Genomic DNA, 72,089 nt, shown 5'->3' with positions numbered 1-72,089 from the left:
AATGGGTCCCAGTGGCAGTGCGGTACTGGCCCGGGGGCATTGGTAAATGAATCTGTCTGCAGTCACGCAGCCAAATGAACACGGGGAGCTAAGTAAGAGAGCGGCGGGTGCGGCAGTTCATTTATGAAATGTATTAGGATTTATGAGGCAATGAAGTGTAAAGGTGCTTTATTACTCTCCCACCGCCGTCAGTCCACCAAGACGGGAAGCAGAAATGACACTCTTAATGTTTCAACTCCTGTTTTCTTTCCTCCTGTCTAATGGCAGGAAACCAGGATAATGAAGAAAATTGATAAATCAATTTTGAAAACTTCACATATCACGCACACAGTACGCCCAGTATTTTCTCATGTTTTTCTGGGAATATCTCTGTATTTATATATTTTATAAATAAATAATTTCCCCCAGGGATCAATAAAGTATTCTGATTCTGATTCTGATTCTCTTGAAGGAAATGGTCCTTGCGTGGTCCCACTATCACCCAGTCTGACAACATACAACCTGAAGCCACATGTGACTTATTTTCCGAGACATACTCCATGTCTATAAACCACCATTAATATGCTACAGTGTGACCCTTGGTTGAACCAATGCTGAAAGCTGACCAGGTGTGGAGAGAGCGAAAATGGTGCTGATCTCCAAAAGTCATCTAATGCAGAATGAATAGGATGAGGTAGTGTGTGCGTGTGTGTGTGTGTGTGTGTGTGTGTGTGTGTGTGTGTGTGTGTGTGTGTGTGTGTGTGTGTGTGTGTGTAGTTGCCATGGGGCTGAAATGTGAAAGAGTGGTTTTGCTGGTTCACTGCATCCTTGTCGAGATCAAAATCATCTGAAAGTTGTGTGAATGGGGTCTCTAAGGAGGGTAATGGAGAAAAAGGCCAACTTGGTGGTTTGTGGTACATTGCGTGTGTCTGTGTGTGCATGTACACTCAGGAGACTGTCTTCCCGCAAAACACGACCTAGTAGGTTGTTCTTATAAGCAGCTTATTAGGATCTCTAGTTGCATTGTAAAACTGACCGACCTTTAGCAACTGTGTGAGCAAGTGCCTGTAAAATTTACTCTAGCATCATAACGTTTGGATTGGGAACCCTACTAATGTGGAACATTGTTTTCAAACATTGTGCCAAAACAAACTTCTAGTTCTTTTATGAAATTTAAAGTTTCTTGGATTTGGACTGTAACTAATATGAAACAGTTGGAAAAACTGACAGCATGGTCACAACTACAGCCATAGTTTTCACTCACAGACTGCATATAAAAGACATGCATGGCCTCTCTTTAAAAAATGAAGCCAAACCTGTGTTCTTCTAAATGTCAGCAGGTCTGCCTGCTCTGGCTGCAAAACGTCCAAATTAATAGAAGTCTATTCCATAATTCAATTCGATTTTATTTATGTAGCGTCAAATCACAGCAACAGTCGCCTTAAGGCACTTTGTATTGTAAGGTAAAGACTCTGCAATAATACAAAGAAAACAGAAAAAACAAGTAATGGTTACAAGTAATTTTTTCTCTAATGGTTCAAATGTTATTTGCTAAAGAGAAACTTAGAGTTGTTCTTATTTCCTTCAATCAGCAGTGAATAGTAAGATGTTCTAGCTTTATGGAGGCTTTGAGGAAATACTTAGATGTTTAGTTTCTATGCCATATGTCAGAACAAGATCTAGAGTGTGATTAATGTGGTGAGTGGGTTCTTTTACATTTTGAGAGAAGCCAACTGAGTCTAATAATAGATTAAATGCTGTGTTGAGACTGTCATTTTTAGCATCTACAAAGATGTTAAAATCACCCACAACAATTATTTTATATGAGCTGAGCACTAAATCAGATATAAAGTCAGGTGGACTCTGTCTAGGTCTTTGGTTGATTGACAAGCTGGAGTGGGAGATCGATGCCCCCCTAAAGTTGGTTTTAGTGAAACAATAGTAAGGAGACCAATTGATGCCCTCATGATAGGTATACATCCATCTTTTTAATAGACTATGAGCAAGTACATCTGAACCCAGGACACTAAAGAAAATCATTCAGCGCTGTTGTTGGGCCCTGGGGTCCACACAGTGCACTTTGGTAAGCAACACTGAATGTAAAACAGAAACTTTGTTTAGAAGAAAACTCCATATCTTTAAATATAATCTTTAGATGTCTGATAAAGAAAAGCCGGAGGGCATTAGATCATTTTCCTCATACCAAAAATCAGTAAGTATTTGCCATTTATTTGATGAAATATGACAAAATTTGGCATACTTGGAAACTCTTGCAAACTAAGAAGGGATTGAAAGTTTATTCATTCATTTGGTGAACAAAGTAATGAACAAAGTAAGAGGGCATATATCTCATATTTTTGCATTAAACTGCTATTAGAAAATTTTCCAACAGATGTTACTCTAGGAAAATGGGTATAATTTGGGTTTACAAGGATACCAGGTCTCCTTTGAAATGCTCGTTTTATATTTGATGTATAAATCTACACATGCCATTTTTCTTCTGCAGTCTGCATTCATTCTGGCGTGAAGCATGACGAGGCTGTAGGTGTTTTCTTCCACAGCTCATGTGCCCGCCATACTGTCTGGCCTCTTGACTTCCCACCCAATAGGGAGTATTTCATTAGCACCCAGTAAGAGAAGCAGCGAAGGCACAGTACCTGACCTAACACTCAAGGTCTGAAGATGCTTTCAGGGAAAAAAAAAAATTCTCAAAGCCTGATTAGCTGTCAGCTCTTCTCTTCGACTGGGAACTACAAATATTACGGACATTGGGGTTTATTAAGTAATCGCTTACAGTCTGCGCACTGTGACACATTTGATCACCTAATGACACCTAATTATGCCACCACCTAATGTTGGGTTTATTTGAGGTCAGGTGTCCACTGTGCTGAGCTGAGAATGCTTTTTAAAAAAAAATACAGAGGTAATTATTGGCGAGAGGCGCGCTCTCATTAGAAACGCTGTGTCTGGGAGAGTGAGAACAAAATCTAATTATCGCCCTCTTCTCACCCACCCCTCTGCGACATCAATACTCCATTATAGCCCCTTGTCCCTGGGGTGCAGATAAACTCTGACTCCCACACATGTGCCGTGTGCATGTACACATATACACACAGATACAATGCATCGAGTCATTAAAAATTGCTCTATTTGCTGCTTTGCCGTATGGTACGACAATCACTGTTTTCCTGTTTTTATTGAATCAGCTGTGGTGCATAACAACTTTGCTAAAAGGGGTTTTGTTATATTACCCAGTGTGCCCCAGAGGCTGAGACAATGTACAGTTTTTTTTATTCAGATTTGCGTCATAAGGGATTCTGTTGTTTTGGGAAAACAAATGGGAAGGCTGATAGCGTTTCATGCGGCCAGATGGAACGGTTCACCATAACTGCTGCCTGAAATGTTTCTGAAATAATAACATACCCAGAATGAACTTGAGGAGAAGAAGCATCATCAGACATTGGACACACAAGAAATATGGACTTTGTTTTCTGTACAGGAAGAAGCTCGTCATGATGACATGTACAAAACTCCTTCCAACTGCAGTTTTCTCATTTTTCTGTACAGCAAGATTACTGGCATTACTAGCTATACTGCAGCTTACCTTAAAACCATAAACAGCTTCTGGGCTTCCCAGTTAAAGCCAGTACAGATGAATTTTAAACCTGAATTCTTGTTAATGGCCCCCAGGAGGGGTACCTGTGGTTGTAAGAAGATTTCCAGTCGCTTGCAGGTCCCAAAAGAAGTGTATGGAAAATTGTCCCTCTGCTCTGACGTCTGTGAAGATTGAGATTGCGAGATTGAGACTCAGACATTAGAGCATCTTTAGAGCGTTTTGTTTGGGTTTCCACCGGCGTGGAATTACCAAAAATAGAGGGGAACAGCCCAACTGTAACTGTATTCTGAATACCACCTTTTTAAACTGTAACGGAATACAGTTACTCATATTTTGTATTTTAAATACGTAACACAGGTACGTGTATTCCATTACTCCCCAACACTGACTATAGCATATAACCACCCAACACTAGCCCTAACCCTGGACAGGTTGCTGATGGCTTGATAAATGTTAAAAGTACAAGATTCTATGTAACACCAATACTTATTATGTGTTTCCAAGAGTGCTGATTGCAGGCCATCAATAAGCATTGGTGCTGCGTGACAGGTGCAGACTGAAATCAAACATGCTTAAAAAGCCTAGTGTGTCTGTGATGGTTAAAGATTGTGTCAGACTTGTGTCTTGGTAACCTGCTGACATGGCATCAGTAGGACCGACAATGCACCACCGCAGCTTTGAGGTGATTAACTTTGATCTCACCAGCTGGTCCGTGACGGATAAATCCTGGCTTTGTCTTCTATGGTAGGTTGCTCCTGGCTTGAACTGCTCAAAAAGCACAATTTCTCCTGTACAGTTCAAGACCAGTCTCCAGTGTGGGATTTGTGAGAGGTGACAGTTCAGTTTATTGGACTCTATTGGTGCTTCAGTGACCAACAAGGTATCTGATAGAATCTTGAAATACAGCAGCTGAAACAAAAATAGAAGGAAAAACATGAGAAGTCATGTGATCAGATTAGTTGTGAAAAAACTGGATTAATTTATTTGGACTAGAATTAACCATGCGAAATAGGATACTTAGTACCCAGTTCCTGGTCAATCTTTGACCACCGTTGGTGGCACCATGTGTTCATTTTCATTATTAAACTGTAGCAGGGCTGTTTTTCATACCTTTGATAATCTGGCAAATCCCTAGTCGATGTCCCAGTGGAGCTATTTTTATCAGTGGGTCTATGTTCCAAAATCTCACCAATTACTTTGTTGATCATCAGCGCTGTGATGCTTTGAGAGTACAATAATTTTCCTTTAACACAACAATGGCACTGATCAATCAACAGAGACAACCAGGAGCATCCCACCGGGCCCATGGCTGTGGGAACATGCTTCCAACAGGGTTTGCTGTGGGCAAAACATAACATGTGTTAGTTGGCGCTCTGGACACCTATTTTAAAAAGCTCTGTCTATGTTTTTATGAGCTAAAAAATGTATCGTATGTTGATACTGTTCAAATAATGATAAAACAGTGGCTGTCAACACTGTTGAAGAGGTAAAGCACATGTAAACACCCCATCTGCACGAACCCATTCTTGGACAGAATGCCTGCTGGCACTTTTATTTATCGTCAAAGCCAACAAAGATGCGATAGCAAGCATACACAAGGACACAAGCGTTATAAAATGCTCTGCGCTGGCTGTTAGAAAATCCATATTACATTTGGTCACACGATCCTCAACCACTGGCAATTTATACGCACAAGCAAAGCAAGTGCACTGGATCATCAACTAAAGTTAATAATGGGCTAATTAGCATTTATGCCAACTATATAGTGGATGAAAATTGGTTGGTCTTACCTAATGATAACTCTCCAAAACTGTTTTATTTATACACACTGATGATTATTCAGGTTTATAGAAACGTCTCGTTACATATCCAGTTACTCTCCTGCTCGGCTTGGCTGTTTTTGATGGATTCAAATCTGGAATTTGCTTCTGCAGAATCGCTTCCTTGAAATTGCCTGCACCCATTGAATGATGCAAATGATGCAACAAAAAAAAAAAAAAATTCTTAACAATTCCTTTGAAATATACTCTCCTGTCAATACTTTCAAATTACAGCTAAAAGAGACATTGAATTTTTAAGATGTTCACCAATTTAAAAATCCAATATTCCAATGTACATGTGTTTCTTTCTTCAGAACCACAAAATATAAACATTTTTCCCTGACATTTGTTATTTCTTTGCGCTCTGGCTGACTTCTCTCTGATCATCTGGTTTCAGTGCTTGTTGTGTTTCAAACACACTGTCATATTATGCAACAAGGGTAACATGGTCAAAGAGTGTTTCTCCCATATCTTGTTTAATGCTTGGGAACAGACTTGACCTGTATTAATATATTCATTTTGGAACTGGAAAAAGTACAAATCAATACAGCCCTCTTAAGGAGAATATTAGTATTCTTTATATGTTATAAAAGTGCAAAGAAATAAACTTTTGTTACTGAATTTGGGGGACTTAATAAATGTAATGATTAAAAAGAAACACTTGACAATAAGACAATCAGAAACGCGTTGACAAGCCAAAAAGGAGGCAAAGTGCATTGAAGACTGTGAAATGCACTACACACAGGTACACACACGCACAGGTCTTTGTCTCCAGACGCCACGTTTATTTACAGTTTCCTGTGTTATGACCGACCACAGTCTGACAGCTGTCGGTCTCAGCTGATTTCCCACTCCCCTCCGCTCCTCTCCCGTCTCGCTATAAAAGGGAAGGAAACCATCATCAGTCCAAAGCGCCATCAGCTGCTCTCACCTGCGTCTCCAGCACCGCCCACCGCACCACTCCTCCCCTGCAGCCGCGCCCGGGACCACACCTCCGCCACAAAGACAAACTTCCAAACACACACTGTTTTACCTGCAGGCACTTTGTCAGCCCTCTAATGTCTGCTGTTGAACTTGGAAATGATACGCAACGGGTACAGACTTCAGAACGACTGAAAACAAGTTGGTTTGGAGTCTGTACTTTCTCCCACTCAGCACTCAAGAGGAACTACAGCAGGTGGGCGTTTTTCTTCAACAAAGAGATAGAGATTGACCAGGGGACGAGTGGAGGGAGGGTGGCAGACTCAGTGAGGCAGGTGAAAGAGACGGAGGAGTGAGAAGGCAGAGTGATAATTTTGTGTTGGAGACGGCATGTGGAGGAGGGAGAAAGGTTTGCGTAGGGAGGATATATTACATGCAGTTCCATTAGTGTGTGTAATGGTGCTGAAAGACAGAGTCCTGGTGCTGTTGACCGTGATGGTAGTAGGAGTTGAATTAAACAGCCCCTGTCAGGCAGCGCTAGGCACATAGTGGCCTATCAAACAAAAACACACAAGTCCTCTTATACAGCCCTATCGCTACATGTCAAATCAAACCTGGTTATTGACTGGTGTGTGCTCAGCGTGAGGTGCTGCTGACGCAGAGTAATTGCCACTGTGGAGTGTACAAATACATACTCATCGAAGTGCGGGTCCAGGTAACTGGACCACACATTATCAGCTCGATAACGGTGATAATGTGATAACTGTTAGATAATTATAGCACTGCAAGGAAAGTGGTTCCAAAGTTGTTCCAGCTTTATGAAAAATGTGGAAATTGTGTCAGGAATGAACGTTTTTCTTACTTAAACACTGATTTGTAACATTTCACTGAGATTAGTCAGAAAAACTGACCAGACTTACAGAGGTGAAAATCTGCATGTTAATGTTCACATCCATAGTCATTTTCATTGATTTATTTAACCTTACAGGTGATCTCACTGAGACTCAGTGTCTCATTTACAAGAAAGAGCTGTTTCAGGCAAGCATGGTAAAATTATAATATTATTAATATAAAAACACCCAAAAGAGCAAAACTGTTGTTTGTTGAATGTCTATGAAGGTTCTCAGTCATCGAGGTCATCATAGTCTAAGGATGGGGGTCACAATCAGACGAGGTTTTGGGTGAACCTATTGGGAAATGGCCCAGGATGTGATCTATAAGGATCCATAATCTGGTTTTGAGATCCCTTCCCAGAGACACCTCAATCCTGGGCCATTTGACCTCAGTAAATCACATGGGTGGGGCTAGGTTTCACAATGGGTTCACCCGAAACCTTGGCTGATTGTGACCGACACCTGTTTGGCTCATGTGATTAGGTAGAGGATCAATAGGGGTCCACAACCCTCTTTGGGACGCTCCCACGGGGCTTAAAATCTGTGACTCTCCACCAGCTGCTCTTAGAACTGAAGAAGCTTCTCGGATGAGAGGTGAAACATCTTCAAGGAAAATTAAAGAATTCCTGACGCTTTTCTTTCCAAGCTCCTTAGACTTGTTTGTTGAATGTTTACACAATCATATTAAAAAAGTGTTTCCAGTGATGAGTTCATGAAAATTAATCAACGAGGCCAGAAAAGTAGAATGCTTTCTATGTGAGCTTTATATGAACTGTTGGACTGTATAACATAATTAACTACGATTAAATGGAATGTAATGAAGTCCTGAGACGGCCGATTATGACTAAATTGTTTACCTAACATGTAATCTGATAGTCTACACCAGATCTGGTAACAGACCTCAAATGTAAATCAAATATAAAGTGAAGTCTGGACGACAGATCTCCTGGAAGTACTGAGTGTTTCAAATGTTCTAATGTGTCTTGTTGTTAATTGATTGCTTGCATGGACCCAGAACTTCCTGAAAAGTAACACTGATACTGAGCGGCAGAAAGAGAAACAGTAGAAAATGTCCACCCACATCTAACTGCACCTGTGGCTGCACAATGTCAGCAATCGTGATGTCTTGCTGCCTGTGTGCCCAGATGTCTTCCTTTTTTAAATGTCAGCCTCTCTAGAAAAGTTGATATGATTTCTACCTTGCTGGCATTTAAGGATTTGTATGTTGTGTCAAAGGTAGACAAAGACAGACAAATCACTGCTGAAAACTGGAGATTAAGAGTGGGAGTAAGGCATTTGAGAAATGTAACATGGGCTTGTCCAATATTTATTAGCATGTAAAATGTTAAAAAACACACACACACACACACACATTTGGGGCACGACATTCAGATTATAGATTAGTGAAAAGGATTGCTCTGTAAGCATGAGGTATTATTTTGATGTATTTCAAGATTACGCAGTAACGAGTTAACACACCCTTAAATTGATCTCTAATATACACTCACCAGCCACCTCATTAGTTACATCTTTTACATTATATCTTATACATCTAGTCTTGGTGCCAGATGGGCTGGTCTGAGTTTTTCAGAAAACACTGATCTGTAGTGATTTTCCCAAATAAGCGTCTGTAGAGTTTACAAAGAACTCTACAGGACCCAATAGGTCAGCAGCCTTATGAAATTTCCCCTTGTGGGACTAATAAAGGTATATCAAAGAATGGTCTAAAATATGGGAAAACAGCAATTCTCTGATTCCCTGGGTGACAAAGCCTTGTTGATGTCAGAGGTCAGAGCAGAACGACCACACTGCTTTTAGTTAATAGGGAGGAAACAGTAACTCAAGTAACTACCAATGTATGCAGAACGCACAACATGTCAAACCTTGAAGCAAATTGGCTGCAGCAGCAGAAGACCACTCCGAGTACCACTCCTGTCAGCCAAGAACACCACAGTTCACACACCAAAATGATAGAACAGAAGACTGGAAAGACGTTCTCTGGTCTGATCAGTCTCAATTTCTGTTGTGAAATTTAGACGGTAGGGTCAGAATTAGGCATAAATAATATTAAAGCGAATCCATCATGCCTGGTATCGATAGTCCGGGCTGGGAGTGAGGGTGAAATTGTATGGTGGATATTTTCTCGGCACACTTTGGACCCCTCAGCACCAACTGAACGCCAGATGAAGAAGATGTACGTTATCGGCAGTGTGTTGCACCTCTTTTACCCACATTCTTCAAATCTCCACACAGGCCCTGCATCACAGACCACAGTCCTAACTGTACACTTGCTTGTCGGTATTGGCAACCCCATCATAGCAACTGTGCCAACAGTTGCAAAGCCAACAAGGTGTTAATACAACAGTTCTTCAGAAATGCTTCACATCCTGCTAGAAAGCCTCAGTATGAAACTGAGGCTTTCTAGCAGGATGTGACTGGCAGAAGACCCAGTGCATCACTGCAGTGCGAGTAAGCTGAAATAAGAAGCTGCAGATCACACCTTTGTTAGGAATTCTTATGCTGATGATCAGTCATGTGTTTAGTGTATTTTCAGGATTTATTTATAAGGAAGCTGTAAAATCTGATGGCCCGCTGCTCTGACTTATTTTCAATTTTCTTTTCTTTAGCTGGTGACACTTCTCACACTGAAATACATTGCTGGTGTTTGGATATCAGTTGTAGTGGAAGGGGACAGAGGAACCAAATTGAAAAATGCTAAAGCAGGCCAAATAAGCAACAATAAAGAAAATCCAAAGTCTAAATGAGTAAAATAAAAAACAAGCATCCACAAAGAGACAATAGTGAGGACAGACTCAGCTGAAGACACAACATAAGGAGAAACATCCAGAGAACAAGGAGTAAAACCAAAGAAAAGTGACGATTCTGTTCAAATGTCCTTTAAAAGACTGCAATATTGCATAGCCACATGAAGGTGCTGTATATTAGCTAACAGAAATACCCTCATCCCAGGTGAGAACTACAGCTTTTAAGTCAAAACCAACAATCAATTCCGTCAACTCTTTTTCTCTCGATAGCCCTGCAAAGATCTGATTGGACATTTCAAATGCAGCCACCTTCATCGGCATGACGCTACCAGCATTTGTCACAGGAAAGGAATGCAACACACAAACAAAACTGATGAATAAAAAAAGGCACCACAGCAGGTGCAAATAGCCAATGTAATGCAAGGGACTAAAATTAAGAGCAAAATAAAGCATAAATGAGCCAGAAAACACAGAGGTGCATAAACAAATCAAACCCAACAGTGGCTGCAGCCTTACAAGTACTGCACAAAGAGAGCTGCCCAGTTTGTGGAGAGCTCAGTACACACACACACACGCACGCACACACACAAGGCTACAGAACAAAACGGGATGGTATCAGCAAGCTGTTGTCTGATCGTCGTTCACAGTGCACCACAAAGTCCTTCACAATCGACACTGATTCAGAGTGAAGTCTATCCAGCCCATTTAGCCTCTCTGGCCCACCGTCCTCCTCACAGTTCACATCAGAAAAGACCAATTATATGAGCTTCATTGGTTAATTACACTTAAAAGTAGATGAAAAAAAACTGGATGCACGTTTTGTTTTCTTAGTAACCAAATTTCATGCGTGTTTCCATTGTTGTGTAAATCTTCCTCCCTGCAGAGAGCTTAAGGGATGCCAGCAGATGGACCGGGGTCACTGTGAATTATGGAAGCCTAAAGGCCTACTGATCAATAAAGGTTTTAAGTACTGTAAGTCTAACCTTCACAGCATATTGATTTAGCTGCATGTCTTGTTGGCAGCACACAAAATCACTGTTACAGCAGCCATTTGTTTTGTTTTTCTATACTGGGGTCTTGAACCCCTTTTGTTACTTTATCCCTCTGTTTACGTTAACCAGTGTCACCGATCAAAACTGGAGACGACATGACATGGATGGAGTTTTTAACTTTTTTTTTTACCACTTGTGAGGTTTCTTTTTCTCTCTGGTGGTTTTTTGTTTGTTTCGGATCTTTATCATTCTGAAAGGTCTGCTTTTATTTAAACTTTTAAAGAGATAGCGCAACATTATGATTTGATAAGATGCAGAAAGTTGACAAAGTTACTGGGTCACTCCATCTCAAATCAGCACTGGTCTTCATCTCCGATTTGCATACAAACGTAGTGGTCCAAAGTTTGAACATAAATAACAACTGCTGTGGAATTTTTGCTTTTTTCAGCAAATGCTTTTTTAAGATATATCCTTTTTTTTCATGTTTCCTCAACCCACTTTCAGTTCTTATTTTCACAAATCTGCGGCAGTGTTTTAACATGAATATGTCAAAAACTATTAAAGATAAAATCCTGAATTTTTTAGGGGTCTTTTGTATCATCAAACTGAATCAGGATGTGTAATTTGGGAGCGATACATTAAGAAATGATATTGACAAGTTAAAATACGAAAGAAATATCCAGTATTCGAGCAAACACTTTTGAAATATGCCCCATTTCAAAATACAGCTAGTGACTGAATTGTGAATGATATATAGTTGTATTTTACAATATTGCAAAACAAACCAGGAATACTTTTCATCTTTAGCCACAGAAATAAAGAAAAGCTTTTTTTTCTTCCAACTTTAATGCTGAGTTTAGCAAATATGACAAGCTGCGCAACAAAAACAGGGAACATATCCAGGGAACTCTGATTAAAACTCAGAAAATAGTTTTGTTAAATATGTACATGTTTTTCATTTTCCCACGACCTGGGTCATTCCATCTGATATCAGTAAATTTGTAGAATATTTTCCGCTCCACATTCCGCTCTACATTTTTTAAATTTTATGTTGCTGAAGCAACAAAGTAATAAAAAAAATAAATCTCTGATCGAGAAATCACTCATCTTTGGAAAAGAGAGTTTATTCCAGAGAAATGGCTCTTTCCAAAATAAAAGCTATACAATATTCTTCTTCTGGGCTATATTCTCAGCAGCATATTAAACATATATAAGGAGAATCATGTGCTAACGGCTGTCTAAATGACTCGGGTAAAGTTTGTAGCATACATGCTTGTTGTTTTTGTCTGCTTCCACTTGTCTTTGCACTAGGATGATGTTGGCGTAAATGTGCAGTCATATTCGTTGTGTTCCCACTAGTGCTGTCAGCGTTAATCTCGTTGAAATGACGTTAACGCCACAACACGGCAAATCTCCGTTAACGAGCTACCACAGATTGCCCCGTGCGTGGGGCTGGATGGCCAACATGTTAACGAGCTAACTGCGCTAACGCAGTAGCTCCCACCAATGTAATTAAGCATTGCGTGGCACATCCGACATACTGTTTTACTTTTGTACATGACGCGCTTACCTTCAGGGTCATACGTCATAAACCAAAATAGTTCCAAACGCCAGATCTGAATTAGGGTGGGGGAGGTTCAATTTGCCATGTTGCAAGGAGAGCTTAACTTCTGTCTCACTAGCTTGCCCTGCGCTCAGTGAATCTGCGTTCTACTACTCCGCCTAGGCTGCACTGTCAAGCGCAGAGCCACTGAGCGCTCAACACAGACAGCATCGTCAGAAGGAAAGTTGATAAAATAAATTAAAAATTTTGTATTGTTCGATACATATGCGTACCGAACTGAAAGCACTGTATCGAACGGTTCAATATCGATTAGAGATGGCACGATACCACTTTTTTATGTCCGATACCGATACCGATATCATAAATTTGGATATCTGCCGATACCGATATGAATCCGATATAGTGTTTTTTAATCAACAAAACTGTTTTTTAAATATCTTGCTGCATTTTGTATAAGTTCATACTCAAGTTTAAAACAACAAGTACACTAAAGCTATTCTGTTATACCTGTATGCAAAAAAATATATTTCATAGTTCAGCAATACTGATCAATCTAATAAACTTAAACCTACACCATCCTCCCTATTCTGGTATTTTAAAGAGTACTTAGCATAAATATTAAGCAACCTAACTAATAGGGTTCCAACTCCCAGCAACAACAAAAATAAATAAATAAAAAATAGGGAACCACCCCTCACGCTCCACCTCATGATGCTTAATCGACGTAATCAACTTTAATTTGATGCAGTGTGAAAAAAAATGCACAGAAATCAATTATTTTTCAAGAAATATTAAATAGATTCAACATCTTTCTTCAACAAAATTGCAGACTGCACAGATGGTACCTTCCCAAAGGAAAAAGTACTATAGCTTACTAGGGTATATATATTAGACTTAATAGTTACTATATACAGTAATTGACTTCTATTCATTTTACATCAAATTAAAACTTTGGGTGTCAGATAATTATTTATTAAAAGCTAGACATTTTAAATGAGAATAAGAAAGAAAAGTATGTCTTTGTGCCCCCTTTTCCCTGTTAATGCCCTATCGGCCCCCCTGGCTAAACTTTGCTAGATCCGCCCCTGCACAGTTACCAGCGTCAGCTACGTAGAAAAAGATCCTCGAGTAGAAAGTAATATTAAATACATTCTAACAATAGCTGATCAAGCTTAAACGTGCTGCTGTTGTTCAGCCGCTGGTTTCCTCTTTCTGGTGCAAAGTGGGCCAAAAGCAAACTAGAGAGACGGACTCGCGACAGAAAAGCCGATCAGCTGATCGTTAAGCAGTTTCATGATTGAAGTAGCAGCAGGAGAGGCAGTCGCTTGTTAAGCTTAACGCAGGAATGCTTTACAAACATTCAGAGATGGACTTACACACTTGCTTTACTTCTCTCGGGATAACTTTGTCGGAGATGAAATGCCGGGTTGCTAGCGAAGCTCCACATGCTATCCAGACCACCGTCCCGCATGCCACAGCCGCTCTATCAGGTGATGCATACTGCTCCGACGTGCTAACGTTCTGAGGTGAGTTACGGCGTGTTGCAAGTTTTGTGAGGTGCTTTCGTGATATTTAATGGATCGGATTACATTTTTTATTTTTCTCCGATATCCGATCCAGTAATTTAGGTCAGTATCGGACCGATACCGATACGTAATATCGGATCGGTCCATCTCTAATATCGATACGAGTATTGTTGCACCCCTATTGTCTAGGTCACTCTTAGTTGACTTAGTTTTTACTGCGCGCCTCTAATGTGGTGGCGTCATTTTGTTTTTGCTTGTGTTTAATTGTGGGGGGAAATAAACCTTTTGTTCACTTACTGTCTCACTTCTGGTTTGGTTTCTGCACTTGTGTCCATCTCAGTTACCTTGTGCCGCTGGGCCGTGACAATTTCTTACCATCAAAATGAACCATGACCTGTAATTTGGGACAGGAATACCAAAACCTGTTGTCTGAATAAATCGAAAACACATATTTTGGATTTATTTGTTCAGAGAACATTATTCCAACATGATCATTGCCTCTCAAGTTTAATGGGAAACCATAACCTTACTCCAGTTTTCATTTTGAGAGTTTATCCCAGCAGAGCTCCTTGCAGGTAAAATTCTCTTTCTGGCTCTAGACGTATGCATTTTTGAACAGCTGCAAGGATTACCCATAGATCCTACCTGCAGACAGATTTTTTATTTTTTTATTTTTTGCATCAGTCTGCTCTGGCCTGAGTTTGCTGGGACAGCCAGTCTTGGACAGGCTGTTTGAGATCAGTGTCATTTGTAAATGATTTTCCTCATGTTGGAATAATTTATTTCACATCATTTAGAGAGCCATTTAAATGCCTTGCCAGACTCAGAGGTATCCACTAACCCTTTTCTTTCTGAAGGCCTCAAATATTCCCTTTTATTTCTGTATTATAAAACCACACAAGCCATTTTAGCAGCAAAGAGAACGCCAGACCCTAGAAGTCAGAATCTGAACTTACTGTCATCTACTAGGCCACCGGTAAACAATCACCAGGGTGATCAACAAGAGGGGGGGGGGGGGGCTACGTTATATGTCACATATTTCTCTTTATATGAACTTGGCACTAAAAGTAACAAAACTTTGAGTTTCAGTGTATGTTGTAACAGTGCTTCTTGACAATAAATCTCATGCTGTTGGAAAGCCAGTTTGTTGTTTTAATTCAATTTTTGGTTGAGCAGCAGAGTGGAGTATGTGGGTTGCGTCCATTAAAAATTTGCCATATCTTCTCTGGCAGTGCCAAACAGCTTATTCTGCTAATGACTCTTGTTTTGACCTTCTGGTACCAAAGGTGCTGACAATCAGGTGCCTGATTGGTAGATGCTGCTAACCCGGGTCCATGCTTGCATGCTAGCTCTTCCATGCTAGCTGCTACTGCTACTACTAAACTCTGCTGTTTAACTCCCAAGTGCATATTTCTTGCAAACGTGGCACCATTTAAAGGGAAATAAACACATTTTCCAATGTTTAAAAGTTAACACAAATTTCTTTACTTTTTTTGTTAAGTTTATGCATGACTGTGATTTGCGCTAAGCTGTCATATTGCTAGCAAGGCCAGTCACCTTGTCATGTAGAAAAATGAGAAAACCAGCAGGGGAAGTGTTGGCCAAAGCTAACAATTTACACATCCCATCAAGTATTTTATTTTCTGGAGGTTAACTTGACATTACCTTGACGTGCTTTTGCAGGAGAAATGCAGATTTGATTTACAGCAGGCCAGTTTCTAGCACACTGTGACCCCACAATGTTGTGAAGAGAAAGCTGAGCAGAAATTAAAAGCTAATGCATTATTAAACACTTAATTAGCACTAACATCCAAAACATTGCCCAATTATTAAGACAAACTTAATGAAATATTTGTTTTGTTTTGGCTGAGGACAATGAGCTTGGGCTCAGGAGAGTTTGGTCGAATATGCTGTGAAAAAAAAGACAGAAAATAAAGTCAGATGCAGGAGGAAGAGTCAGTGGGAGAAGAGAAAAAGTGAAGCGAGAAGGACACAGAGTTAGAAAGAGAGAGAATCTCATTAACGGTCTGAGGAGTCTTTGGCCTTGGCCTTTAATGTGATGCTATGTCTCTCAGCCTTCGCCAGAAGCTGCCAACTTTCCCCCTCCTCCCCCTGCTCTCCTCTTTCTCTCTCTTCCTCTCTGCTCTATAGCCCTTCCTTTTTTATTACTCTTGGATCTCCTCTCCCCCGGCTTCCCAGCATCTTTCTCCTGCACTTCTTAATGCTACGGAGCATGGCGAGATGGGTATTATTTATTTATGGCCATGCATTGTCTGTGTGCGTGGGCTTAAGTAATATTCATCTGAGCTGTGCTGCTATAATACAAAGCCTCATTCCTTCTCATATGCGAGGGATGAAACACGAGCACTGGAGCCTGTTACGGAGCCTGAGTCTGAATGCTCACAACTCAAAGTCGAAGGAGTGCAGGGGGGTAGAGGAGCTTTGTAGAGCTCAGGATGCTTTGTTATGAACTACAAAGAGAGCAAACTCACTCTAGCCCCTTTTGTTTCTCCTTTGCTTATATCTGTGGCAATTTGCTTCTATTTTTGTCCTCCTTTTTCTTTTTGTCCATGTATACGCCTTTTTTTTTCTTCTCTAGTCCGGAACTGTAGGGCAGGTTGTTGCTGTAGAAGTTAGGGTGCAGCGAAGCACAAGTGCTTTATTCCACTGTAGAGAGCAACTTTTCCCATGAAACCTGTCTGGTTGTTTCCAACTGTCACAAAGTAGGTTTAATAGTTCATCACATTACTTTTGAATATCTTAGTCTATCTTTGCACAGTTTCTGGTTATGGATGTGTGAAAGTAAGTGTTTTTCCTTTTTTTAAGTACTCTGTGCAGTAGAGTGATAAAATATATGACAATACTACACTATGTATTTGTTGAATGCATAATTACTTAGATGCACTTATACTATAGACTGTATATAAATGCTAGACATAGCCTTCAGATTTGAAAAAGAGTCTAATGTGGACACTTTTTTCTGTGCCCAGTAGGGAGCAACTCCTTTTATTGAAAACAAAATCAAGTAAATAACAACCAATTTGTAATCTTCTACAATACAGAATGATGATCATTTTTTTAATGTTGGTAAAATTTGAAGCTACTTTTAGGGAATACAGCATTCTTTGGCTCTCAGTAATACCCACCCCTCGCTAATTAAGCCTGAGTTTTAGTCTAATAAAAACAGCCTTTAAGAGTAGGCTGTTCAGGTTTGTCAGTAGTTTATGTATGGAGCCAGTTTTCTGGAAGCCAAAACTAATATCCCAATTGGTATCACCAGGAATGAGAATTTTATATTTCCAATAAAGTTAGGTCTCATTTGGCCGTCAAATTAGCTGCGAACAGGTATCCACCAAAAACCCTCTTTGCAGTTTCTTTGACTGCTATCAGGTTGCCTGAAGTTGAAGAGTGTGACGCAAACTGGAAACAGAGATCATTCACCTTTAAAGTGTTGTGTAGTTTGAAATGTGTTGCAGTAAAGTAACGCATAACTTTACCGACTGATCTATAGGCCTGTGTGATGGAGGCCTCACTTATCTAGCAGGTTACCTGATCAAGGACTCCCTACCAGTGGCTGGTGCCCCACCTCGTGCATTGGTAGTTCTCTGTGTGCGGGGCTGGATGCTCGGGTGTGCGCCGGCTCGCTCCTGGCGGCTGCTTGGTGGGGCCTGGGCCCTGGCTATGTTGGGGGATGGGGTGCCCTTGGGCACAAAGTAGGTTTAATGTGATGAACTATTAAACCTACTTTGTGACAGTTGGAAACAACCAGACAGGTTTCAGGCCCAGTGCTCGGTCTGCTCTGGTGTACCCAGCTGCCAGGAGACTTGTTGCTGCACCCCACTGGGACTTCTGCACTGTGACTGCTGCGTGACCCTCCTGAAGCTCTCACCCACCCAGCGGTGGTCCTCCTGCGGCTCTCATGCTCTGGGGGGCCTCTGGATGACTGGGGCCCTGGTCTCCTCCATGCCTGCTTCAGGTCTTGTGGGGTGGGGCTATGGCTCCCCACACCCACTATTAGAAATTACATGGAGAAACCTTATGAACACGAGCGCCTACGCACATATGTGTACACACAGGTACAGACACAGACTACCTTGGGGTGCTGCTGCCCCTAAAACCATCTTGTATTATTACTGTTGTGTGATTTTCAGTAATATTGTCATTGTTATTTATGCACACGTTGGTTGTTGCTGTGGTTTCTCTGCTGGTTTTGAAAGTAAATCTGTTTGGCATTTTTTGGCCAGACAACAATTCTGATTGCTACACTGATGGACATGACGAGGGAAAACAGACTAAGACGGGTTTAATGCCAAAACTGGGGGATTCAAAATAGTAGTCCACAAATGAGTAAGTGGCAAGGTCCATGTTTTGCTTACGATGATATAATTTGGATGTTATGATTTAAAGAAATTATCATTTTGTAATTTTGCACTGGCTATTGTATTGAGCACTGATGCCATATGTATGATAATAATTGGAATTTTACTATAGTACACCCAACTGTGCAATGCACAGTGATTATGAATTATAAAAATCTGTGAAAGTATGGTAATGTTAATATTTATAGGGTTTTCTTCTAAAGAGTAAAATGCTGCAGAGCTGATATTGGCATGCGGCATGCACACACTCCCCACTGACTGTGAGAGACTGTGCAGAGGTATCTTGAGGTTGCCATGCATTTGCTATCAATCAGCAACAACTGGACCTGGACCAATAAAAGAGAGACAGGTAATGCTAGCTAGATTTTCTTTTTTCTGTAACATGGGACAATACACACACAATATTGAGCAGTAACCATAGCTCAGCATCTTCCACATCCCAGTCATACTTTAATCTAATTATTACAACTGCGCCTCTTAAACATTGCCTGGATGCTAGTTTATGGAAGACGCAGCGTGGATGATATTTTGAAAAATGGACAAAAAAGGATGAAAATTAAATTTTCACTTCAACCTTGAGCCCAACCATTAATGTCTCTTGATCACTTCCTGTGTGGCTGGGTGAAAAAAAGCAAAGGATGCCAGTATAACATAGTTAGGAGCTCGCAATCTGTTGCTAAAGTAAAAGTAAGTTGCGTGGGCGTGAAAGGAGAAGAGAGCAAGGGAGGAAGACTAAACTAGATACACTTGCTCACATATAAGCAACCAAACAAGCAGAGAGTCGACGATTCTTTCTGGAATTAGACAGCAGTGGATGCCGTTCTAATTTCCTTCGCCCCTCCTGCTTCCATCTTTATCCCTGTTTCTGTCGAGCGAAGCCTAATGATGTCCCTTGTGACAAGTGCTGGTTAACTACTCGCCATCAACACTCGCAGGCACACAGACACATGTGTGCTGCCGTGTACACACTGCACACGCTTGTACATTTCTGTCCAGCAGCTGCAGCTTTGCCAACTGTGTCCCCCTGACTTGAAGGAGATACGGGGAGCAGATGTGACTCTATTCTGCCTGACAGGTCTGGGAGAAGAAAACAAGAGCCAGCAGACTGTAATGGGGGGGTGGGGTGGGTAGAGTGGCGAAACAAGAGCTTGTCTCCACCTTTTAGTGCACAGAAACATACAACAGATTTATTTTTGCTTCGTATAAGCCGCAATCACATCTTTTTTCTTAGCAGAACAGGCTGCATGTCATTACCCTAAAAATGCCTCTTTCTTTCCTTCACCACTTTCGCCTTTCCTTTCTGACGATGTGCCCTCGCCATCCTGACATTGTGGGAAAAATCTGTAAGCTGCTTCATTATCTCCTTTGCCGCAGCTTTGCTGGTGGAAACATGGAACTAGGCTTTCAGAATGCATTTTTGCCGCCACGCCCAGCTATGTCTTAAGCTGACATCTGTAACAATGGGACACACGATTAAAGCTCCTACAAATACCACAAGTAAAAAAAAACTAATACTAAATGCATGTGATGTTGTATTAATGAGGCACACCAACAATTTTTATTGGCTGAATGTTGTGAGGATAGCAGCTTTCTTCAAAATCACCATGATCCTTTGTCTTCTTCCTCCCCTCATCTATAGCTACACAACGCTGCAATCTAACCACAGCTTCACTCTTAACGACTCGCACACTTCGACCAGCGATAAAAACGCATCAATTTAAATTAAAGGTCTGACTGCTAATTCCTTCTCAGCTCGAGATTATTAAGCGACATTACACAAAGCACGAACCACATCCAGTACTCCATGGAAGCTGCTGAGCTAGGCTGGAGTTTATTTACAAATCACTCCTAAAATATGCATTCTCAACTGCATTTCAAGGAAAATTCAATTAGTTTTGTCTCCTGTAAAATACTTAACAGTGGAAAAGATCTGCGTAAGGAGCATACACACTGGAAGAAACAAGCAGGAATGTGATGTCTGGGAACATGGAATATGGTAAATGGACTGGTACATATGTATCGTATCGCCTTTCCGGTTAAGTTGGGAATTCAAAACACTTTGCACACATTTTTTTTCATCCAATCACAAATAAATTCATGTAGCACTTTTTATAAGCACTTTATCTAACACTCACAAGGATGTGCTGGCAGCAACTTGGGCTGCAGTATTTATCCAAGGATACTTCAACATCCAGACGGGATCAATGGGGATCGATCTGCCAATTGGTAGATTACCTGATCGACCACCTGAACCACAGCCAACCCATTGTTTTTGGATTTTCTGAAGTTTTGGTGCAAGAAAAGTTTGATTCAAGCAGGAATTAGCAACTTATAGCAATGACAGTTGAAATAACGTGTGGCCGGTACCAAGTTAAACTACTCTCAACTTTAATCGTCTGAGGTCTTATTCATCATGGGTGATAATCCTAACCTTAACTCCATCTAGGCCCTCTATTTTGGAGAAGGCCAATTCTTTTAGGTTTATCTTCTTGGTCCCTGATTTCCAAGACACAGGAAAACAATTTAATAATAACAAAAAGGACATATTATAATAACATAGGGCAACAGATAGTGTTAGGGTTCAGGCTGATAATTTAGAGCTCAGGGGTTGTGATGAGAGGAATGGATGATAAATGGCAAATGACTTACAAAATGTCCAAAAATATACAAGAGATGTATCTATAAAAACAGAGCCTGAATAACTTATCGTGATCATTATCGTTTAAATCCACTTTTATATATGTTTTAGACTTTTAAATGTATCTTTTCATTTCTTGTTTTGGTCAGGTCCAGGTACAAAAAATCGTGCTGGATATCTATACTGGAGCGGTTAATGTGTTAGGAATGAAAAGACGCCACATCGTTTGATAGAAATAACAATGATCAACCTACAGAGGGCTGAATTCAAAGACACCCTGAAAAACAAAGTGAAAAAAATTATGCAGCAGGACATTTTAATTCAGTTTCATCCTAGCAACTCAAAATGGTACACAGTGGTTTGTATGGCCCCCAAGTGTTTCTATGCAAGCCTGACAACATGGCATGCTCATCATCAGATGACAGATGGTGTCCTGAGGGATCTTCTCCCAGATCTGGAACAGGGCATCATTGAGCTCCTGGAATGTGTGAGGTGGAATCTTGCAGGGATGGATGGCCAAAACATAAAAACATAAAGTCCCGGAGGTATTCTATTGGATTTCGGTCATGTGAGTGTGGGGGCAATCAATGGCATTAATTCCTTGATCCTCCATAAACTGCCTATATGCTCTCGCCACATGAGGCCGGGAATTTTCATGCACCAGGAGGAATCCTGGACTCAGTGCACCAATGTAGGATCTGACAGTGAGTCCAAGGAGTTCATCCTGATACCTATTGGCTGTCAGGGTACCGCTGCCAAGCCTACAGAGGTGTGTACGTCCCTCTGTGGATATGCCTCCCCAGGGTCAGTAATGGTCTAGAGATGATCTGGTCATACTGAACAATGTCACAGGTTGCTTACATTCACTTTGGCTTCTTCTAACCCTTTTATGTCTTTCACATGTGCTCAGAGTAAAGCTCTCTCATCTTTGAAAAGCACAGGATGTTAGTAGTGGACCTGCCAATCCTAGCACTCTATGGCAAATGCCTTCTACAGCCCTGTCCAGCTCTACTAGAGTAACTATCTGACTCCTGGAATCTCCTCCAGTGCTGGTGGCACAGTAAACCTTGGTACATGCCATTGCGATATCTTGCAATGGCACATGTTGATTACTTTTTCACTTCCTTGGACTACCTGTCCTATCTCTGTAGGGTCCAGGTGTTGCCTCAATAGTGATACTGATCCAAGCCAAATGCAAAACTGGTGAAAAACAGAGTCAGGAAAGATGAGGAGGGGAAAATGTCAGTGCCCTCTACCTGTAAAACTATTCCTGTTTAAGGGGTTGTCTCATTGTTTCATCTGTTGTTCATTTCATTGACACCAAAGTAGCTGAAACTGATTAACAACCCCCTCTGCTACTTTAGTGACCAGATCAATATCCCAGAAGTTTACTGACTTGGTGCTATTCTCTGATTAAAAAGTGCCAGCATATGATTTGTTGTCTGAAAAGGAGCAACCGGAGGGAACCAAGAAGAGAAACTGAAAGGAAATGTTGATTATATCTGTGAAATGTCACAAACTAAAGTATTTGTAATGTTATTAGTCCAGTTCAAGCTCAGTCACAATCACAACAAGTCTGTGGATATCAGTGGCGGCCCACAGTTGCTGCACATCTCCAAAGCCACTTTGCCACCCACCTCCACCTCAGTCCCAGTGGATGTTCTGTGCTGTTTTTTTGTCTTCCCTCCTCATCCCTCATCTTTGTGCCACCTCTGCACAGATGTAATTCTCAGACCTCTTTTGACTATAGTAGCCCTGACTTAAATATATTTCCCATAACAGTGTGTTTATGAATGTATGAAAATGTGGCGAACATTTTCCTTTTCCAATCGAAGTTTGCTGCCATGGTTACCAAGTATGCTATTTCCCACAGAGGATGGATTTGGAACCCCAACAGATGAAGAAATCCACAGGGGAGATGTCAATCACACCCATGTTCAGACCAAGCTCAAGATGGCCGTGTTCAACAAGAGCCTGCAGTTGGAACCCTGCTGCAGGTGAAGCCTAATTTAATCTTTACTTCTCCATTCAGACGAGATGTAGAGAATGAGGGATTAGATATCTCTGACCTTGAAATACTTGCTGGTAATGCAGAAAGTTCCCAACATCACGAAAATTCTCAGGCTGCTCTTCACCACAGAATACCATCGGCCAAATAAACTTGCAGCGATACATTTTAAACAGCTCTGTCAGATTCTGCTCGTATCAGCTGTAAATTGTAGCCACACCGTTATTTAGAATGAGTTTTCCCCGTGATGCAAAAGTTGAAAAAACACAGTGTAAATACTGAACAATCAAGCATTAGGAAGACATTCCACTGAAAACTCTAAATCCCTGTCACTACCCACCATGGTCATATTGCCGCTGCGTGTGTGTATGTGTGTGATGTGTATTTGAGTAAGGATGAGTGTTTGTTGGTGGAGTGTGTATGTTGTTAGTCTAATACTAGTTTACTCACCATTCCATGAATCTTTAGGTGATGGTCTTATCAAGCAACCAGGCCCATTTCTTTTATATGGGGATTAAGGGGAGTAATTAATCTTTAATCTCATCAGATAGGGTGTTCAGCAGGATATGATGGAAGCTAACATCAAGATACAGCCATAAACACATCACACACACACACACACACACACACAGAAAGAGAGAGAGTTGGGCGATTAATGTCTAATTTGCATTGTGTGTGCACTAATCTGGGACAAGACCATAATTACACTTAGTGACAATAGCGCAGAATGCTTGTTGGGCTATTCATTACATGAGAAAGCTTGGGTAGCTGTCAGTATCCTCTACACACATACACCAATACAAGCTCTTAGCCCGGTACTATAAGGCTGCTCGCTCATGTAATCACAGAGCATGATGACACATATTGAACATTAGCTGAGCTGTGCGTTTAAATCCACCACAGTAAGTTTTATCCCTACAGTTATTTCAAATGCCAGTATCCAGTGAAATTTCCATAGCATACAATCAACGTGCATGTTTGCATTTGCAAAAACATTCAAATCTGTGGAGGACTAAAAATGCTTCGGTGCAAATGAATCAATACAGAAATAGATATTTGGCTATAAAATAAATACAATTTTGTGATGGAAAATAGGACAAAGCACAAACATGGCAGACAGCGACTGGCTGTCATTGTGTTAGCACACCCTTCAGTCAAGGTAGCCATACCCCTAAAAGCCTTTTAAAATATCCGTTAATATGGAAATAGATAAATATTACACCTCAGACACTTAGCTAGATGCTGCTTCAGGTCGATCAGCTCTCTGAAATGATTTATCTGCCTCCTCAGATGTGGTGTCCATTCTGTCAACAAGAGTTCAAACTGCCTCACTGACATCCTGAAATACGAAAGCAGCCATGATAAAGCTTCAACTCGGGGCTCAGACCTTGAAATCTTACCTGTTGCTGCCATTTCTCGAGAATTGTTCAGTGTTTGGCTTTATTTTTTCAAGCCCAAAGTTCACTGACCACTCAACAGCCATCGGGAAATACCTTATATGGATAGTTACAGTGGGGCAAAAAAGTATTTAGTCAGCCACCGATTGTGCAAGTTCCCCCACTTAAAATGATGACAGAGGTCAGTAATTTGCACCAGAGGTACACTTCAACTGTGAGAGACAGAATGTGAAAAAAAAATCCATGAATCCACATGGTAGGATTTGTAAAGAATTTATTCGTAAATTAGGGTGGAAAATAAGTATTTGGTCACCTCAAACAAGGAAAATCTCTGGCTCTCACAGACCTGTAACGTCTTCTGTAAGAAGCTTTTCTGTCCCCCACTCGTTACCTGTATGAATGGCACCTGTTTGAACTCATCATCTGTATAAAAGACACCTGTCCACAGCCTCAAACAGTCAGACTCCAAACTCCGCCATGGCCAAGACCAAAGAGCTTTCGAAGGACACCAGGAAAAGTATTGTAGACCTGCACCAGACTGGGAAGAGTGAATCTACAATAGGCAAGCAGCTTGGTGTGAAAAAATCAACTGTGGGAGCAATCATCAGAAAATGGAAGACATACAAGACCACTGATAATCTCCCTCGATCTGGGGCTCCACGCAAGATCTCATCCCGTGGGGTCAAAATGATCATGAGAACGGTGAGCAAAGATCCCAGAACCACACGGGGGGACCTGGTGAATGACCTGCAGAGAGCTGGGACCAAAGTAACAAAGGTCACCATCAGTAACACACTACAACGGCAGGGAATCAAATCCCGCAGTGCCAGACGTGTTCCGCTGCTGAAGCCAGTGCATGTCCCGGCCCGTCTGAAGTTTGCCAGAGAGCACATGGATGATACAGCAGAGGATTGGGAGAATGTCATGTGGTCAGATGAAACCAAAGTAGAACTTTTTGGTATAAACTCAACTCGTCGTGTTTGGAGGAAGAAGAATACTGAGTTGCATCCCAAGAACACCATACCTACTGTGAAGCATGGGGGTGGAAACATCATGCTATGGGGCTGTTTTTCTGCCAAGGGGACAGGACGACTGATCCGTGTTAAGGACAGAATGAATGGGGCCATGTATCGTGAGATTTTGAGCCAAAAACCTCCTTCCATCAGTGAGAACTTTGAAGATGAAACGAGGCTGGGTCTTCCAACATGACAATGATCCAAAACACACCGCCCGGGCAACAAAGGAGTGGCTCCGTAAGAAGCATTTGAAAGTCCTGGAGTGGCCTAGCCAGTCTCCAGACCTCAACCCCATAGAAAATCTGTGGCGGGAGTTGAAAGTCCGTGTTGCTCGGCGACAGCCCCAAAACATCACTGCTCTCGAGAAGATCTGCATGGAGGAATGGGCCAAAATACCAGCTACTGTGTGTGCAAACCTGGTAAAGACCTATAGTAAACGTTTGACCTCTGTTATTGCCAACAAAGGTTATGTTACAAAGTATTGAGTTGTATTTTTGTTATTGACCAAATACTTATTTTCCACCCTGATTTACGAATAAATTCTTTACAAATCCTACCATGTGGATTCATGGATTTTTTTTTTCACATTCTGTCTCTCACAGTTGAAGTGTACCTCTGGTGCAAATTACTGACCTCTGTCATCATTTTAGGTGGGGGAACTTGCACAATTGGTGGCTGACTAAATACTTTTTTGCCCCACTGTATTTGGAATTATTAGCAGAAATTTCGATTTCATTTGCTATCAGTGCTATTGGGTGTAATGTGTTACAAAGTAACAAAGTAACACACAATCACATATAAACATCAAACAAACTTTCTAGTTGTTTCTTTTTAACTTCCTGTGCTACAATCAGCTGATTTCAGCTCATGTGAGGGAGGAGGGAAAAGGTGGGTCTACAGTGGAGATATGGAAACTGTACAAAAAGGCAACAACACTATGGTGAAGTGAAAAGTGTATCCAGGACTGCACTATACAGCGAAATCTGCTGTTGAAAGAATTCTTGCATTTTTAGAAGCCTTGTACAAAACAAACTTACACAAATATAAATCTAATTCCAATTTGCATGTCATTACTAGAACAAGTGAGGCACTGCAGATAGGTAGAGTACATCAATGTGGGTAATTGGGTAACATTGCTATAAATGATGTGCCTCTCAGATACAAAATTCACTGCTTTTCTTGGAATTCTGAGATAATAAATTAAAAGTAAATGTTCAGTATAAGTATACTAGACACAACTACAGGTACATGTGTGATGTGATGTGTTTTGCTGTTAATTAGGTGAATTTACCCTTTAAAGAGTCAGAAATAGCTTCAAAGAGCAGCTTCGCTTTGATCTTGCAAATTAATTAATGTGATTGCTTAATGGTTCACAAGCCCACTGTTCAAATAGTCTTTAAAATAAAGTACTACATTTGTGAGGTATTATAGCTTGGATAGAGACAAAGACGCAACATTAAAATGAATACAAGCTATTTCTATTTTTTATTATTAGTAGTAGTATAATTGGTATTCTGTTTGTATTTTTGTCCTGCTGTGGCTTTGTGCTCACGGTTGCTCTTATTGGCACGATCATGGTTGAAACATGTATAGTAACTCCAACATGATTTCCATGCATGTTTAAATAGATGGCTGACATGCAGCTGACACTGGTTTAGCTAAAACAGGCTTTTGTTAGGATGAGATTAATATATGAAGCACCCCCCCTCTCCCCTGTCTGTAGGACTGAGGGTCCTAATGCACACACACAAACAAATGCACACACACCACCTTGTCACAACTCTTTTTTAGCTCTCATCTGAAATGAGAACATGCCCTGGGCTGTGCTGGGAGAATGGAAGTCAAAGACTGAAAAAGAAAAGGGGAAAAAAAGAGAGATAGAGGGACGGGGAAGGAAATAAAAGAAAAAAAGCCAAAGGGGAGAACACAGAGTGATAAAAGGCCAAACCAGGAGAGGAGAAGGGGGAGAAAGAGAGAGACGGAAAGTGAAAGAGAACATGACAGGGGCTGTGGATCAGCCTGGAGGGTCAGCGGTGTGAAAGAGTTGTAGTTCATTGTAACGTCTCGACCTCTTCCACCACCCCCCGAACCCATCCGCGACCACGGTATCCAGCCCGCCTCCTCCCACCAGGTCCCTCCAGCAGCTATTTAACATGGAAATTGATTTAAACAGAGGCTGAGATATCCGCAGTGGGACCTGAGGACAGGTGCCTCCAGTCAGCAGAGAAGAAGCTAATGAGAGGTGAGAGACCTGAGCAGAGCTAACAAGGAAAGCAGCAAGCACAATGTGACAGGAGAGGAGAGACAGAAATTAGAGAGGAGGGAGCGCAGAATGGGGAAGAAATTGAAGTAAAATTGGAGAGAAATGAGGGAGTCGAAATTTTATAATTTCCAACTCGAGCTCCCTGCAGCCAACTGCAAGACGTGAAATAAATAAATAAAGAAATGAGTGAGAGAGGTGTGTGTTTGTATGGGAGTGTATGTGTGGATGCAGAGCTACACTCTGTAGGTTACCAGTATATTCAAGTCAAATAACACAAGTCTTTTCCCATATTTTTTATATGTTACTTTATTTTCATTTTCAAAGTTATACCTCCAATATTACAAAAGAAATAAACAAGAAAAAAATATTGGCTGATGTAGGAATTCAAAAAGTTCAAATTCCATATTTCTTATTATGTATGTAATATATTAGAGATAGGGTGAGGAGTTCAGCCATCCAGGAGGGGCTCAGAGTAAAGCCGCTGCTCCTCCACATCGAAAGGAGCCAGTTGAGGTGGTTCAGGCATCTGACAAGGATGCCTCCTGGGCGCTTGCTAGGTGAGGTGTTTCGGGCATGTCCCACCGGGAGGAGGCCCTGGACATGTGGAGAGATTATATCTCTCAGCTGGCCTGGGAACGCCTTGGCGTTCCCCTGGACAAGCTGGAGGAGGTGGCTGGGGAGAGGGAGGTCCGGACTTCTCTGCTTAGGCTGCTGCCCCCGTGACTCAGCCCCAGATAAGCGGAAAAAGATGGGTGGATAATATATAAGAATATACATAAACTATATTATACTGTACCTCTGGTCATTTCAATTATGTAAACTCTCCTTTTGATGTTGGACTTTACAGTTTTATTAAATCTGGACATTTTGTTTATCTCAACATTTGTGTAGTGTTTGAACATATCTCACAAAAGTTTGATCAAGATAGCAATTATAATAAGCTATGAGACAAAGACCTATTCTTCACTAAACTGCTCGCTAACGTGTATTAAACAGCATGCATTAATTTTTGTTTTATAATGATAAAACTTCATAATAATTTGCTTTACTTTCACACCTGTGTTATGATTTTATCCCATGTAAAATGCTACGTTCAGATGAAGAGACTGGAGTTTTGATATTTGTGCATTTTATGTCATAATTTATTTCTGATAGTTCCTCCAAATATTTAATCTGTGAGTACTTCAGTGTACGGCCTTCTCTTTCACAGTCACAGCCTTCTTCTCCTTATATACTGAAACTGCGCCGTGCTGTACTATTTCTTTTATTAACAATTAACAAAGATGTTTTTCACTTCTGTTAGAAACCATTACGTTGTCTGCATAAAGTAATATTTTATGTTCTTCCCCAGTCTGGTCTTGTCTTGCTGATAAATATTTCAGATGGTGTTCCATTAACTCTTACTCTAGCACTTGTCTGATTGTACATGTTGTTGTTTTTTAATATTTAAGTACATTAACTACATTTAAATACTTATGATACATAAGCATGTGATGAAAGCAGTATTTGTCATGCGGCCTCAACAAGATCACAGTAAAGAACAAGTACCCTCTTCCCCTCCTTAATTCTGCTTTCGAACTACTCCAGGGGGCCACGGTGTTCAGCAAACTGGACCTGCGAAACGCTTACCACCTGGTGAGGATCCGGGAGGGAGATGAGTGGAAGACCGCTTTCAACACTCATATCGGACACTATGAGTATCTCGTCATGCCCTTTGGCTTAACCAATGCGCCCGCGGTCTTCCAGGCCCTTGTTAACGATGTTCTGAGGGATTTTATTAATCGATGTGCCTTTGTGTACCTTGATGATATTCTCATTTTCTCTAAGTCCCAGGCAGAGCACGAGAGTCACGTGAGGCAGGTCCTGCAGCGCCTCCTGGAGAACCGGTTGTTCGTGAAAGCGGAGAAATGTGAATTTCACGTTGACACGGTGGCCTTCCTTGGCTATATCATCTCTCAGGGGGATCTCAAACCTGACCCCGAGAAGGTCCGGGCCGTGGTGGACTGGCCTCAACCGCCGAACCGCCAGCAACTCCGACGGTTCCTAGGATTCGCCAACTTCCACCGACGCTTCATAAAGGACTACAGTAAGATCGCCTCACCTCTCACTGCGCTTACCTCTCCCAAAGTTCCTTTTCAGTGGGACCTCTCTGCTCAGGAGGCCTTTTCCCTACTAAAGGAGAAGTTCACTACCGCCCCCATCCTCCGTCAGCCCAACCTCAGGCAACCGTTCGTGGTGGAGGTGGATGCTTCGGACTCTGGAGTGGGAGCAGTCTCAACGATTTGAAGGTACGCTCCATCCCTGTGCATTCTTTTCTCGTCGTCTCTCACCCGCAGAACAGAACTACGGCATCGGTGATCGGGAGCTGCTAGCGGTCAAACTGGCCCTGGAGGAGTGGAGGCACTGGCTTGAGGGCGCGGAACACCCGTTCATCGTGTGGACCGACCATAAGAACCTTGAGTACATCCGGTCCGGCAAACGCCTAAATTCACGACAAGCCAGGTGGGCCCTCTTCTTCACAAGATTCAATTTCACCATCACTTACAGACCAGGGTCGTGCAACGTGAAGCCCGATGCACTCTCCCGTCAGTTTTCCAGTACGGAAGGAGACTCCGATCCAGAACCGATTCTTCCAGCTACCTGTGTTATTGGAGCTGTCACATGGGAGATCGAAGGTCTCATGCGCGAGGCCCAGGATACTGACCCCGACCCGGGGACGGGCCCCCCTGGTCGGTTGTTTGTCCCTGCTGCTGTCCGACCTCAGGTACTCCACTGGGGCCACACTTCCCGGTTCACCTGTCATCCAGGAGCCCGCCGCACCATCACCTTCCTCCAGCGGTTTTTCTGGTGGCCCACCTTGGACAAGGACGCCAGGGAGTACGTTATGGCGTGCACCACGTGTGCCCGGAACAAACGTCCCAACCGACCACCCGCCGGGCTTCTTCAACCACTCCCCACGCCAGGACGGCCATGGTCTCACATAGCGCTGGACTTCGTTACGGGGCTCCCACCGTCATCCGGTAACACCACCATCCTCACTATTGTTGACCGTTTTTCTAAGTCGGCTCATTTCATCGCCCTCTCCAAGCTCCCTACAGCCCTGGAGACCGCCCAGCTGCTCACCACCCACATCTTCCGGCTTCATGGCATTCCGATGGACATCGTTTCCGACCGGGGACCCCAATTTACCTCTCGGGTTTGGAAGGAGTTCTGCATGCAGATCGGCGCCGCGGTCAGTCTCTCTTCGGGCTTCCACCCTCAGAGCAATGGACAGGCTGAGCGTACCAACCAAGAGCTCGAAGCGGCACTCCGCTGTGTCGTCTCTCTCAACCAGGCCACTTGGAGCGAGCAGCTCCCCTGGATTGAGTACGCCCACAACTGCCTGACCTCTTCAGCCACTGGACTGTCGCCGTTCGAAGCCTCATTGGGCTACCAACCACCCCTGTTCCCGGCCGTGGAGGGTGAGCATGCCGTCCCATCGGTACAACATCATTTCCGCAGGTGCCGCCGGGCCTGGCGGTCCACCCGAGCCGCTCTGCTGCGGACGGCGGAGCGCAATAAAGAGATCGCTGACCGCCACCGGATCCCTGCGCCTGCCTATACAGTTGGGCAACAGGTATGGCTCTCCTCACGCTTTGTTCCCCTTCGTGCAGAGTCGAAGAAACTTTCCCCGGCTTTCATCGGTCCGTTCGAGATTGAGGCCCTGGTCAATCCGGTATCCGTCCGTCTGAAGCTGCCTCGCAATATGCGTATCCATAATGTTTTCCATGTCTCCCAGGTCAAGCCCGTGCTCTCCAGCCCGTTGTGCCCTCCTTCCGGGCCCCCTCCGCCCGCCCGGCTCGTGGATGGGCAGGAAGTGTTTAACATCACCCGCATTATGGACTCTCGGCGGCGGGGGCGGGGCGTCCAGTACCTGGTGGACTGGGAGGGCTACGGGCCAGAGGAACGTTCCTGGGTGCCCCGGTCGGCGGTTCTGGCTCCTGGTCTGCTCCGCGAGTTTCACCGGCGGCATCCGGGTAAGCCGGGTGGGTCGCCGAGGGGCTCCCGTTGAGGGGGGGGTACTGTCATGACCCTGTGCCTTCTCGGCTGACTCTGTATGGCTACAAGTGTTTTTGTTGTGCTGCATCTCTCTCTCTCCCCTGCACTGCGCTCTACCGGGGCGGAGTCATGACGGCTCCAGCCCCTGGCTCGGACACCTGCAAGCAATCATCTCACTCACTTCTTAAGGCGGCTGCTGAGAGTGCTTCCTCGCTGGATTATTGTGTAACACTCGTCAGTGTCATCACCTATCTGAGCCGTTTTTCGAGTTTCTGTCGTGCCACTACTTACCTGCCTTTCCTCTCTGTGCCAGGATTCTCGCCAGCCTGAGGACCGCCGTTGGTGAGCTAAAGCCGGAGTCCGAGCTACCTGAGCTTCAGTGGATTTTGTACATAGCCCTCTTCTTCCCGTGCCTGTGCTTCCCGGAGACCCTCTTCCTGTGCCCCCTCACCTGTATATATTCGCACCTGGTGTCTGTGTGTGTAAATAAATCACGAACTTAAGTGACGGTCTGCCTCCGAGTCCCTCCTGAGCCTGACAGTATTAAATATAAATGGCCTTGATAGTTGATGAAATGCTTTTCCTGGAAGTCCCATGATTTAAGAATAAGCTGCTTTAATTAAATAAGCTTTAAATGTGTGTGTGTGTGTGGGGGGGGGGAGTTGGAGCCAGTTACAATGGGACAAGAGGCGGGGCACACTCTGGACAGTGTGCCAGTGTGTGGCGGAGCTAACACATGAGACAGACAACCATTCACACTCACATTCACACCTATGGGAAATTTTGAATCACCAGTTAATCCCCCTAATTCCATGTCTTTGGACTGTGGGAGGAAGCCACCCATGCAAACACGGGGCGAACATACAAACTTTACATAGAATGGTCCTTCTAACCACCGTGCTGCTCTAATTCTATTTATTTTATTTTATTCTATTTTTTCCTGATATTTGACACTTGGTTTAGTGGTTACTTTTTTAAAAGTGCCTTTTAAATAAAGTTGGCTTGGAAAATATGTCAGCCATGACGTTTGGCTCTCCATTATTCCAACATACAGTATGAGCTGTACTTGCTGTAGTGTGGCTCTTGCCTTCTTCCTTGACTACTTGCCAAAGGTAAAGATTATTCCTTGAAGGACTGCCATGAGAGGAATAAATAGAAATGCATGAAAAGCTCTCCCTGCAAATGTTAGAACACACTCCAGCATGAGGGACTCTTAGGCACAAGAGCTTTACAACATTTTAGGAACTGCTTGTAACTAAGTAGAAACATTTAACCCTGAGTTGCTTGAAGCTGCAATCACACCAGGGAAAACAGTGGTTGGATATCACTGCATGACCGAAATTAGTAGCATTCTGATGATTAACTGTCTTAAATCAGCCAAAATTGCTAATCTGCTGGGGTCTGCACATGGAGAAATTCACGGTAACTACTTACCGTGAAGGTCCTGTGGAACCTTCAAATATAAGGTTTCACCAGAACCTCATATTTGAAACAGAACTCCAAAAATTTACCCACAACTAAGGATATAGTTTCCATCCTGCAGCAACTACATCAAAATGCAAAAATGACAGCAAAACGATATAGGCACAGGCTTGCTGCATTCATATAGGACAATAAGCAGAATGAAACTAGTTGGCAACCAGCCGAGGCAACCCCCTGTTGCAAAGCAACATGTTGCAACAGTTCAGATTGATTTACAACCTGGTAGCAATCCGTCTGCCTTTGTAAATAGGATGGCCAATATTTGCAAACTGACTATCCATCACAGGATTACTGAGCAAAAATGGATAACGTTCAGTTTTTCAACTGTTTTGCTTATTTTGCCAAAAATTCCCTTGACACTGCTATTTTAAAAGAAAAGTAGTGTTACATTTTACAATTGTGTTGGTTTTCCCTACTGCTATCTGAACAGATGGTCAGCCAGTCTTTGTAATCTGAGTACTATATGCTGGAGAGTAGTAGTAATTTCTAGGCTTGTGACTACAAGACGTAAAAAAAACGTAGTTCTTAAACGGTGAACTCACAGTAACATGGCTGACTCGCACCGTGCCCTCCACAGGCCCTGAACAATGCACGCCTGACTCTGGTTCGCTGTGTCTCGGCATCTCAAGTCCTCTCTCGTGCACTCTCTCATTCACACGGGCATTTTTGGCGAGTACAATGAGGTTTGCGTTTTTTGCATTTTGTCGCTTATTTGGAGCAACTTTTAGAAACAGTGACACTGAATTCTCACATGCATTACAGATTTGTTAATTACTTAACACCGCATTTTCCACTGAGGAAGTGTTAGAGTTCTGTGCCTAGACGCTGTTAGCGATCGCACTACTTGTGTGTGCTGTGCCTAAGTCCAAATGAAGCCCACCAGTTTAACCACACTCGGCCACAGAACGCAGTGATCACGCTCATCGAACAAGCTGGAAAATGAACCTTGCCTGGGCCCAGTGCACTCGCTTGCCATCGGAAGCTGCAACCATGATAGCACAGCTAAATTTACACGTTGGGTTCATGAATGTGTTAAAAAGGTGCAGGAAAAATTGCACACTTTATTGGATCCCTTGACCTACTCTTGACAATTTGGGTAATAACATGTAATTTCTGTTAACTGCTGCGCTCATTTAGCATTGATTGCAAAATAGCCACGGAGCCGGGTTTAGTTCATCAAAGCTCCTGAATCGCTGCCGTTTCAAACAAGTTTAGTTTTCATTTTTCTGCTCAAGGAAGTGACTGAAATGGCTAAATGGAGGCTGAAGCATTACTGGTACACTTTTGACAGCTCCAAACAGGGAAAAACATGAACAGGTCTCGTAATAAGCAGTGACTTAGAGTTCTAAATACCCTCTTCTAACTTCACTTGAACTTACTTCACAGCGAGCTTCAGGCACGGATGCATCTGCACAATCGGCTCTGCTACTGCGCTGAGACAAAGCCGAGTAACTTCATTATTTTTGATTGAAATCAGACGTGACAAAGCAGCATGAGGACATGACAAGCTGTAATGGTTTGAGCACTCGCTGTTTCCCCTCCACTCCGTACCTGAGCTGTCTGTACATTAAAGAGAAAGCTGACTTCAGTAAAGCTCGAGTCTTATTGATCTCTGCCTGCCACTCGGGAAATGTAAGAATTCAACATGTGAGCAAGCTTGCACAAAACACACGCGGGTTTGAATATCAATGGGATTAGTGAAAGGTCTGGCTGTCGCAAGCCTTCAGATTGTAAACTACACTAAAAGACGGCCATGCTGCTCTTTAGATGTAATGTCGCAGTTTGATAAATGTTCTTTAGGAAACACGACAGGTATGGCATTTTCTGAGGATAGCTTCCCCTGTAGAGAAGGAAAGGCGCTCTTCATTCTCTCTCTGTGTTCCTACAGAAAAAAAATGATATATGCATACACACCGAGGCTGTTCTCTTTGGCTTTCATTAGTAAACAACCCAAGATGTTCTTCCAGGCTCTTTCTCACACACATGCACACTCACGCTCACACAAACAGACATGCAGCCTTGCTCTTGAGTATCCCATCCTTCACTGCATCATCTTGTAAGTATTCCATGGCAACCATTTCAAAAGTAAGATTCATCCACTTTATATAGCTGGCCTAGTTTGTCTCCTCCAGCCCCCGCTGAGCACTGCCATCCACGATGACGACTGGGCGCTGTGCAGACTACACGGAGCAGGAGAGAAGGGGGACAAAATCCCTATGCAAACACCAACATTTAGTCTTGAAAGTTCTGCGTTCTACTTAATAAAGCCTTTGAGAGACCTACATAAAAGTGAGTCTATTTTAATATGAAAGTACGTTTGAGTGGTGAAGCTGCAGATGCACCTAAGATGGGTTCTTTGAAAAAGAAAAATGAAAGCATTGTGAGGTGATGAGATAGAACTTGGATGAACTGAGCTTCCAGGTCAGAAAATCAAAGTCAGTGACTTGCAGGTTTCAGAAACATGTCCAGTTACGTAGTCTCCAGGAAAACTGACTTGGCTCACTTTCCTGATCAGCTTATGATTACAGACGCTGTTTGCAACTGTAACTGGCTCCAAAATGATCTTTATTTAATAAATGATGATCACAATTAGTGTTCAGACAGATGAGGACACAGGGTGTGTATGAAGGCTAACTGTCCTTAGTTTCTCGGTCAGTTCCACACCCTTGGTCATCATGTCCAGATTGAAAACAGCAGGACAACAATGGTGAAAATGCTCAGCTCAAGGCTTCACAACAGGTGGCCCATCACGGTTGTATACCTTATATAGACCCATCCGGCATAACATAATAAGCACTGACAGGTGAAGATAATAACATTGATTATCTCTTTATCATGGCACATGTTAGTGGGTGGGATATGTTAGGGGGCAAGTGAACATTTCGTCCTTGAAGTTGGAAAACTGGGCGAGCATAAGGATTTGAGGGCCAAATTATGATAGCTAGACGATCACACTGTCTCCAAAACTGCAGCTCTTATGGGGTGTTCCCAGTCTGCACTGGTCAGCATCTATTAAAAGCGGTCCAAGGAAGAAACATTGGTGAACCAGTGACAGGGTCATGGGCACCTAAGGCTCACTGACGCACATGAGCAGCAAAGTCTGGCCCGTGTGGTCTGATCCAACAGACGAGCTACTGTAGAGGAAAGACTCAAAGCTGGTCACAAAGATTCCTCTTATATCTGGTTCTTACATGCAGCTGTGTCTTGATGCGTTATGTCCACTTTATGGGTCTTTGCGTTCACATCTGCTTTAAGAATGCACGCATCTCAATTCTGTCACAATTTGATCCAATCTGAGTGCAAATGTTTACAAGTTGAGGGTGAATGGCTGACTTATCAACAGAAAAGGTGCATGCAAGGTCAAAGGAAGCATCGCTGGTATATCAACTATTTTTCTAGCACCTGGAACAGTGTGGCTACCACCATGAATGTTCATGTGTTTATAGACCACTTTGCATTTAATCATTAGTTATTAACCTCTTACTCTGCAGTGCAAAGTCTTTTGTCCCATCTCCCTCCTCCCACCCCAGCAAATAGCTGCCCCTGCCTGAGCCTGGTTCTGCTGCAGGCTACTTCCTGTTAAAAGGTATGTTTTCCTTCCCACTGTTGCCAAGTGCTTGCCCACGGGTTGCTTGACTGTTGTGGTTTTCTCTGTACAGGGTGGGCCATTTATATGGATACACCGTAATAACATGGGAATGGTTGGTGATATTAAAGTCCTGTTTGTGGCACATTAGTATATGTGAGGGGGCAAACTCCTCCAGATGGGTGGTGACCATGGTGGTCATTTAGAAGTCGGCCATCTTGGATACACCTTTTTTTTTCAATAGGAAGAGGGCCATGTGACACATCAAACTTATTGGTAATGTCACAAGAAAAACAATGGTGTGCTTGGTTTCAACGTAACTTTATTCTTTCATGAGTTATTTACAAGTTTCTCTTTGTTCACAGCCATTGACATGTCGAAGAGGTTAACACGTGACGAGCGGATCGAAATTGTGTTGATATCTGGTGAACGCAGTAACCGGGTCATTGCAGCAGATTTCAATGTAAGACACCCTACCAGACCACCCATCTCCCATGCTACAGTTAGCAAACTGCTTGCTAAGTTTCGTGAAACTGGTTCAGTGTTGGATTTGCCAAGATGTGCACGCAAGAAAACTGTCAGTAATGAAGAAACATCAGTGGCTGTCCTAGCTTCATTCAGCAAGAGCCCACACTAGCACTCGGCGCATGTCACTGGAGAGTGGCATTAGTCGAACATCCCTTCGGCAGATATTACCTACTCACAAATGGCACCCTTACAAACTCCAGCTACTGCAGCATCTCAACGAGGATGACCCAGATCGGCGCACAGAATTTGCAGAATGGGCAAAACAAAAATTGGAACAGGACCCTCAGTTCACGCAGATTTTGTTCAGTGATGAGGCAAACTTTTATGTGAATGGTGAAGTTAACAAACAAAACCACCGCTATTGGTCTGAAATTGCTACATGATGATGTGTTTCCCTCTTTATGCACTGAAGCTGGCACATTCCCTGAGTTTTTCCAGCAAGATGGTGCACCACCACATTATGGGTGCCAGGTCCGAGCATTCCTAGATGAACAGTTTCCTGGAAAGTGGATTGGTCGTCATGGGCCAGTTGAATGGCCCCCAAGGTCTCCCGATCTGACCCCCTTAGACTTTTATCTTTGGGTCATCTGAAGGCAATTGTCTATGGTGTGAAGATACGAGATGTGCAGCACCTGAAACTACGGATACTGGATGCCTGTGCTGGCATTTCTCCTGCGGTGTTGCTATCAGTGTGTGAAGAGAGGGAGAAGTAGGGTTGCATTGACAATCCAACACAATGGGCAGCACATTGAACACATTTTATAAGTGTTCAGAAACTTGTAAATAACTCATGAAAGAATAAAGTTATATTGAAACCAAGCACACCATTGTTTTTCTTGTGACATTACCAATAAGTTTGATGTGTCACATGGCCCTCTTCCTATTGAAAAAACAAAAGTTGTATCCAAGATGGCCGACTTCTAAATGGCCACCATGGTCACCACCCATCTTGAGGAGTTTGCCCCCTCACATATACTAATGTGCCACAAACAGGACTTTAATATCACCAACCATTCCCATTTTGTTACGGTGTATCCATATAAATGGCCCACCCTGTATTATCGTGGGGTCTTTATGTTACAATGTAAAGCGCCCTAAGGTGCCTGTCAACTACCCTCCGTTGTATACTTTTGAGGCCCATCATCTGAGCCTTTTTCTACCCATTTAACATGAACGTGAGGACACAGACTTATAGAAACCACTTGTACACATCTTCAATTCCCCTGAAACATCAATGACCCTCAGGGGTTCATCCCATCTCACTCCAAGCACCACCAGTCACCTAGATTATTGCCTTTGCTGAGGAAACAGCAGCTGATGTGTATCTGGAGGAGGCTGATTGTCACTGTCTTCACAGGCATCAGCGTGCGATGTTCCTCTGATGGTGTGAATCCGTCAGGACCAGAAGATTCAATCCAGCTGTCCAACATATCTGCCCACAGTATCTCCACCTCTAACACACACTCAGAGCATTTTAACACATCCACCCACCCTGAATAAGACAGGACGGTCTTGCCTCCTGTCTCTTGCTTATTCCATCCATCTTGTTCTCCCACATGTGATCACAGAGCGCCAGTTGACTATAAAGGCGGGCAGTATCCACGGGGCTGTGTGTGACACAGACAGCTGCAAGGAGATCACAGATGTCCACATGCACATTTTGCTTGTGTATAATGTCGAGGAAATTCACTTCACTTCCTTTTTGGCTGCATTTTCTACACTCATTTTCACAGGTCACATATACAGACAGGGTTTGCTTTTCTTTCTTGTTGGGGTCAAAACAATTTGATGACTGTATTTTGCTTGGGTTAGTAAATGTGCTTGCGTTACCCCCTCACGTCAAAAAGGACAGTTGAAGGACACAGGTCTTTTTGTCTCACTGCCTTTCTTCCACTCTCAGCTTCAACAGTAATGGCTCAGTAACACTAGAGTAAAGGCAGGTTGGCAACCTCTTTGCAATGAAAGGGAAAAGAAATCGGTGGTTGTTCAGTGATTGCACTTTTGTTGTAGGAGACTGGTTGCAAGAAGATTGCCGGGTGGGAGGCAAGTTGTCTCCAAACAATCACAGTCCAAGTTGGACTGACTGCACTCTCAGATAAGCTGCCAAACCTTTGCTTTCTAATTTATTAATGCAGACAGATTACCAACATGTTGCAATTAATTATTTGGGATAGGCACTCAAGTGATTGCCAGATGGTTGTATTCTGGTTAAGTTACTGTCCGGCAGCAGCTATGTCACCCTTTGTTTTGGCTGTATTCCATAGTGTGTCTTTTGTCCCGAGTCCCTCCCCTAACCTCCAACAGATCGCTGTTCCTCCCTGAGCACAGTTCTGCTGACGGTGTCTTCCTGTTAAAAGGGAGGTTTTCCGTCCCACTGACGCCAAGTGTTTGCTCATTAGGGTCTGATCTGATTGTTGGGGTTTCTCCTTTAACTTACAGTATAAAGCACATTGAGGTGACTGTTGCTGGGATTTGGCACTATTTAAGTAATTTAGAATTGAACTATTTGTTGAGTTATTTCTGTTTTAAATCTACAAGGTTCTAGTTTAAATCTGAGTGCACGAAGGTAATGGACGTTTTCAGTTTCATCAGTCACCATGTTATTAAAAATAACAAGGAATTGCCATCTTTACCCAGTTCAATCATAAATTACAGACTGATAGCAGTTTGTCTTTTTGCCATTTTATCACTGTCTTAACTCACCAAAGTATGAAAAACATAAACGGGCAACATTAGTTAGGAAACTATCAACAACACTCCTGAACTTGAAGAATGGAGTCTCTTAACTTACACAAGGTGAGGCAGCCTTTGAACAACAGACCTGCAAACTCACATACAGCTGCAGTTTTGTCACCAATCAAAGCACAGGAAATGGTCAATGTGTGGAAGACTTTATTTAATTAGGTAAAGTTAAAGTAATATAAAAGCACACTTGGCAATTTCTTCAACAACCACGCTCAAGCATCTATCTTAATAAAATTACCTGAGCTTTGTGAACTACACTATGTAGTGTTTGTAGTCGTGATTATATATACTGATTTATGATGTAGTTCAGATCCTGTTCATCTTTGAATTTGCTGTAAAGCCTGTTGAAGTGGCCCAATGTTTAGGTTTAATGTCCTTGCTTCCTCTGGTGCATCTTACAACCTGTGTGTTGCGAACATGTTACCGAAGTGCAGCTGTTCTGGGTAAAAATGCACATCTCTCTTTCATAGTTTATTTCTTTCATTAAACAGCAATGTGATCCAAATGCCGCCTTCTGTCAGATAGTTGCCGTCCAGTTCTTCCACCCTGGTGCCGACACTTCTGCTGCTTCCTGGCTTCTCTCCATCTCTGGGCTAACACGCTGCTGCTTGACTCACAGGCGTCTTTACACCTTGAGGCTGGCATGACTGAGTCATTGCAGTTTGCCAGCTGTATTAAAGTACTGTGTATCAGTGACATTTATTTATGCTGGTTTAACCAAGTTTGGTTTGGTTTGGTTTTTAAAATTGCTTTTTACATTCTTATATATTTTTTAATTGCGATTTTTCCCTGATTTATTATTTATATAATCTGTGATAAAATATAAAAAAAAAAGAGAAAATAAATAAAAAGGCCAACTTTGTTTTGTTTTTGAGCTGACAAACTGACAAAAAAAGAAAACTTAATTTTAATTGACCCCTTCTAACTGTGGGTTATTTTTTTGGCAATTATTCCACCTGACATTCGAGTTGAGGAAGTGTTGGAACCGTTTTCTCAACACAGGCAGCTGTAGCTGATTGGCGTTTGCTAGGTCTGACCTCGTGTAATGTGAATGATTTAAGTAGCTGTTGGCCTTTTTCTGACCATCTTAATGTCATTATTTAAAACAAAAGTTTGGGTTTTAGTGAAAATTGTATGCTCATGTTATTGGCCTGCTGCATCCAGAAGTTAGGATGTATAAATCTGTAGCATTGTACAGTTTATGGTAGCAGGTTGCTAACCAAGCTTGCTAGCTTCAGTTAACTGTTGTTCTACCTCTCATCCAAATCTGATGCCGTCTGACTCCAAAAGTCACCAAAGTTGATGCTTCAAAATGCAGACTTCAAACCCAGCAGGAGACCGCATCACAGAGACTTCCACTCTTCGTATAGTCTGTTGTCGTAACCACACTGCACCCAACCAGTTGAAGTGAAAAACTTCTATGAAACACTAGAAGAACAATTTTGACTGAAAACATTTATGGTAATTATAACCTGATATTGTGACATCACCAGATTGGGAATAGACTAGTTTGTTGGAGGTGGGGTGGGGGGGGGGGGTGGGGGGGGGCTCCCCCTACTAGCGGGATGTGATGTCTGTGCCCACCCCTCCCTCCCAGAAGCTACACCTATGCAGATGACCGATACACAGCTCTTTTATATTCAAGTCAACCTTTATTGATCAATGCACAGTAGTATTTACTTCCAAACCTCACACTTTTGACAGTTCCATCGATCCAAACAAAGGAAGCGGCTTCCACACCATCACTCATCTTTCATTAGATTACAGGAGACGCAGAAATCATTATTTTAGACATAATGGCACATAAAGACTGAAAAATGGTCTGTTTTGGCTATGGCCCGTTGACATTTCATCTCAAATGATGGTTTCTATCCTAATATCTAATGTGCTATCCTCAGAGCTGCTGGCTTTTTCAATAAACGAAATGGAGCCTCTGACTTGGCTAATGCTGCCTCTGACCAGCGGATCGGGACACAAATTTGTTTTTAATACAGGAAAGTACAGTTTTGACCTCTAAATGTAACTCAGCACCACAGGCAGCTGTAATATCATCAGTGATAATGGCAGAAAATGGCAGAGAGGGGAATCAAATCAACACAAGCATGATGGATAGATGGATGGCAGGGATGTTAGTAATGTCTGCCTTCACCCTCTGTCCCTTTCTCACATGCGACTCCATCTCGTCGAATTCTAATTCTTGGATGCTGAACTGCAAAGAACAGGCCAGCGCTGCTTATGAAAGCCTTTCACATACGCGGCGAGGGTACATGCAAGCACATGCAAATAGGAAGCATTTGCATGTGCTTAGCATTAGCATTCATTATCCGCGGCGTCGCATGGGGCTCGTGCGAGAGGTGGCAAGAGTGCGTTTCGCGAACTCGTCCTCAGCGAGACACCGATCATTTCTAACTCTTGAGCCTGGATTCTAATTCAGTGCCGGGATACAAAACTGCTGGCTGGTGAAACGGATACAGCTCGCCTTGGTGGAAAGTAAGAGTTTCCTTTTGTGTCAAACTCAACAGTTAAAGGAAATTAAAAATGATTTCACAGCCTGCTATAACAGGAGCGCTCATTTTATGGTAAATTAGGCTGTGACAATTACATTGCTCGGACCACGGGGTGGTCTGCGGAAGCCACGCGCAAAAGTGTGCACAATCAGCGCAGGCTTCGAGTGGGCGTCTTCCAGACTTGAAAATAATTAACACGAGAATAATGTGCTCTAATTCGATAGTGACGAGAAATATATAAATAGGAGGAAAGAGTCCACGTGAAATGGGAGTCTCTGGATTCTCAGTCTGCTCACTGACCAGCTGCAGTCTCAACCGGCTCCTTTCTCTTTTTCCTCATCTCCCCCCAACCTCTAAATCAGCTGGCTCCTTTGGATGACATGGCAGCCGGCCACCTCTCACCACCCATTTGCTCCTCTTCCCTTCCCCCACCCACCCCCATCACCTCCCACAACCCCTGCCAGGAACAGAACTGGGCCTCGAGGCCACTCCTTTTCAGCTCCGTCTGACCACGACACCATGCTGAGCTGCTCCCGTGCACGGCTTCAACTGCAGAGGAGACAAAAAAAAAAAAAAAGGAAAAAAAAAAAAAGATGTTGGCATGAGAGGACATGTAAATACACAATGCTGATTCTTAATGTCCCTAAGTCGTCCCTTGTTTCCTGCTCTGCGGCAATTTAGAATGAAAAAGGGGGAAAAAAAATACGAGGCCACTTTTCTAATTCAATTTTTAAGCATTGGCTGCAATAATTAAAAGGTCATTTTCCTGCCAAGCAGCACAGCTCTTCTGCTGTAACTAAGCAACATTTTAAGTGAAACATAATTATTGGCAAGACTGCCGATTTTGGATTAGCGCATTACCATTTCAATCAACAGCTAATGTGTTCGCAGCGCTCTGATTCAGAGTATTTTCCAGCAATTTGAAAGAAACACGAAGCAGAATCGAACAATTCTGAGACGCCTGGACTTGAAGCCGCTGGAACGAGAGGATTTTGATATATATATAATTTTTTTTAAAGAAAGGATTTTCTTCCTAAAAATAGTCATATTGAGCACATTCTTCTAACAAGTGGGTGACCTTTCTGTCAAAACACCTCCTTTAAAGTGGCCTTAAATGCTTTGTTATCCACTTTCTCTGCCAGCTTCTAAAAGCCTGAACACCGAGCAATACTTTTCCAGCCATCATTCAACTTTTCCTGCCTTCAAGGTGCAGACAGGACATCATAAGAAAAACACCCCCCGCCCAACCCCTCTCGTTCCATTTCAGGAATGGCCAGAGTCCTCATGCTGCTCTTTTCCTTCAGTCAGAGTGAGGCTACAGATCCTCATTAGTCACTTTTCCTGAGACCACCCCGACACGGGCATCGAGCTCTCCTCGCTCGCTCAGACTTGCTGAAGGCTAGCCGTGGCCACACACCAATTCACAGGCATTGTGAGAAGCAGAGGCGACTTACGGGAGCCCGGGCAATCATCAGAATCAACCAACCTTTGAAATGCTGTGAATATCATGAACGTGCTGCTGCTGCATAATGTTACACCGGCTGAACGGAGCCAGAGGCGTTTGCAGCAGTGCGGGGGGGTGGGGAGTTAAATGGCCGTACCAGTGCCTTTGAATGTTTAAGAACATTACCTACAAACTGTGTAGACACTCTCAGGCTAGTCTTACACTTACGCTGATATAAATATTATAAGAAGAGTCCTTTCAGAATAACATTTATATCCGTCATCAATAACTATTAATGACAACCGACACAAGTGATACGCACGACTGCGGATTTATTCTTACTAAGGGTAAAATATGTTACCAATTAGCAAACTTAGTTATTTTGTAACAAAGGTTTCAATAGTTGTCAAATCACATGAATCTGAGAGATACGCACAGAAGTGATACTGTTAATGAGCCTATTTTAACTCAAACTATGACTTTTCCTAAAGTGGAAAAGGAAGTTTTTCCTTCCCACTGTCTCCAAAGTGCTTGCTCATAGGGGGTCATATGATTGCTGGGTTGCTCTCTGTATGTATTTATTGCAGGGTCTTACAGTATAAAGCAACTGTTGTTGTGATTTGGTGCCGTATAAATAAAATCAAATTGAAAATTGAATCCTTTGCATTAAATCTTTGCCATCAGTACTTCATAAAATCCTTCAGAAAACCAACCCTTTACTTGTGCACCTTTTTAGAAATGTGTGTATACATAGAGTTGTAGTAACCTGCAAAGATTTAAATGGGAACCACCACAAGACAAACTTAGAGGCTTTTTAAACCTATGAGGATGAATTCTAACTCTGTAACAGTCATTTAAACATGTCAAAAATGCACAAGTGTTTAATCAGCAGTTTACCTTTTATGGGTATCAGTTACCATTTAACAGTTACCTCTCCAAATAACGATGTTGGCTTCGTTAACAATGAATAACAAATGAATAAATAATTAGCTTTAGTCTTTGTCAACAGCAAAATAACCTTTAACTAAGGTGTATCTAGCCAATGATTTTTGTTAACTACCTATAAAAATCTGATATTCAAACACAGCATTTTTTTTCCTCTCCTCCTGTCAGACATTTGAAACCAGCAGACTTGTGTGTAGTCATTTGTTTTAATCTGGCTCTGTTCAGATCAGCCGTTTGCTGGCTTTTTAAATTTTGTTGTTCCAAACACCATAAATATTAGTAAATGTCTGCATTTAGCCAATAATATCAGTCAGTCTCCAAACACAGCATCTGCAAAGACGCACATTCCTGCTGTGATGTAAGAGCATCAACGGCTGTCTGAGGTATACAAGAGAGAAAAAACAGGGCTCTAGATGATGCCTGCAGCAGCGCAGCTCTTAAATGGGTGAGGCGTAGCAGCGAACCAACCTGACGTTTGCATGGTCTCTGTCCAGCCGACCGTCAGTCTCCGGGCACTCAGTGACCGATAGCTGTGCCTGAAGGAAGGACAAACCCCAAATCAATACCTTGTCTAAAAACACTGGGAGAAACTCGAGACAGATCATGCAACATCTACAGGAGAAGATATGCTCATGCAACTCAAGCTTTCTTTTTCAGATAACTCTGTACAGGCACAACCTTTTGAAATATTACAGTAAGCAACTTTTACACAGCAAATAAAAAAAGTAACAGCAGCTCAACTGTACAGAAGATGATGACAGATTTGGCTTTGTTCCTTTTAGCAAGAGTTGCATTAACACTATCCTATTATATTTTGTTAGTACACAGCACAGTTATTTTGGTACATGAAATCCACTACTGTATGATATTGGAAGTTACGTTTTTCTTACTTTTGAGTCGATTCTTTTTTGATGCCATGACTGTAATGATATTTTAAGAAATTGTACGCATTTACCAGAAAGTTTATGTCAAAGGATAAACACACTAAGAAATTAAACATTTAGGGTTAGGTTACCTTTACAGTGGAGTTCTCTAGGTTATAACCATCCTCTCCATTGCACTGCCATTACACTCTGTACTAAAGTAGCCATCGCGCCAGCTGTCATTCATGACAATGAAGCCTAGACCTGAATGGTGGTTTGAACTCAGTTAATTTTCAGATGCTATAAAAGCAATTCTCATTAAGGATTACGACCACAGGTAGGAGGATTGAAAAAGTCTTATACGTACCCAGGCATTCAATGCTTTAGAACTCTATACACATTAGGAAGCTATCCAGGTTATTTTAGAGGTCTTACCTCTGGGTCCTTTTTAAAAAGTATAGAAAGAGAGAGAAAGAATAAGTTGTGCTCTTTTGATAATCAATCAAGACATCATTTAGTAGGGTTAAAGTCTTCAGACGTCAATACATTCATTTAGATTTAAAAAGCGCTTTTGAATGAGAAACAAAGGAAAACACCTACATCTGACTGCTGGTTTAAAAAAGGCCATTTCAGAATTTTACTAGGACAGGAAACAAATAAAGCAAGTTAAGTTTCATAAAAAACAAACTAAGCTTTATTGACAAACTGCTGCAAAACATCTTTTGGACAGATTTAGTAACCTATTTAGGCAAGCTTACACATGTAGCATAATGCATTTTATGGAGAGGGTACAGATACTAGTGGCAGAATAAGTACAGTTAGGATGTTTTAAAATATGTACAAGAGTTCGGATTGAGCTGCAGGATCCCTTCTCTATAGAAAGAGAAGACCCATGTGGAGATTTTTGTCCCAATCCTTCTTTGTGTACTTTGTGCATGCAGTTTATGTAGAGTCAGATCACAAAATCAAGACCTGAACCGTGTGTTTCTTTTTTCTTTTAGCACAACAGGTGAGACCAGGTCTCGTCCGTGTTCTCATTAAACAAACATTTTGTCTTCAGTCTTAAAATTATTAATTTTTGTCTTTTTAAACATGACAAACAAATTGAGGATATGAGGACAGTCCATCTCAACAGTGTCTATTAGGGCTATATTTCAAAACTCTAAGTACAATGACAAATATTGCTGCCTAAGTCTAAATGGACAACGTTTTAGAACTATTTAAACAACAAACCATAATCAAGAATGAATTGTACTTGAGTTAGCCTTTGCTTCATTTAAGGATTTGGGTTTTTGTTTGTTTCTATATTACATAACTGAACGTTTAAAAGGTCTTTTATTTGGCTATATTAACAGAATTTTGAAATGTAGCCTAAATGGGAATCTGCAACTGACCCTCAACAGATTCTTTATATATATGTATATAAAAACAATTAAAATGGATTCCTTAGACAAGTGGATAATGAGCCACTAATTCAACTAGAAACGACTACTCCCACACAGTTAAAAAAATAAAATAAAAATAATTAAAAATTAACGATCAACAATGCAAAAAAGCCAGAGGAGGGTAAAAAGGGTCAGAGGAAAAAATGACAGCAAAACGTAAAAAAAAACTCAAAGAAAAAGAAAAACTATATAGAACGCCAACTTCTCATCTCTGACCCATCTAAAAGCCGCTTTGGTTGGTTGGATGGTTGGTTGGTGCGACAAAGAAGGGGTGGGGGAGGGAGTTCGCGGTCAAATCTCAAAAACCAGTTCCGATTTTCAGTTCCCAATTTGCTCTCTTGTATAAAGTCCGGCGTAGGAAAAGACCAAACCAAAGACAAAACAGACAATTACTTTTGTCGGGCTTCTTAAAGCGAGAGCTGCCGTGGTAGACAGGCGCTTGTCAGGGCGACACTAAGGGTGGCGAGTCCGCTTCAGTACTGTCGATATGGGTGCTCCCGGTAAGTCGTCTTGCCGCCTCGAGAGGGGGGAGGGGCCTTCCCTGGAGTTGTCCGCTGGGTGCCGTTCCAGTCATCCTGGCCTGGAGTGGAAGCGGAAAAAAAAATAGACACATCAATAATTCAACATTTCTAACAAAGAGCCTTTGACTGAGCGCACATTAGAGCTGCCCTGTGGCACCGTTCAGTTTATCGGACATGTTGGAAAAGCACTAAATCCTACATCTGACCGTGCACGGCACCTACAACACGTCACAACACATCAACAAGAAGTCAAAAACTCTACAGTGTGACTTTAGCATTAAAGAATATTTAACTGTGAAATAAAGCCGTCAGTTTGGATCAGGGTGAAGAACTGTCCCATCACATTGTGGATGATCAATTTTGTCCAATTTCAGATCTTTAAAATAACCATCTGGCAATGCCAATGTTTTCCTTATAGCTTTGTCTTTTTCAGCCTTCATTACAACATGTTTAACATTTAGGCAGCAGAAAATAATGTGACACAATGGCACTGATGCTGACAGATCTGAGTATCAGTGCCATTCTATTAGCTGACAGTGATATCAATCAAAGTCAATATTAGCTGACACAATGCACATTTTGGAAAATTTAATCTGGCTGATGATTTATTTATTTATTTTTACTGTTTTTAAAGACAATCAGAGACATTATGGGCTGACGTGCATGCATATTTCAGACACCAACACGCAATAACAAATATACAGAGGATCAATTCAATCAATTCAATAAGGATGTTTGTCGTTTATTGTAATAAAAAAAAAATTGTTCTTTACCATAGGACTCGTACGACTCTGTGGTCTCCCCATGTCCATAGTCATAATATTCTGGCTCTCTGTTGGTCATAAACAGGGAAAAAAAGAATAAAAAGAAAAATCACTTTTAATCTTTGAAAAACATCAAGCAGCTGACTGTAATGTCTAGGGGGACGCTAATTGGCTTCTACGAATAAGATCAAAGCTTGGCTCTCTACTATGGAACATCTGAGTCCCGGCTGGTCCTTCTAAATAACACTGGCATCCACAGCATGAAACACAAAGTACTATCAACGCTGAATTTGTGCAGAGTGGCTAAAAAGTATTACTGCTGCTCTCAAATCCCATTTCAAGTGAAACTAGCAACTAGGCGATGTGTGTGCATTCTGTGAGAAGCAGGTGAAAACCAAAGAGACGTCTGATTCACTCACGCCTGCGGCTGACTGTAATAGCTGTCGTAAGACTCGTAGGCCGTGTCTGTGTAGCTCTCATCGTAGCCCTGGAGAGGGAAGGAAACAGAGAGGGAAAGAGTGAGAAGGAAAAAAAAAGAAAAAAGAAAAAACAGGGTGAGATTTAAGGAGAGTCTTGTTCATGAATGTCAAGATGTCCCCAAAGAACTCCACTTGTACAAAAGCAGACACGCTCCCCTTATGTCTCGAGCATCTGAAATGACTTATTCCTATGACGACGGACAAGCAATTCAAAGCTAACAGAACGTCAAGAAAGATCTTATTGAGATGAGACGAGCAGTGGAGAGGTCAGATTTAGCAACGTCAAACCTGAAAACATAACGTCTACACAGACAACTGAGGCGTCTCTGCACATTTCTTATATCTAGCTCATCAAATACAACACTAGAAGTGACGTTTGTGTGTGATAATAATAAACCTACAAAATAAATGTGAAAGGATAAATTCATTTCCACTGGCAGTGGTACTTACATATTCGTCATAGCCTTCTGCAGCTGCACCGGGGTTGTGCTGGTGTGGAGGCGGTGGTGGCATCCTCTGGGGAGGTCCTCCAGCTATGAGTCTGGCACGGGGTGCCACAGCTCCCCTGGCAGGTGCTGCGGGAGGTCCTCCTCTGCCTGCTGGGGCACCCCTCACTGCGCCACCTCTGGCTGGGCCACCTCGAGTCACACCTCCCCTGGCGGCAGCACCACGAGGCGGCATTCCCCTGCCCCTGGAACCAAGAACTCTGGGTTATTGTCGTGATGATCTACAGCAGGAGTCTCAAACTCAAACGAGCTGAACTACATCTTTGGAAATATTTGTGGATGTTACTTTTATTTAAAATATTGTATAATAAGACAAAACTGCAAAGGTGAGAACTCTTATCTGAAGCCTTATAACATAACAAAATGGTACTTTTCTATCTGACCAGACACGTGGCTGCACTTCTGCTATAGTTTTTTTTTTTAAACAAAATAAAAGTATACACGTTAGTTTTTGTAGTGCAAATAGTTTTCTTTACAAGTAACTCCTTACTGAACAAACGCAGCCAATCCCTCAACATATTTGTGCTTCCTGCTCACATTGCCTTCATATTTAAAAATATATAAATATTTAAAAAAAAAAAAACAAACAAACAAAAAAAAAAACAACAGACAGGTAGGTTTGCATAAAGACAGCAGCAGGGGCAAAAAGCAACCCAACTCTAGAGCCCAACTGGTACAGGATTTTTAAGGCTGACAGAGAAACTTGGCAAAAATGTAAAAATCTGATACCAGCCAAGAAAATGAGTTTGTTTAAAAATTTTATTTATTTGTGATCTTTAAACTCCTGGCAGGGTAAGTATAGCTGATTATATGTTTCTTTTTTAAATACTAAGCTCAGCTAACTGGTAGGTGGTTGTAGCTTAATATTAACCATTAAGATGTCGTATCAAACTTAGGCTTTTGACGGCATATAGAGCCGGGCAGCCTGCTGGGCCTGAGAGGTCCCCAAGCATTCCAAATCATTGAGAGGGAAACAACAACAATAAAAATGTATGTATGTGCATACATACATACATACATATTCAGTGATGCAGCAGCTGTCATGAGAAATTGTGTGTGTTTGTGTGCACTTCCTCACCTGTGTGCTCCTGCAGGGGGGACACCGCGGCCCCTGACTGGCAGGCCACCTCGGCCTCGGGCTCCGTGATCCTGGCCTCCGTTCAGGTAGCTCATCTCCATGAACTGCTCCTGGCAGATATCATCCATCATATCCTATACACACAAACACACACAGTGAGGACGATAATACTAAGACAAAAAAAAAAAGAAAGAAAAGAAATGGAAAAGTGACTGTGCAAACACAAAAAATAGAAAGGAAAGGAGACAGCGTGGAAAGAGGAGTGATGAATAAAAGAGTGAAATCATTTCCGAGCTGCTCAAAACACGCCACCCCTCCCAACGGCTAACAGAGCGACTGGAAGAAAAAGTCTCAGTGCCAGTGACTCAGAGTGTTAAAGAGAGGAGGGGGGGGGATGTGGATGTGGGAGGCTGGAGGTTGGAAAGCATCCATCCACACTCCGTGCCTTCCTGTGTCTCTCCATCATGCACAAAATGTAAATCACTTCTCTGCACACTCCTTGACAAGTCTGGTGTGACTGCATGAGCAGTTACCTTATTTTATCTGCAAAAACAATAACTTGGGGTGGATTAGCCAAGCTGCCTGTCTCAGCAGCACAAATCCTGCAGCCCAATCCTCCGCCTTTCTTCTGGGAGCAATCACAAGAGCTGCACTGTGACCCAATCAATTCTTTTTCATATCACTCCCCAGACTGGAATAGTGACAGAGCTCTAATGATGTCCAAAAAAAAAAAAAAAAAGCTACTGGAATATGAGATGCAGACATCAGCTTTCAACTTATCTGCAGCAAAAGCAGGCAGAGCATTTGACTGATTAGAAATTCATCTGAAGGGAGGAGCAGTCCAGCTGATGCTGCAGAGGATGCAAAGTCTTTACCCAACAAGGTGTTGAGTTTAATCAAGGATCTGTAGACGTTACGATCAATAGAAGAGAGAGAAATCCTTCTGCATTCACGTTGGTCGATGTGCAGATATACACAAATAAACAGGATGAGGAAGAAAAAAGAAGACAAACCCTGCTGAAATCACAGGGCTGTGAGAGACTCACTGTCTTAGTCAAATAAACTAATTTTTTTAAATAAAATAACTCAAGTCTAAGATGGCCGATATTCAGCCCTCCCGCCACTAGCCTGGGCTGCAGCAGCAACCTCCTCTCTCGCTCTGACAGGAAGTTACAAACATACAAGGTGAGAAGTAAGACAGCTGACAGCCTTGTGGACCAGTATGACACCAAAACTGCTGTGATCTAAAACACAAACAGTTGCATGTCAGAGTAAACTGGCACACAGCCACTCCAATGCAGCAATGTGTTAACTGTGTTCTTTACATGCATGCGGCTTCGAACCTGCACGGACAGTGGAGCTGCTGTTTGACACATCTACATATGACTACACCTGCACCAATTTAAAATAATTATAGGAGAATGACATTTCAAATAGGGCTGGGCCATATCATACCGTTCACGTATAATGTCGGGCAACGATAAGAAAATGAAATATCGCAATAGAATATGGGCAAAACGTGCATGCGCAGTGCCTTTGTTTTCATACGCACATGGCAGAGAATGAGAAGGGCGAAAGCAGATCGTTGAATGAAACGGATGAACCAGAATTGGTTTGTAAAAATGCTGCAACTTCAGTGGTGTGGAACTGGTTTAGCTTTCGTCCGTCAGATACACAACAAAGCACTATTTTTGGTAGAGCATGCTAGCGGGCCGTCGTTATTACCGTGTTTTTTGGAAAATACGGCACACTTAAAATCAATCCTTTGATTTTTCTGAAAATCGACAGTGCCCCTTATAATCCCATGTGCCTTATGAATGAATTCTGGTTGTGTTTACTGACCTCGAAACGATTTTATGTCGTACACGGCGCTCGAAAATCTGTCAAATGTTTTAGTACGACTTTGCTAAGCTACGAAGCCGCACCGCTTGATGGATTGTCGGAGCATTACAGCTGTCGTAGGCAGGAGCCTCGCGGAGTGATACGTACTGTGCTTCAACATAATATTACCGTATTGTGTGTGTATAACCTCTTTTTAAGTTTTGTGGATATTATACATGGTTATGCTGAGGATATGTCGGCCAGTTTCCACTGGAAATGGCTTTTGGTTAAACTGTCAGTAAGGAATTTGCATTTGCACTGTTAAATTTTTATATAACTTTCATGCACATAAAAAACAGCTGCTTGTTTATGTGAAAATATATTGATGTTTTTTCTTTTTGCACTAATCAAGTTGTGGAGTTGTAAAGTATTTTGTCTAGTGTCAATTATATCGTCAGTTATATCGTTATGGCAAATTTTCAAATGTATATCGTAATAAATATTTTTGGTCATATCGCCCTGCTCTAATTTCAAATGGCTTGTAAATCAACAATCAACATGCATTCAGCCACCTCCATGCTCAGTTTTCCTACTTTGAGGCCATTCCATCAATCTGAGCCCCCCTCCCAAAAAAAAAAAAAAAAAAAAAAAAAGTAAATTAGTCACCAGGAACATCCCTGTGGAATACCTAAGCAGAAGTACAGGCAATACATAAAAGTTTCAGCAACAAATTACATCCACCCATTCTCCATCTGAGTCATTTATTAAAACACAGCCTTGCTCTAAATGAAGGCCGTCACGCCTGACAGATTATGGTCTTAAACTGTAACGACAGCTTCTGTAAGCGGCTGATTTTTACATAACGCAGCAACACCAACACCGCAGCTGGTTCATCAGCCCATTCATCTAGCCTCCAAATTATTCTTTCTATAGTGCCCTGCACACTAATTAAAAAAATGTAAGGCAGCTCACAAACCCCTGGGCCTATTGGCCTGCTTTGGTGAGAGCCATTGTGAGAGGACTGTGGGCTTCAGCTGGGCCCGACAGCACACCGAGCTGGCCGGCACTCAAGAATCTCTCAGCATAAAACCAACAAAGCAGACGTGGGCTGCGTACAGTGAATACGGCCACATATCCGCCTCGAAGCTCTACAACTCCAGGCCGATTCTCCTCTCTGAAGAATGAGACTCAGGTGAAAGCAGAAAAGTAGGCAAGCCACATGAAGGGGGCAACCCTGCTGACACAGTGAAAGTGGCCCAATTCCTCCTCTTAAGCTGATTGCTTTACGTGCCTGGACTGTGCCGCAGAATGTGTTTGCTCCAGGTAAATACCCACTCAATCTCCTCCGGCTGTCCTAGCAGGCCCTCCTCCCAAAGCTTTGTCTAACCAGCACGCTGCGGCTCTCTCCACCTTTCTGAAACGTAATTTCACTCGATTACCACGAGAACACTTTCGGTGTAGCTTCACAAACTTTTCCCAGCTTGGCGATGGGGAAACTGCATTTACAATCCAAAACAACTTCTAACCTCTGCAATTAAAGAAATCATGAAGTTGCATTAAAGTGGGTATGGGTGAGTGTGATTTTCAGATTTAAAGGCATTTGTGAGGATTTGCTCAAAGTTCAATCAATAACGAGCTTAAAAACCAATCTTGAATCAAAACCAAGCGGAAAATAAAGTCATATTACGAAACTGACATCTCCTACATCTGTGTGCAAATGGGCCTGAAGAAAAACTTGCTGACTGCGTGCATGCAGCTCAAATCAGAGCTGAGACGATTAGCCAATTACTTAGTTGAAAATTAAGAGGCAACTACTTTGTGATTCAATTAATCTCCTGTTGTTCAAGAAGTAATACCAATTAATTCCCCAATTCCAGCTTAACTGGGTTGACTATTTATATTTCCCTCTCTTGTATGGCAGTGAAGACAGTCATGTTAGGGAATGAGACAAAACCCTTTTCAAAGATCTACCTGGGATTTAAGACAGCAAAACGGCACCGTTATCATCTTCAATAGCATTTATTAGATTATGTTTAAGAAAAGAATGGGCACCCAGATCAATGAAAATAATCGTTTACTGCAGCCAGAGCTCAGCCTGTACAAGGCCTCAGATATCACTGAGAAAAGGAAGCGCTGTTTCAATTAAACAAATATAAAAATACACTTATACAGGAGAGAAGAAGCAAATCCTGGATTCAAAACAGTGTTTGTGTGAGGTGATCTTTGGAAAGCAAATCCATAATTTAAAAAAACAAAAAAACAAAACGAAGCATCTTCTTTTAAGCTACAACGAAAATGCCTCTATTCTCATGGCAAAGTCATGTTTAACCTCAACTATTCTCACTCTGACTCTGTATTAAAATTGAGAAATCTCCTGACATCACTTCCCCCTGTTAAGGTGCTGAGTGTTTTCCACATTGCTGACCTTTTACAGGCTTAGTTTTGCAGTTAATAAACGGCACAAAACGCTCTACTAAACTCCACACAGGCAAGTTCACAGATGGCCAAAAGCAAAACTGGCAAACTCACCGGAAACAGGAACTTCTTGACCTCCTCCATGGCGTGGGCCATGCGCAGGTAAGCCTCGGGCACAGGCGCAAAAACCTCGATGAACACGTGCAGCTCCATGGAGAGGTGGGCATACTTGGGCTCACCGCTTTTCCTCAGCCCCTCCTCCTGAAAGAAAAACCATCACAGAGAGTGAGAAGAAGCCAGCTCAAACATTTAATGAATAATGCAAGGAGAAAAATCACATTTATTCCACCTCGGAGAGCAACAGGGGTTACATGCAGTATTCCCTTCCTTTGTATAGCTTGATAATTACATCAAACTGGTAGATAACAGGTTTAGTGGGCTATCCTGAAGACTCTGGAGCAGATGTGCAGTGTTTGAATGCCCTTGGCTGAGTGTTAATGTTCAGCTGAGCCATCCAGCAACTTGACTCCATCTGGGCTCACTAACTGTCATCCCGCTCAAGCAAAGGCCAGATGTGTTATTGCTTCAGGTAACCTTCCCACAGGTGCATAAGACCAGATCAGAATCAGAATCAGAATGGGTTTATTGCCAGATGTTGAGGTTTACAACATTAGGAAATTGCTGCGGTGCTTCAGTGCAGACAATAAGAATTAAAGTGCTATGTAGAAAGAAAGATATGTGCATGAGATATACATGAGATATATACATGAGAATAAGAATTATGAGTGCTACGTAGAAAGATATATACATGAGTGCAGGTGGTGATCAGTGCCAGATGTGTGTAAGCGTGTGTGTACCTTGGCTTTGTCTCTCATGGATCCTTTGCCCAGCACAGAGATCTTGGCTCCAGTCTCCTCCTGCAGACGTTTGATTGTGTTGCCCTGAGGTCCCAAAATCTTCCCCACAAAATTGAACTAACAGCAAAACAAAGCAGAACAAAATTAGCCTGACAATCACGGCAGAGGCGAGTTTAATACCAGGAGAGTGAGGGAGAGGCAATCACCGTCTGTCTGTCAGGGCTCTTGTTGCCTTAAGTAGTAGATTTAACAGACAAAGTCGATATGAGCCCCCGAGGGCTGTAATACTGCCGTTTGCTATTCACTGCAATCATCCATGCAGTGAGCCAGAACTTTACCTCCTCGATCTTTCAACAAAGTAATTACCGTGTGTATGATGCGTCCCGCAATTAGCTGTCATTGCCAGAAACGTTTAACAAAAAGCCGCCCCAAAGGAACCTCGCTTCAACCTGAAGTAGTAAAAGCAGCTCCAATAATCGGAATCGCTCATTAGCTGTGTCGTGCCCGACACAGCAGTGTGACGGAACAACTAAAACCCAAGGCCGGTGTTAGGGATGCACCTGTCCTGCATTTGGAATACATCAGTCCTATCCCACCTCAAAACCCTAAAGGGTCAGCAGACTGGATGCATTACACACCTGCAATGCCAATGTCTGAAAGGCATGTTTGCGATTATTTTAAACTCAATCACAACTCGACTGGTCCAAAAAAACAAAAAAAACCAAAACTGGGCTCTCTCTCCCTCTCTGACAGCTTCTGTCGCTCGCTGGCTCGGCTTAAAAGTTTGGAAGCTTTCGCTGCACTTGCAGGAACATAATGCGTTGAATAATATTATCTCACTTCACCTGCCTCTTGACTGCTTCACTGGAGTGGAGCAGACAAGAGTCCATCCAATTCGGTCTATCCCCATTCTGAGAGATCAGACAGTCATCAGACCCTCACAGAACAGGAGATGCTCCTACAGCTCATCGATCCAACGCTGAAAACGAAGCAGCACCTACAGATCTCATTCTTTATAAAGCAGTTTGCTCTATTCAAAAAGAGCACTGAACACCAGAAGTTACACAATGGGCCATAAAAGAGACACCACACTGACTCTGGCAACTTAATCTTTTTATTTTTATTTATTTTATTTTTTTTAGCAGCATGCAAATGATGCATTGTGCAGCTGCAGCATGCTCTCTGAGTTTTACAGGACAGATTACAGCCTTTATCACAAACAGTCATCCTAAAATCAATGCAGCCTTACGTCTGAGCCAGATATGGATTGAACCGATATGGCTGAATGCACCTGAGGTTAAATGATAAACCTAAGTAAGGCTCGGGATGGAAACAGGAAAAGATCTGAGCACCAGTATGAATTACACTGAAATATAGAGCCATCCCAGCTATACTCATTTTAACATTTTGATCCCTTTTAGTGAGATTTTAAAAACATGCCAGTATCGGCTGTAATTATACTCTGGAGCTTAAAGATCAGGGTTGAGAGGAGTAATTTGAGACTCCCAAGTAACCCCGTGGCTTTGTGTAATTGAAACACAGCTGCAGGATAAATTAAATCAAGAGGGGTTTCGCTGGGAAGCGGGAGACGACAGGAGGAGGAGGAGAAAAGAGGGGAGACAAAGAAAGCTCACCTTCGGGTACTGTTTGACAGGTATGAGCACTCGCTCCTTGAGTTTGATGTTCTTCGTCGTGAAAAGGTCCAGGTATGTCTCAGTTTCCTTTTTAGTCTCACCTTTCTGGATTCTGTCAATTTCTGGAAGATGAGAGGGATCATTTCAGGCAACCAAACAGTCAGAGTGGCAACATACAACACAATGATGAGAAGCACTTATGTGCGCTTACGTGAACCAGAAAGCACCAACTTTAGGGATTCAGCACCACCAGGATAGAGTTAAAACCTGATCTTAAAAACCAGTTGTGCATACACTCATCAGCTGTTTAGAGTTGGATTAATACAAATCTGGTCCCAACTGTGTAAAGCGCAGCATCACTTCTATGATTTGTGGCCCTCTGAGGGGAAAACACGTCTGACTTTTTAGCCCGTTCCTGTGGTTGTAACACACACCTCTGCAAGTCTTTGATTCACAAGCAAATCCACATTAACTGAATGCCAAACAACGGCAGTTTCCACTGAGTGCGTTGACTGCTTCACTCTGCACATTTGTGTTCATTTGAATAGCAGTGAAACAGCTTAGCGAGCCATTAAAAGGCAAACACTTGACCACCGATGAATAGTTTCAGCCATTTATCAAACAAATCGTAGCCCATTCTCTCGCTGTTGTTCACTCTAAAAGACAATTTTGCTGTGATTATGTCACCCTAAACAGCTGATCAGCCAAATCATCTCAGACCTTGTTCATTCTTTAACAAAAATCAAAACAGTCCAACTCTAATCTGTACTGGAAACAAATCAACACGAAGTATTTGCGAGCATCCTCTGTAACCTCTTCCTTGTGGCAGAGCACCTGGTTTTCCCCCTCCAGCACCCATTGCAGTACTCCCATCTCAAACCACCTCCGCCCTCCTGACTGTGACAACTCCCGAGTCTTCAATGTGCAAACATGCCAGCTTACACCACAGTCTACCAGCTGCAGATCAGGAGAAGCCTGAGTAGATGTTTCACCGAGGGAACCCATCCACACTGCACACCCTGACACACTTTGTCTTCCTGGTTAGTCCACGCTTCCAAATTTCACACACGCAGCCTAGATTCGCCAAATCACGTTTACCAAACGGTCAACTTCATTATCACCAGGGCTACCTGAGTTAAGCAAATAAATAAAATAAAATCAGTTTTAGAAAATGGTTCACAATTACTGACAGAGCACATGGCCAATGGCTGACATAACTATATAATCACATTTGTTTATAGAAAGCAGTCATAGCTAGCTTTTAACATCCTTTTTTGTATTACGGATAGCTGACCAACTCACACAGTACTACTAGGTAGGTGTGTGTGTCCACTTGTCCTCGCTTCAACACAGCTGCAAGGCAGCAGTCCCGGGGCGGCCATGGCTGCAGTTTTGTTGCTCAAGGACACTTAAGCAGTGGCCATCGGCAAGCACCGCGGTTAAAGGCTCTTTGTCGCCTCTGCTAGGCCGATTCTCGGCTTTAAAGTACTGAGGTGACCCCCGCTCCTGGACACTAGCGCACATTCACAGGCTGCTGCGCAATAACATATATCAACAGGGACTCGAGAGCACACGACGGAAACAGCCCGCGTGCCCAAGTTTAAACTCGCGCGAGCACCGACAGTTACAGAAAAGAGCAGGTGCGACAAAAGCTGCACGCGAGGAAGCGGATATTAGTCGCAATAACTGAAAAGTGTAGCTCCTCCGTGGTGTAGCGATAGCCTTAAGCGGTTTACTCTTTCAGACGCTATTCGTTCACTAACTACAGATTTTAACGCCCACACGTATTTTTCTTTGTTTTTGAGCCATGAATAGGACCTCGTCTCAGCGTAGCGGTGAACGGGGTAGTTCACGTCCCGTCCGCAAACACATGGCGCCGCTCTCCTCAACTCCAGAGGATAAAGCGTACGGTGGAAAAATTCACAACAAAACAAAAATAAAGACAGTGTAACAGTACTTTACCCGCGTTTAAAAGTTTCATGGCGTGCGTGAACGACGAGTCCAGGCTGTCCTTCTCTGCCAGAAGCTCGGGGAGATATTTGTCGTCGTTCTCCATTTTGTTGAGTTTGGAGGTGTAGGGGGGGCAGTCAGTTTCGGTGCAAAAAATAAAGCGTGGAGAAAAATAAACCCAACAGTATACGGGGAGGAAAAAGTAGTCCAATTATGTAACTACGGAGAACCGCGTATCCTCTTTGCAGACCGCGCTTTGCATGTGGCGTTTTTGTGCGACCGACGGGTCCGTTACTGTTTGCCGCTTCCCAACTGATTGATTCCCTCTTCTCAGCAGCGCTGGCTAGTTGGAAATGGGAGAACAAAAGCTGCGAGGCGCTGGAAGAACAGCCAACTCAAACCGACGGAAGTGAGCTCAGAGGGACGTACTTCTCCGGACTGACGCCGCCTACTGTGTGCTGTTCGGATGCGCCGCCTCCAGGAGCGACAATCCCACTATCAGATTTTCAATAGTGATATGGGTGTGTCCGCTCTGGAGCGAGTTACTGTCATAATAAAAACGTCTAGACTGCCCACAAGGTGTTCAATTCCCCCACACCCTCCACCCCATACTTTAAATTAGGGGAAACTTAGAGATACAATAGGGTGGCCTGCTGAACTAGAGGTGCTCAAGAGAGGCCACATGCTTTAAAATATGTCCTCATATGTTTGCTGTGATGTCTGTAGAAGTAAGCCACAATACTTCAATCTGTCTTGTGGATATTATCGTTTTCTCACATGAAGAATACAATTAGTCTGTGCAGTTAAAGTCATACATATGTAGCAATAGAAATATTCTATCTCTTATGTGCTGTTGTACAGGACCTTTTAACATCGGTTGTATATTAAGTGGTGTGAGCAGGATAATAATAGATGATGACACCCACAGTGTTTAATTAGTAAACAGAATTTCAGTGAAGATGGTGTGCCCTGAAGATGTGCCGCGTTCATTTGAGGCTCTCTACTGCCCCTTAGTGGCAGTGACGACAACGACAAGGAGCGGGTCTCTGTGCAGCTTAAAGTGGGTCTGTCAACAGAAACCCTTTCTCAGTCGAATTACACGTTTTCCTCTCAGCTGTCTATTGATTCAAAAACACTTATGTGTGAGTGAAAAGCAGCCGTGAGCCTAATGTCTGGGAGAAACAGCTCAAGGATTGATTCTGGAAGCGGTAATGAACCTTGCAGTGCCATTCTGTGGAGCACATGGTGTCAGAGGGTACAGCTGACTGGTCCATGCAAAGTAAAAGAAGGCGGTTTCCTGTATATTGGTTATTTGAGTACATACAGTGGCATGCATTATGCCTGGGCAGATCCTCTTTGAGCGAATAGCTGAAATTGCAGATCATTTGTCAGTCGGCCGCCGGACTGAAAACTATTACAATCGACCGCAGGTGTACCCAGGCATGCATCTGCTCAAAACAAATGAAGGCAAAAATTGACTGCAGTCAACACTTATGAGAGGCTGAAGACCTGCTCTAACTATCAGCGCTCAGCTTGATCTATCTCTGACCATTACAGTGTTATTAGTGTTGGGGGTTGCAAGGTTGTCCTGACTCCTCATGTCATTGACAGAATGGATCGCCTGTGAGCTGAATTTCAATTGGCTCATAAAAGGAAGAGTTACTTCTCTTGGCAGGTGGAGGAGTTCCAATCGGATAGCTTGTGCTCTTGCCTTCTGCTCGTGTGGACTTCCCATGTCCCCTAACATACAGGGCCACAGTCTGGGATAAACAGGGGCAGATGGAAGGAGGTAAACACTGGGGTTAGGCTTATATAAGCCATCACTATTCCAGATCTTTGCATCTGACCATTTTTCATGCCCCACAGATTCGTAAAAGTGGCAAGAATTCAGCGCTCCCCTGGAGTTTCATCCTTGTTAGGGCAGAAGAGCATGTGAAACAGCATTTGGAGCATCATGGGAGTCTGAAACTCTACTAAAAGTCAAACTAATGAAATTCTCAGCAGCTCCTTATGGCAGGTTTCACTGCCGTTTTTACAAACTGCAGTATAACAGGACTTGGAGACTACTGCCTCAGTGAAGCTGGACTTCAGCACAGCTGTGCTTTAGGGTAAATGTTAGCATGACTGAAAAAAACACATCCCCACATTTTTCCCTAGTGTTCCTAATCCTCTTCCATACAGCCTCCCAGTGGCACCGGAGAAACAGTTACAGGGTTACCAAATGAACTTCGATACATCATCTGAGAACCATGCAGTTCCATATAGTTATTGAGATTCTAGTGAAACGTGTGATTTGCTGTTAGAAGTTGATGAGAATTCAGAAGAATACTAAAGGATCCATCCTCTCAGACCACGAATTTAGAATAAATATGTTCTTGTCAAAATGTATTTCAGTATGGAGCAGTGGACTGTTGTTTTTTTTGACACACAAATTCCTAGAAAAATGCTGCTTGCTAAAAAACCTCCCATATCATGCTCCAATAATGTTTTCTGGCTGGTATCTGGCATAAAACCAATATAATTCAATGCATATTGACTAAATGTAATCATGTTGGAAACCATCATATCAGAAGAGACACTAAATGGATGATATCCCATTGTAAATGGAAAGCTTTTATCTCTACAGTATGTTTCCTCCAGCCACGATGGTAAAGGGAAAATAGAGATAGAATGAAATCGGTGGCAGGACAAATAGAAGGAGAATAGGAATTTGTACACTTAAATTCTTTAGTCTTCACGCTGTCAGCGGAGGGTTTTCCTGTTCTTGGGAGGTTTAGGCACGAAAGCAAGTGAGAGTGAGCGAAAAGGATGGCTAGGTTCAGTCTGAGGGTCACGCTCAGTTTAGCATCGCTACAAGGCCAGAGAAACCTTTTTTTCCCCATGAAAGCTTTCAGAACTGTCACACCTGCTTAGGTCTGTAACACCACCCCACTCCCCTTCCTCTTCCTCTATCCCCACCTCTTCCCAACCCTTCTACACTCCCCATCCCTCCCTCACTGCTCAGCCGCCACAGAAAACAACTCTCTCTTTCACCTCTGTGCAAGATTTTACTTTACACCCCCGTCCTTTCGGCAGGGCGATTATTTTTCTTGATGGTTTACAGAAGAGGAATTGAAGCAAAAGAAATGCTGAAGTAACACTAAATCGTTAAAATTTATAGACAGGTTGTTTTGATTTTTGATGCAAATCCTTTGTTTTGTTAAAGAGAAATGCCTGCCTCTTTGTGTATCATTATGCTATACCTCTAGACTATTATTAGAATTGGAGCTCTACTACTTGGAGACAGGAGTCCAAGGAAAAGCTATTAGTGAGGCTACTTACATATTCTGCTGGTACTGCAAAAACAGGGGGAAATGCCAAAGACTCAGCAGTCAAAAACTTTAATTTTCTCTGCAACATCTTTTGCTTCAGTAAATAAGTAATGTGACACTCTTGCTGTGTTATTTCAGATATATCACTGTCCCCTCCTCTATTAAAAAGTGTATTAGCTCATTTTGGTGTAAATAAAGAAGTACTTTATGTCCAAGTAATTTGGATCCTGTCATAGGTCCTGATCTAGAATTCTAGACAAAAATGGGACCATTTTCCTCTTCCACAAGTCCAGTAACTGGTCTCCTCAGTTCCCAGATGTTTATGAACTGTTGTTGAAAACAGAGGGGATGCTGCACAGCAAATTCAAAATGAGCCAGTATTTTTCATAAAAGAGTAAAATGTCTCAGTTGAAATATATGATATGCTTCTTCTGCTCTACTATGAATAAAATATGGATCCGTGAGATTTGCAAATCACTTCACTCTGTTTATATTGCTAAAAGTATTCAGTCATCCATCCAAATCATTGAATTCAGGTGTTCTCCCATGTCCACAGGTGCATACCAAGACATTTTGGAATATTTCACTTCGTGGGAACAGTTTGGGGATGGCCCCTTCCTGTTCCAACGTGACTGTGAATCAGTGCACAAAGCAAGGTCCATAAAATATGGATAAGCAAGTGTGTCGTGGAATAAATTATTTGGCCTGCAAGAGTTCTGACCTCAACCTGATAAAACACGTTTGGGACGAATTAGAGCGCAGACTGGAAGTCTGGTCCAGCATCAGTGTCTGACCTCACAAACGCGCTTCTGGAAGAATGGTTGTCGCGGCCTTTTACGTTCCAAACACCAAAAAAGTCCAAGAAAAGGCCGTGGGTGGCAACGGGAGGTTTGTTTTAGAATGCACTTCTGACTCCATTGTTTAAAAATCATATGCCGTTTATTTCGTGGAAAATTATAAACAAAAATCAGCCAAATAACTTCTTAAAACTTAAAATTAAACGAAAGTTAACTTAATTTGCTTTAACAACTTCAAAAGTGGTCAAAAAATCATTTTCTAACCCTCCCGTCTTCCCATCTGACATTTGGCAAACAAAAAACGAAAAACCTCTTTACCACACCCATCCAGGGTGCTCTTAATCTCTTGATTAATGGGAGGGTCCATAAGCTAATAAACCAATCACTTTCCAAAAGCTTCTCCAATAAAATTTATTACAAATTTACATAACAAAACCAGGTCAGAATATTCTTACACCTTTAAAGAAAAAACAAAAATGAATACAAATTGCATTTTATAAACATTCAACAAAAATGGCCACAACAATGGTCAAACATTCCCATAGACACACTCCTGAACCTTGTGGAAAACCTCAAAGCTGTTATAACTGCAAAGACTGGACTAACCTATGGATTAACAATGGGATGCCCCTCAAGTTCATATGCGTGGGAAGGCAGACGACCTAATGCTTTTGGCAGTACGGTGTGGTTGCCTGTCCTCAGACACTCCCCTTATCCTTCTGAGTGGGGATCTTAACCCCCCAGTGTTGAACACAAAGTTACACCCTTGGTCAGCAGTGGTACCTTTTGCCAACTCTGAACAACAGTAACCAGCAGTTTGAGATAGCATTAACTAATGATCACATAATGCACACAGAATGATTTAATGAGTGTATTTCAGTAGCAGTGAGCACTTTTTAAATAAGAAAACTTGCATATTCCCAAATGGTGGACAATCAAGAAAAGAAGCAAGTCAGGTGTTAAGGAACGTTACTTTAGCTTCTGAGCTAACAGCCCTGTCCTGAACTGAACTCACAGAGCAGTGAACGGACACTTGGCTTTATCAGGTGCCAGAAGCCCAACTCAGTTGCTTCTCTTCCACACTTAGTGCCACAAAATGCCACAGTAATGCAGATTTAAACACTTGGCAGCATATACATAGCATGTCTCAATTTGGATACTTTCATGCAGTACACTATGTACACTTCTTACTTGTGTAGTACATTAAATGGACAATGTAGTACAAATCAAACACAACAAGTTGCACACTTATGGGAAGCGCAGATGTTGAGCTACAAACTTGATTTTTGGGAACATTTGCAACTCTACGTGCCTCTGACCGTACATGATAATGTAAGCTTCTTTCTACTAAGAAGATGGAAACTGATGATGTATAAACACCAAACACCACTACAAGGCAATGTGTTTTTATCTGTGATGATAGTTAGCATTGGAGTAATTGTCGATGCTGATGACACATCCTGGGTCCCTCCCCTTCCTGCTACTGAGGCTGAGAAGTAGACAAGGTCCTTTAATAAACTTTTCGAGCATTATATCACACAGTACTAGTTGACATAAACACACAAGTGCACTAAAAATAGCAAGTTTAAGTGTGAATTACATCATTTTAGATTGAACCGCCAGGGGACAAGACTTTTGCCTGACACTCAAAATAATGTAAACCTACTACCTTGCCAACATCCCAAACACTCGGATTAAAGCTTTAAAGAGTAATGATATCTGATATGTCTGTCTCACCGCTGTGATTTGTGGTGAAAATAAGTAGGCCATTTCTTAACCCAGGAGGCAGAGGAGTCTGTTTACTCACACTCAAGGCTTTCATTTGTTGTTTTCATCAAAGTTCTGATTTCTCCGTGAGTGCCTCTATTTGTCAGCGTGTGTGCACACAAAGGTGGGCACTTGTATGTGATATATGTAGAATGTGCTTTACACTCAGGGGCTTTCCCTCTCTTTTATTCACTTTTTGATGCGAGTCCTCTCTTTAGCACTCTCTTGCTAAAGGTATACGTACAGTATTGATTTATGGTACCCGGCCACCTTCATTGGATCCAAATGAAAAGCCAACAAGGTGTTTATAGACATATATATCTTATCATAATGCCCCGTGGCTCGTTAAGTTTTCATATCCTGTATTACCTTCGGGAGGACTTTAAGTAACGGTTTGCATTCAGCTCTGGTTCTGTGTCATCAGTAAGCAAACAGTAAAGTGGCTGGGGGAGATATTTTGGCTCTCGGGCAGGGCGGTGGTGCCAAAAACAGATGAAATGAAGATTTCCTTGTGTTGTAGGCACACTTTAACTGTCAGCGTGATGGAATTTACTAGTCTCCATCTCCTTGTGTGAACACAGTTTCATTCTATTAATAATGAAGTGGGTCGTTGCTGCACTCACGGGTCCTACGTGCAGATTTTTATTAGTATGACTATATTATGTCAACATCCGCCGGTAGCTGGTTTTTCCTTGCAGAAGAGCAGGATTATTATTTTTGAGTGGCAACTAATGAAGTCGATTTCCAGCTGATTGATTCACGGAGGGTATGTTATAGAAAAAGGTGAATGACTTCATTTTTAACCAGGGTAATGATGACGCCACAAATCCTGCACTGTAAAGGTTTTCGCTGTATCTGTTTAAACATGAGCACTGAGAACTTAATGCCTAAGTGTCTGGCTCATCTAATACATCATCTTCTATACTCAGAGTATATAGTCTGCCTCATGGCTCACGCTGTCAGGGGAGGAAAAATTATAGACTGTATATAAAAGATGGATGCAAGGTCACCACCCACTGTTTTTCAGCTTCTAGTTTGTCAATTTGATATTTGCCACTGTGTAAGGATCTGTCTGTGTGTATAAACCAGACATGAGTCTATTTTTGATAAGACTTGTGGCGCTTTCAGCTAAATCTAATACTAGCTGGCTTGGTCAGTAAGTGAAAATGTTCATGCCTGTCACGGTCCTGAGTCTGTGGACTCAGTGTTTTTCTGTTTGTATTAGTTATCTTTGTTTTCATGATGTGTTTTGATTCTCTTGGGTTTGATTTCTGTCACTGTATCCCCTAGTTTAGTCCTCGTCTGTTCAGTTTCCTGTTTTACTTTGAAAGTCTGTGTACTATGTCAATGTGTTGAGTTTTGCCTCCCCTTGTCTTGTCATGTCTGATGAGTCCCAGCTGTGCTCTCCTCCTGTTTCACATTCCCTAATCACCTCAGTATGTATTTAAGCCCTGTGTTTTTCCCTGCCAGTTGTTGCGTCCTCCACGTTTGTTGTGTGTGTATCCATGGTCGTCTACCTTCAGCATCTCCTGTCTAGTTAGTTTAAGTTAATGTTTTGTCTCCGAGTCCTGCACGTGGGTCCAGCCACCGACAGCCACACAACTCATCGTGACAATGCCTGTCTGAGAAAAGTGCATAAAGTGCGTCGTGAGGGTTTTACAGCCTTTATGATTTTTATGAATAAGACAGATGTAAAACTTACGAAAATACAGTTGAAAGTTGAAACTCTGTGCAGTCCTTCACATTTTCCAAAGCTGTCCAGTGGGCTGGACTGAAGTCTTTGCTGGGCCGATGTTCGACACCCCGGTTCTAGAGAGTGATCTGTATAATTTTAATGGGACTTCAGGATATTTATTATATGCATTTATGTTTTCTGCTCCGAAGTTTGTTTTTCTCTCTTTTCCTTGTTCCTTGTCCAAAGTGCCTGTCTGAAGGATTTATAGATTCTATCAACTACATCTTAGAAGAAATGGTTTGATCCAAATTGCCAACTAAATGCTGGCTGCCAAAGTAGATGTGGTGGCTGTGTAGTTATAGAAATGACAAAAGAGAACCACAGTAGTTGAGTGGGATTGTGGTATCCAGCCCCATACTAGCAGTTGTGGTAGAGTGTAGAGGCATTTAACCCCAAGGTTTTCTTGCCCTTTCCTGTGTCATCAGAAAGACATTTAATTTGAGTTACGTGTCCAATTACGCTGAGTTGGAACTGGATATAGAGAAAATTAGTGGTTTTGTGCCGAGCTTTACGGGTTCAGAACAATCTACCAAAAACCATCATGACTTCCTTCCAGTTCACCATTTAGCATGTGTCAAGTCTGAATCCAGAAATATTTATAACCAGAACCAATAGTGGGTCTTTTTTTTTCTTCAAAATATCATCTTTTCCTTTAAAATATGACATGCTTTACACTCATTTTCCTTTAGACTCATCTTCTGGCTTTCCACTCAGGCTCTCCTGACCCACCACAGCTGGACGGTCACGGTCAGACTCTGCTGCCTCAGTAACACAGCAACATCAAACAGGGCTCTCAGCCCATTTGATATCTCAGACCGTGGTCCCTCCCGCCTCTCTTCACTGAACAGCATCTCAAATGCACAAATACTATAAATAATCTCCAAAACCAAAAGAGGATTTCACACTTGGTTTAGTGCACTAATAATTAGAAATGCATCGAGGCCTTCAAAGGCTGGCTGCAGATGGAGATCAGAGGCCCTTTCTTAACTGTCAAAGCTCTGTAATGAAATGTCATGACTACTGAGAATTTCTTTCTTTTTTTCTTACCCTTCACCTGCCTTCTACCTTCGGGGCATTTACACAAACGCAGCCGTAACTCATCCCACATTCAGTTTTTTTTTAATGTTTGTGAATGATACATCCCTCTTCATGGTGCTTCTTCAAAGCAGGTATTCTTTTAAGGTGAAATAGAGGGGTAAAGAGAAGCCCTGCCTTTGAGCTTCTTCTCAGGGATCCCTTTGATCGAGGCGTGAGCGTGTGTGGCTGTGCGCTTGTATATATGTGTGTGGGTGTGGACATGTGTTCATGTAAACAGTAAAGAAAAACACCGTGTTCCCCAGAGCTAAAGATCTGGGATCAAATACTACCTTACGTGGTGTATATATACATATATAGGAAGTGTGTGTGTGCATGTGTGTGTAAATGACATGATCGGGTTCTTCCCAGCTAATGACACATGATTCAGACAGAACTTTGAAGACAAATCAGAAAAAGGAAAGCGCCACCTCCACCGCCAACCCCACCACCACCCTCCCTGCGTCATTACCCCCCTTTGCTTTGAGTGTTTCATGCACGCACTGAATGCAGAGGAATGCAATTTATCACCTCTCCGCTCCACATATTGCTAAAAATTATTCATGGAAACTTGTAATTGCAGGGAGGAGACATTTCCCTGCTCGCTCCCCAAGAACAATATTCATGTTCTGACTCAGCTTTCTGCAGCCGTCCACGATAAAGAAGCACATCTGTGTGACATTCGGCTCACTCCCTAGTTATTAAAGGGGACCCATTATTCCTTTCCTTACTTTATTTCATATGTATACCGCTGCAGTGATGGATGCTCACATTAAACGTGACCAAAGTTTCAACTAATGAGGTCAGTGTGGGTGCGTATAATCCCTGCGAGCTGAGAGCTTCCTCAGACTGTTCTAAAAGCTCGGTTTCAGGGTTTTTTTCTACTCTCAGCTCTTTGTGATGTCACAGAGAGGGGATGTGCTTAAGATGGTCAGTTCAAACCTGTTTGCGAGAGGCAGCCAATCAGAAGAAAGTGGTCTAGAAGGGCGGGAGCGGTGGGGGCAAGAAAGAGTGTATGTGTGTCAGCATTGGGATAGGGATTTGTGTTTGTGTGTTTTTATGTTGTTAACTGATAATTATGGGACAGCGTGTTTCAGGGCATTTAACAGAGTAGTGAGCAGTGTTGGTCAGGTTGCTTGAAAAAGGTAATTAGTAACTAATTACTGATTACAAAAAGTAAATACCATTACTTTACTGATTACTTACTTTTGAAAGTAATTAGTTACTTAGTTACTTAGTTACTTTTAAAAGACATGATACACAACCTGAATACGTAATAAAGCAAGAGACCTTTCAGCCCAGGTCTATTTTTTCTGCATAATCCATCATATAAAATGTAATCAAATAAAAGTCTCTTTTTAAAAATTGTTTTATTAGTTTTCATCTTTTAACTTTATGCACAAATCTAATTATATGCAACTGTCTTTGACTTGAAGAAATTATTTAACATTTAAACCTATTTTCTGCATATTCCAGCATACAAAATAAAATAATGTTTTGTGTTTACACTCACTCTTTCAAATAGATGCAAGTAAAACACAGCAGAAAATAAATAAAATCAAAGATTCAGCATCAGTCCTGTCGCTCTTAAATCTATTGTCACCTGTTTAGCAGGAGTGTGGCAGGTGGAGGTTTGCCCGGTGTCACAGCGGGGGTTTCTCTGTGAATTTCACATTCCCGTGGTGGCGTGCTAGGTGCTTGCTCAGATTTGAAGTTTAATTTTTCGCTGTAGAAAGTTTTCTTCCCACACAGAGTGTACAGCAGACGCTAATGTTTTTGTCACTTTTTACAGACTAAAACTTAAAGTAATGTCAGTACATCCACGTTTTAAACGCTGCATGGTCTCTGGTCACGAGATAGTAATGTAACTAGTAGTGTGACAAATTACTTTCACCAGTGAATAATGAAGTAACTCACTGAATTCGTTTTTTAAAAAGTAAGGAGTAATGTGTAATACATTACTGTTTTTGAGTAACTACCTCAACACTAACTCAGTCCAGATAAGGAGACACATGGAAGCAAAACCAAAGGCACAAAAGACAGAAAAATATCAAAATAAAAGAGGAACTTTAAAGCTGTAAGTAAATGGGGAAACATAGACACATAAAACTTGACTTGGGGAAAATGACTAAGAGGATAGGATGGGGAATACCGACGGAATAAGTCTATGTAGTTACTCAGTCATCCAGGGCAAGGTAGTCTTCAGAGCTCGAAAAAAACAGAAGGCAACTGGACTTCTTTCTTCTTTTAAAGAAGTCCAGTCGCTTTCTTTTTTCAAGCTGTTGACACTGAGGGAACAAATAAGCTCTAAAACTAAGACAAAATTATGATAAGAACTAAACCTTCCCAAACGCTCAAGAAAATATAAAGATCAGCAAACGGGATTATGAATGTGAAAGCAGGGTTCATGACACACTCGGACAGAACCGCGGCAACAGTGCTGGTAAAGGATTCGTTTCTGCTGGAAGCAAAGAAACTGAGATTTTTGTTTTGTTTTGTTTTCAAAGTTTTCTCCACAAAGTCATATTTTCAAGCTGTTGCAGCATCTCCCTCTGTATAATCTGGGAATCGCTGAGCTGATATACACTCGTGACTACAAACCGGCAACACTTTGTTTCTCACCTCAAAGATTTTTTGTTTTTAATGCCAGTTCACATGAACAACAAAAAGACCATCAATCAAATCCCTCGGGGAGTTTTTCTGTCTTTTCCCATATCAAGTCCTCCATCACTGTGCTGTCATTTTGGTTAACCTGATTGTTTGGCAGGTTCGATCCCCTCCTCACGTCGAGGTTACGTGGTCCTCCTCGGGTGTCCAGTCGAATTTGTCTAGTTTGGCCTTTAGTAAAGGCGCACACAAACAATGCGCACACATGCCTTGAGTAAAAATACACCCAACGCGAGCTGTGGGCGAAGCAGAGGGTGAACCCTCTCGACTCAAACAACACCTGGATCCAGACAGCTGGCCTGATGAGGTCTGATGTGGCCTTGGGCAGCTCAAACTCTGCATTCTCAATGGACTCTCAAAGCTACCTGCAGTGCTTCCTACAGTAGTGAGGCCAGGCAGACCATCCAGCCTCAGCGGCCAAGGCTGTACTTTAGATGAATTTAAAGAAAGCTTTATTTTGTTGCTGCAATGTTTTGCAGACTTCTGTGGAGCTCTATGCATCCAATCCCCTGAGCTTCTTTCCCTCATCCAGGAATGGCAGTTCAGTAAAGTCTGTGTTACTGGCAAAGTCAGCAAATAACAGCTAAAAACTATATTTTCTATGGATTTCTACAGGGGTCATGTGGTGAGAACAGAATGTGAAAGTCTGTGTGCCCCTGTTATTTCACTGAGGAAACAGACTAATAAAGCATGGGCATGGACTGCTCGGAGACATGAAAATTATGCTTAAAAAACAAAACAGAGGTCCATAAATTCCCCTGGTGAAAAATCTGGACAAAAACATTAACAGACTAACAGTGTTTCACATGAACAAGTTTTTCTGTGCTTTTATACAAATTAAGACTTCAATTACAGCAATCTGCAATCTATTGGAACACACCCAAGATGGCCTTGCCTCCTAACTCCCCACATACCAATCAAATCAAGCATGAGGTACAAAGGATGGGCTACTAGCATCAGCTAACACAGGTCCTCTGTCCATGCCCTGATGGGTCAAAGCCATTTTGGCAGCACAAAGGGACCTCAAAAAATATTAGATCAATGGTTTTAATGCTGATATTCCTCGCTGATATACACGGACGAGAGAAACAAGTATGGCATCTGTTATCCATTCTTTGAGCCTTTTGTCATTTAGTCTTCATACCCACTAAACCTGCTGTCAGGTCTTGTACTGCATTGCTTTAAATTTAGCTATTTTAGATTCTTCCACTTAGATGTCTACACAACTTTCAAATGGACCTCAAAGTGACTTCACTTCAACTGCTTTTAGTTCATAAGGGTCATCCAAACAGGAAGCAATTTGCAGCTTTGTGGTGACCAGAGATTTGAGCGTTACCTAGGTAACTGGACCCT

General features: G+C 42.3%; 1 protein-coding gene across 2 annotated transcripts; it reads right to left on the bottom strand.

The window, feature by feature from the left end:
• Positions 1–41,780: 41,780 nt before the first annotated feature.
• khdrbs1b (KH domain containing, RNA binding, signal transduction associated 1b) lies at positions 41,781–59,858 on the bottom strand. Of its 2 annotated transcripts, XR_014917385.1 has the most exons (11): positions 59,398–59,858; positions 57,436–57,557; positions 55,802–55,918; positions 55,059–55,205; positions 50,709–50,842; positions 49,575–49,815; positions 49,065–49,132; positions 48,655–48,713; positions 47,754–47,940; positions 45,521–45,588; positions 41,781–43,212 (listed from the first exon to the last, which is right to left on the bottom strand). XR_014917385.1 is itself a non-coding variant. In XM_085445355.1 (9 exons), the coding sequence occupies exons 1-9, from the start codon at positions 59,489–59,491 to the stop codon at positions 47,834–47,836; spliced, it is 1,089 nt and encodes a 362-aa protein (XP_085301481.1). In that variant the 5' UTR covers positions 59,492–59,858; the 3' UTR covers positions 46,582–47,833. The 2 variants fall into 2 exon arrangements, 1 of the variants encoding a protein (XP_085301481.1); XM_085445355.1 differs by lacking the exons at positions 41,781–43,212; positions 45,521–45,588 and having other exon boundaries at positions 46,582–47,940.
• Between the last annotated feature and the right edge of the window lie 12,231 nt (positions 59,859–72,089).

The sequence above is a fragment of the Copadichromis virginalis genome, linkage group LG22 (assembly GCF_057382275.1).
Source record: "Copadichromis virginalis isolate Kocher_CV1m ecotype Utaka linkage group LG22, C_Virginalis_male_GT1.1, whole genome shotgun sequence".
Lineage (NCBI taxonomy): Eukaryota > Metazoa > Chordata > Actinopteri > Cichliformes > Cichlidae > Copadichromis > Copadichromis virginalis.
This window is presented reverse-complemented; position numbering and strand designations above follow the sequence as displayed.

Bases quoted from the DNA above. Each gene is read 5' to 3' on its own strand.
- khdrbs1b (XM_085445355.1), bottom strand. From the start codon at position 59,491: ATGGAGAACGACGACAAATATCTCCCCGAGCTTCTGGCAGAGAAGGAC. The intron at 57,558-59,397 runs GTAAAGTACTGT...CTCATCTTCCAG, and splicing joins CATGAAACTTTTAAACGCGG to AAATTGACAGAATCCAGAAA. The intron at 49,816-50,708 runs GTGAGGAAGTGC...TCTTGGTTCCAG, and splicing joins CCCCCTGCAGGAGCACACAG to GGGCAGGGGAATGCCGCCTC.